Genomic DNA, 72,089 nt, shown 5'->3' on the forward strand with positions numbered 1-72,089 from the left:
GTCCATCATCCTGTCTCCTCCATCCTCCCCTCCAACAATGAGTGAGGAGCACATGGAGTTTCTCTGTCACTGAGACTGAGATAATCCGATCTGCTGTTTCTCTCCCTCCCACTAGCCCACTGAGCCAAACTGCCTCAGGTGATGTTCCTGGTTTTTGTCCTAAACCTGCATCTTTCTCCAGTCTCTTGTCAAGCCTTATCAGAGCTTAACTTGACCCTTTACTCTAATCTCACTAAACTCACTTTCCAACACTCTTTCCTCCGTTGCCGCCTCATCACCCCCCCCCCCCCCTCGCCAATTCATAGATATTGTTCCTTGTTCTGTTTGTTGGTCTTTTCTGATTATGTCCTTCTCTCCCATTCTGTGAAAAACTAATATTTGACCTCACCGTTGTTGGAAAATCCTGCTCCATCTCCACTCTCCATTTCCTTTCTGAATTCCTTGCATTTGGTGTCCCTCAACGATCTATCCTTGGTCTCTCCTCTATCTCACGTACATAGTGCCAGGAGGTGATATCGTCCAAAAACACTGTGATAGGTTTGACATGTACACTGACGATGCCCAGCTTTCCCTCCCCATCATCCATCTCCATTACTCCACTGTTACTCAGTTATCAAACTGCTTATCACATTCCCACTACTCGATTAGCTGCAATTTCCTCCAATGAAACATTGTCACGGTTAAACCCATTGCCTTACCTTTACCTTTCTGCTGAGCCCCTCCCTCTCACTGGGAACGCTCTGAGACAGAACTACATTCTTCACAATATTGCTGTTATATCTGACCCCAAGATGACCTTCTGATCAGACATCCACACAATCACAACACCAGGAATTCCAGTCTCTTAAACGTTGCTTTTCTCCACCTCACCCCAGCTCCATTGCCACTGAAACCCGTTACCCGTGTCTGTGTCGCCTTAACCTTGAATCCAAAACAGAACCCTTGATTCCGTGACACAGAATCTGGTTTCAATCTCCCCTCTCAGTATTTACACTCAGACACATCCTCTCTGTATTTATCCTGTCAAACCCCTAAAGAATCCCATCTGTCTCAATGAGATCACCTCTCTTTCTCCAAACTCCAGTGAGTAGAGTCCCAACCTTTTCAGCCCTTATTTAAAAGATAATGCCTCCAAACCAGGGATCATCTCATTGAATCTTCCCTGAAATGCCTCCAATAATGTGACACATTTCCTTATCTAAAGGGACCAAAACTGTTCTCATTACTGCAGATATGGTGGTCTCACCAGCACTTCCACACGTTACTCAAAGGTATATATTCCAAACTCTAATACTAAAAACGTTTGAAACAAAACATTCCATTCCCCTTCCTGATTCCCTGTTGTAACTGTGTGGTAGCTTTCTGTGTTTCCTGAACAATTAACCCTGGTCCCTTTGTTGTGCAGCTTTCTACAGTTTCCACCATTTAAATAGTACTTTGTTCTTTTATTATCTCCTCCAAACTGAGCAACTTCCCACTTTTCCAAGTTATGCCCTATCTGGCAACTTGTTGCCCCCTTCTCCTGTGCATCTCTCTCTTTTCATAATCCTCCTAGACATTTTTACAGTTATGCCTTTTCTAGGAGATATCCCCCCTTCCCATTCTTCCAAACATTTACTGGGAGCACTGGGCAGTGGGAAGCAGGCAGAGTTGCTATCTTTTTAGGGATACGCTTTGGAGTGATTGAGAGGATCTTCCTACCCATTGGTCAGGATGGAGACAACTTGCTCATCCTTAGGCATTAGCCTTTCACACCCATGTCTTATTGATGAGGCAGAGCGGCAGCACGGAATGAAAGAAAAGAAAGTCATTCTTGTTCCCCATATCTCACTGACGCTTGGATCATTTTCTCCAATGTGTCAAAGAACTGCTGTGTTCAGTCACATGAGATCTCAAGTTGGAATCTCCTAGAAACCCACAGATTTCCCCCTTAGTTGACTGCTGATGTCATCAAGGGTAATATGTACAGTCATCCTGGGCCACGAGGAGGGGATGGTGTGGGTTTCTAACTTGAACTGGTAGTGACAGATTTTATAAACTTGTATTACAGGATATTACAGGTGGACATTCAGATGGTAATCTCAGTAAATATTCTGCTAAACTCTGATTGAATTACTCAGTATATCAGGACCTGGATATTCGCATTGTGTGAGTGAGTATTGTGTTCCAGATCAATCCCATTTGCTGCTTAAAAATTCTCCTTTGAATCATCGCATTCTCGCAAAAGGTCTCCCCAAACCTTCAATGTGTCATGTAATCCCTTTATGGTGACCTGATGAGTGTAAGGTTTATTATTCGAATGTGTAATTTTTGTATAAGGATGTCTCAGAGAGGGAGCTGAATATTCTTAAAGGGGAGAATAACCATTTTGAGGGGAGGCCGTTGTTTATTGGTATCAATGACATAGGAATAGAAGAGTTCACATTATTGGATCATTGGAATCTCTTGTGGGGTAGAATTGACCTCCATCAGAAGGATGGATTGTACCTGCACTGGAAGGGAACAGTTGCTCGTGCTATTCAGGAGGCATTAAACCAGTGAAGGAATGTGGGTAAACCCAGAGAGAGAGAGTGAGGAAGAGCTAGGTCTGATGCTGGTACAGTTCAGACGTCAAACAGTCAAGGCAGACAAGGGCAAGGCACAGAATGAGCAGTTACACTGCATTTATTTCAATGCAGGAGGCCCGGTAGGTCGGGCAGAGGAGCTCAGGATGTGGTTTTGAACATGGCACTGGGATATTATAGCAATTGCAGAGGCATGACTCTGGGATGGATAGGACCAGCAGCTTAATGTTCCAGTGTATAGATGCTACAGCAAAGATAGAAAGGGGGCAACAGAGCAGGGGGAAGAGGTATTTTTGATTAGGGATAACATTACAGCTGGGCTTCAAGAGGGTATTCCTGGGAGTACATCCAGGCAGGTGATACAGGTGGAACTGAGAAATAAGAAAGGGATGATCTCCTTATTGGGATGGTACTATTGACCCCCCCCCCCCCTTCCCAATAGTCAGCAGGGAGTTGAGAAGCAAATTTACTAAGAGATGACTTCTCTGTAAGAATAGTATGGTTATGTACAATACTTGACCTTTTTTATTCATTCACAGGATGAGGGTGTCACTGGCTGGACCCAAAGGGCAGTAAAGAGTCAACCACATTGCTGTGGGTCTGGAGTTACATATAGGCCAAACCAGGTAAGGATGGCAGATTCCTTCCCTGAAGGATATTAGTGAATCTGATGAGATTTGTTTTCGCAATAATCAACAATGGATTCATGGTCTTTAATAGATTCTTACTTCCAAATTTTTATTGAATTCATATCCACTCTCTGCCGTGATGGTATCCAAACCCTGGGCCCCAGAATGTTATCTGGGTGTCTGGATTATCCATCTAGTGATAATCTCACGAGGTCATTTGGCAGGATGAGTGACTGAGGTATCCGTGGGGCAGCACATCAGCACCAAAGATCCCATGGTCTCTGCGGAAGATAGAAAGGGCTGGGGAGGGAGATATATCCCTGGTGGTGGGGTCTGACTGTCGGTAGCGGACATAGCAGAGGTTACTGGAGATTAGTGGGTGGCAGGTGAGGACCGGGGGAATATATTCTTATTGTGGTTGGAGGGGTGGGGGGAAGGCGGAGGTACAGGAAGTGGAGGATATGCGTTGGAGTGCATTGTTGATCAAGTGGGAGGGAAATCTGGTCCTTGAAAGAGGAAACCTTTCTGGGATGTCCTGGAGTGGAATTGCTTCTGCCTGGAGCAGATATGACAAAGGCAGAGGAATTGGGAGTACAGGATCACGTTTTTACAGGAATATACTCGAGGGTAATCAGGAGAGCAAAAAGGGGACTTGAAATATCTCTAGGAAATAGTTTTTAAGGAGAATCCAAAGAGATTCTACAAATACATTAAGGATAAAATAATAACCAGACGGAGAATAGGAATTCTTAAAGATCAGCAAGGCCATCTATGGAACAACAGGAGGTGGGAGAAATACTATGCTATTCTATTCGAGAGAGTTTGGAGAAATAAATAGTGATCACTTGAAAAGTGTCTAGATTACAGAGGAGGAAGTAGTGGATGTCCTAAACAGTAGCAAGGTTGATAAATCCCTGGGACCTGATCAGGTGTATCCCAGAAATTTGTGGAAAGCTCGGAAGGTGATGGCAGTGCCCGTCCCTGAGGTATTTATATCATTGTTTGTGACAGGTGAGGTGCTGGAAGATGGGTGCCATTATTTAAAAAAGGTGGTAAGGAAATGCCCGGGAACAAGAGAACAGTCCACCTAACGTCAGTGGTAGGTAAGTTGTTGGAAGGGATTCTGAGGGACAGGATTTACATGTATTTGGAAAGACGAGGATTGATTAGGGATAGTTAACATGGCTTTGTGTGTGGGAAATTGATTAATTTTTATTTGAAGATGTGACAAAGATGATTGATGAAGGCAGACTGTGGACGTTGTCTATATGGACACTGAACGATGTTCCACAAAGCAGACTGGTTAGCAAGGTTAGATAACAACATGAAATGGCGGGAGAACTAGCCATTTGGATACAAAACTGGCTTGAAGGTAGGAGGCAGAGGGTGGTGTTGGAGGGTTGCTTTGCGGACTGGAGGCCTGTGAACAGCATTGTCCTGCAGGAATGGATATTGGGTCCTTAAATAAATGACTTGGATGTGAATATGAGATATGGTCAGTGGGTTTACAGAAGACACCAAAATTGGAGGTGTAGTGGACAATGAAGAAGTGGACAATTTCAGAATGCAACAGTATCTTGACCAGATGGGCCATTGGAGCGAGGAATGGCAGACTGGGTTCAATTTAGACAAATGTAAGCTGTTGGATTTTGGAAAGACAAATCAGAGCAGGACTTGTACACTTAATGGTAAAGTCCTTGGGAATGTTGCTGAACATAGAGACCATGGAGTGCAGGTTCATTGTTCCTTGAAAGTAGACTCGCAGGTAGGCAGACGAGTGAAGGTGGTGTTTGGTATGCTTATATTTATTGGCCAATGCATTGAGTACAGAAGCTGGGACGTCAAATTGTGTGGTTGGACAGGACATTGATTAAGCCATTTCAGGAATTCTGTTTGAAGTTCGAAATTCCCTGTTCTGGAAAGGATGTTGTGAATCTTGAAAGAGTTCAGACAAGATTTACAAAGACTTTACTAGGGTTGGAGGATTTGGACTACAGGGAGAGACTGAATAGGCCAGGGTTAATTTCCCTGGAGAGTCAAACACTGAGAGGTGACTTCATGGAGATTTATAAAATCATGAAGGGCATGGATAAGGTGAACAGCCAGGGTCCTTTCCCCCCAGTTAGGTGGGATCAAAATAAGATCACATGGGCTTAAGTTGAGAGGGCAAAGATTAAAAACGGATTTAAGGGGCAAAGTTTTCAAGCTGTGTGTGGTGTATGTGTGGAATGAGCTGCCAGATGAAATAGTGGAAGCTGATACAATTACAACACTTGAAAGGCATCCGATTGGGTACATGAATAGGAAGAGTTTCCAATGATACGGACCAATAGCTGGCAAATGGGGCTCCATTTGTTAAGGATTCCTATTTGGCATGGACAAATTGGACCAAAGGTCTGTTTCTGTGCTGTACATCTCTATGACACTAATAAATGAAAATAAGATGTGTTTCTCTTTTGTGGAGAGCTAGCAGAAGCACAGATAATTGTCCTTGGAGCTGAGAAGGTTAAGCAGTGATTTTGACCAGATGCAAATTTGTTTTTAGGATATCTAATCTGCAGAGAGAGTGGAAATGTTAACAATGTCACAATTTTATTAACTATTTTCAGGTAATTGGCAAATAATGTGAACATTATTTTATTCTGTAAGTTCTGAGTATCTGGAAGAGTCTGAATGGCAGCTAGACACAGACTCAGCAGTTATTCACAAACAGATTTGGAATTTTACTTTTTAAAGGAAGATTTGGGGGGCTATGGGCAAATGGGAAGGGAATTGGGACAGATTTGCAGCATCTCCAGAGGGAGAGGGTACAGCCCAAATGGGCTGAATAGCCCCAGCCCCTGTGCTCTGTGATACTGCCCCATTGACTGTGAATGTTGTAGCTCATCCCAGGGCAGAGAGAGGCAGGATCCCACCACTCGCCTACAGAGGGCGGTACTGGAGGACCAGGCCATACCAGTTTGTCTTCCAACCAATCAGAGTGAATGAGGGTATCCTCAAGGCTGGAACTAAAGAAACGCACATATCGCAGAGATTTGAGAAACTGGAGGACATGAGATGGGGACCGTTCTGTGGCTGGAGAGGAATTATATAAATAAGAAAGAGTTGTGAGGCTGGATGAGGTGGCAGTGATCGGGAGAGTTGAGGATGGAGGAATTTAGAGTTAGTGAGGATTAGAGTCATAATGTTATACAGCAAGGAAGCAGGCCCTGTGGTCCAACCAGTCTATGCCAACCATAATTCCAAACTGAACGAATTGTACCTGCCTCCGCTTAGTCCACATCCATCCAAATATTTCCTAATTATGTACTAATCTGAATGTCTTTTAAATATTGTAATTGTACTCACAGCTACCACTTCCTCTGGAAGTTCATTTCGCACATATATTTTTTTAAAACCCTAATGTCTTTTCTCACATCTTTCTCGTTTCTTCTCAAAATGAATGCACCCGAGATTTGAACCCCCCTCTCCCTCGTCCATTCACCTTATCTACACTCTTTCTGATTTTATAAACGGCTAATAAGGTCACCCCTCAACCTCCTGCACTCCAGTGAAAAAATTCCCAGCCTGTCCAGCCTCTCCTTAGAACACAATCCCTCCATTCATGGCAACATGCAGGTAAATCTCTCCTGAACCAGCTCCAATTTAATAATATCCTTCCTATAACAGCACAACCAGAACTGGACAGAGTATTCCAGAAGAGGCCTTTCCAACGACCTGTACATCCTCAACATAACGTCCCAACTCCTGTACTCAAAGGTCTGAACAATGAAGGTAAGTGTGCTAAGCACCTTAACCACCCTGTCTACATGTGACGCAAACTTCAAAGACGTGAACCCCTCGGTCTCTTTGTTCCCATACCACTACTCAAGGCCGTACTTTTATTGAGTGTAAGTACTACCCTTGTTTGTATTGTCAGGATGTTATATTTTATTCCAATCCAAAAAAAATTTGAGTATAAAGGCAGTAGGAGTATAATTAAGAGGGAAATCAGGAGGCAAAAAAGGGATGTGAGATAGCTTTGGAAAATAGGGTTAAGGATAATCCAAAGGGCTTTTGTAAATACATGAGGAGCAAAAGGCTAACGAGGGAGAAAATAGAGACCCTCAAAGATCAGCAAGGCAGCCATTGTGTGGAGCTGCAGGCGATGGGCGAGATAGGAAACAAGTATTTTGCATTAGTGTTTACTGTGAAGAAGTACATGGGAGATATAGAATGTGGGGAAATAAATGGTGACATCTTGGAAAATGTCCATATTACAGAGGAGGAGAAGGTGCTCAATGAGTGGCAAATGAGCTGGTGCAGGGGAAAAGGATTCACATTTTGTGGATCGTTGTGATCTCCTCTGGAGTAGAGTTGACCTGCATAAGAAGGATGGATTGTACCTGAATTGGAAGGTGTCTAATGTCTAGACAGGGAGACTTGCTGGTGATACTCGAGAGGCATTAAACCAGTGAGGGAGTGGGTGTAAACCCAAGAAGATAGTGAGGAAAGAGATATGTCTGAGGCTGGTACAGTTCAGAAGTCAAATAGTCAAGGCAGGCAAGGGCAAGGCACAGAATGAGGTCTGACTGAGTAGTTGAACTGCATTTACTTCAATAGAAGAGGCCTGACAGGGAAGGCAGAGGAGCTCAGGGTATGGTTTTGAACATGGCACTGGGATATTATAGCAATTACAGAGGCTTCACTCAGGGATGGATAGAACTGGCAGCTTAATGTTCCAGGGTATAGATGCTGTAGGAAGAATAGAAAGGGGGACAAGAGAGGAGGGGGAGTGGCATTTTTGATTCGGGATAGCATTATGTTTTTGCTTAGGGAGGATATTCCTGGGAATACGCCCAGTGAAGTTATTTAGATGGAACTGGGAAATAAGAAAGGGATAATCACCTTATTGGGGTTTTCTGCATGGATTTCGTCCGGGTGCTCTGGTTTCCACCCACAGTCCAAAGATGTGTAGTTTGAGTGGATTATCCAGGCTGAATTGCCCACAGTGTTCAGGGATGTGTAGGTTGGGTGGATTATCCAGACTGAATTTCCCACAGTGTTCAGGGATCTGCAGGTTGGGTGGATTATCCAGACTGAATTGACCACAGTGTTCAGGGATGTCTAGATTGGGTGGATTATCCAGGCTGAATTGCCCACAGTATTCAGGGATGTATAGGTTGGGTGGATTATCCAGACTGAATTGCCCATAATGTTCAGGGATGTGTAGGTTGGCTGGCCCTGGGAAATGCAATGTTATAGGAGGAGGTTAGGAGGCTTTCCAGATCAGTATTAATATGATGGGCTGAATGACCTGCTTCCATACTGTTGGGAGTCTCTGATAATTCTATTAGTTTTAAAATAGTTACAGAAAATAATATACCAGATCTAAACGTTAAGGTTCTGAATTGGACAAAGACCAATTTTGATGGCACAAGGCAAGAACTTTCATCTGGCCCCTCAAGCCTGCTCTGTCATTCAATAAGGTCAGGCCTAAGCTTCTCATGGCCTCAGCTCCACTTTCCTGATTTCTCACCATAACTCTTAATTCCTTTCCTGTTCACAAATCTACATTTTGCCTTAAAGGCATTCAAGTTGATAACGTCAAATGCTGCACTCGGCAGGGAATTCCACAGATTCCACAGATTCCTTTAGCTGAAGAAGCGTCTCTTGAGCTCAGTTCCAAATCTGCTCCCCCTTATTTTGAGGTAATGCTCTGTAGTTTGACCCACCCACAGTGGAAATAGCCTCCCTGCTTCTGTCTTATCTACTCCCTTCATGATTTTATTGTTTCCTATCCAACCTCCCATTCTTCTAAATTACAATGACTATAGAACCAGTTTTCTCAATCTCTCCACATGCACCAATCCTCTCAACTCCTGATTCAAACTAGTGAACCTCCTCTGTACTCCCTCCACTGCCAATACATCCTTCCTGAAGTAAGGAGACCAAACCTGTACACAGTACTCCAGGTGTGGCCTCACCAGCACCCTGTACAGCTGCAGCATCACCATCCCTCTAGCAAGGAAGGACAATATTGCCTTCACTGCCTTAATTACCTGCTGCACCTGCAAACCAACTTCCTGTGATTCATGCACAAGGACACCCAGCTCCCTCTGTACAGCAGCATGGTGCACATTTTCACCATTTCATCATCCAGTTTGCTGTTAGTCCGACCAAAATGGATGACCTCACAGATCCCAACATTGAACTCCATCTGCCAGATCCTTACCCAGTCACTTAACCTATCTGTATCCCTGTGCAGACTGACAGTGGCCTCTGCAGTCATTGCTTTACCTCATCTTTGTATCAAATGTGAACTCTGACACTGTACACTTGGTCCTCAACTCCAAAACATTTGTGTAAATTGCAAACAGTTGCAGTGCCAACACTAATCCAAACTCACATTTATCCCCATTCTTTATTTTTTGTTGGTTAACTGATCCTGTATCAATGATAATTACCCACAATGCCATGCATCTTTACCTTATACAGCAGCCTTTTGTGTGGCAACTTATCGAATGCCTACTGGAAATCCAGATACACCACATCCACCGAGTCCCCCTTGTCCAACGCACTCGTCGTATCAAGCAATTCTAGTAAACGCGTTAAACGTGACCTGCTGTTCATGAATCCATGCTGTGTCTGCTCAATGAGACAGTTTCTACCCAGATATCTCACCAGTACTTCCTTGAGAGGTTCACGCATTTTCTCCACTACTGAAGTTAAGCTAACGGATCCTTTTTGAAAAATAGTGGCACCACATTCGCAGCTTCTAGTCTGTCAAAACCAGACATCCAACAAATTTTAGTGAATTATCACGAGGTCTATTTGTTATTCTCTTCCCCCCCCCTCCCCCCCCCCCCCCCCCCCCCCCCCCCCCCCAAGTGCTGGCAAATGGGAATAGATTAGGTTTGGATACCTGGTTTCCCCCATGGATGAGTTATACCGAAGGGTCTGTGTCGGTGCTATTCATCTCTATGACTGTGGGATCATAACAGCTTACACTGTTCTGCTTCATCTCTGGGCTTCCTCATGACCACTTGTCAATATCTAGCTTCCTCAATCTAGAACAATAGGTGTATTATTGGTCTGTTTAGTATATTTTACTATTACTTTTACAGACATTTTTGTAAGTTAATTTTTCAGCCCCAGCCCCTGACCATGTGCTGCGTATTCATTTTTTTCTGGAAAATCTTTGACAGTCAAGAATTCTTTTTTCCAATAAGCAAGTGCATTTTCCTTCCATTTCTAACAATCAAATTCTGCACCATTTACATTCCCTGTAATCCGTTTTGCACTCCCTGAAACATCAACTGTGTTTCTCCTTCCACAGATACCAGTGATTAATGCCAAAGCCCTGTTGCCTGGGGAGAGGGTGATGTTTGATTTGTACAGCTGCAGTTTGTGTGGTGAAGGTGCTCCCACGATGAGGTTGGTTAAGAGACATTACAGATTATTCATTCAGCAACAGTGATGATTTGAAGGTAATGTCCAAATCAAGAACAGTTTGTAGTTTTATTATCCTGCTTATACTTTCACAAAAATATTATTGGGAACTTTAGACATAAGGCCAGAGAAGGATGATATTAGGTCAGGTGACCAAAAGCATTGCAAAATGAGCAGGTTTTGAGGAATGTTTTAAAGGGGGAAAGCAGACCTGTGAGATTTTAGCTGCGAATTTCAGACCTTGTTGCTTTGGCAACTGTAAAAGCAGCCACACAGGTGAAGTAATGAATTAGCAGGTCATTGAGACTCTTGAACAGAATGGGTTGTCGAGGTCTCAAAGGGTGTGAGATGCAGCGAGCTAGGGATGATCACAACCAGGAATTAAATCAAGGGTGAGAGTTTTAAACTGAGGGATGTGGCAGGTGAGACTACATTTTGTTGGGATATCTGGTCGGCATGGCGGGTTGGATTGAAGGATGTGTTTCCATGCTGTACATCTCTGTGGCTCTATGTTGTTGATTATGAATAGGAGCCTTTTGATGGATCAACACGTTTTGGTACGAGGGAGCACTTGGGCAGCAGAGATTTAGTTTTTCTTGAGATTACAGTGAGGTTGAATGTGGGAAACTGGCCAGGAGTATGAAGTCTGGAGATAACACAAGATGGATGAAAGTGTATGAGCTGAGACAAGGGTGGAATCAGCTAGAGTAAGTGGTCTTGTAGTGGGACTGCGCAGTCACCCTCACCTCACCTCTGGGATTCAGCTGGTTGTCAGGTGGTGAATCAGGGCGGTAACACAATCGGGAGCTGAGTTGTCCTGGTGGAGCCTAAAATGGGTGTCACTCAGCTGGCTGTTGCTGAGCAGCTGCTGCTTGGTAGCCCTGATAATGACATTTTCCATCACTTTACTGCTGGTCGAGTGTGGAATGAGAGAGGGAAATTGCCTGGTTTGGATTGCCCTGTGTTTTTGTGTTGAACATCCCTGGACAATGTTCCACATTGTCGGTAGATGCCAGTGCTGGAGTGGTACTTGGCTCGGTGGGTGGCAAGTTCTGGAGCACAAGCCATCAGTATTATTGCCAGAATATTGGCAGGGCCTGTAGCCTTTGCACTACTTAACCATTTCTTGATGCTAATCAAACTCAACCGAATTGGCTTAAAACTCACATCTGTGATGTTAGAAACCACTGGAGAAGGCTAAGATGGATCATCCCACTTTTCACTTCTGTCTGAAGATTGCTGCAAATGCTGTCATCTTGTCTGGTGCATGGATGTGTGAGACCCCTCCATCAGTAAGGGTGGGGATTTCTGTGATGCTTCCTCTAGTGAGTTGTTTAATTATCCATCACCGTTCACAACTGGGTGTGGCAGATCTGCAGAGCTCCGATCTGTTCCATTGGATGTAGGATCACTTAGCTCTGCTGCTTGCTGCTGATGCTGTTTGATATGCAGGTAGTTCTGTTTGATAGCTTCACCAGGTTGGCACTTCAGTTTTAAGTCTGCCTGGTGCTGCTCATGGTATGCCCTCCTTTACTGTCCATTGTGGTGGGTGAGAGCAGGATTTACAAACCCATGAGATTACAGATTGTGCTGGAGTACAGTTCTGCTGCTGTTGATATCCCACAGTGCCTCAGATACCCAGTTTGAGATCCTACATCTCTTCGAAGTCTGTCCCATTTAGAACGGTGTTAGTGTCACTGAACACGATGGAGGTTTTTCTCAACTTTAAGGCAAGACTTTGTCTCCAAAAGGAATGTGTGATGGTCGCTGTCATGGCCAGATGTATCTGCAGCTGGTCAATTCATAACAATGAGATCAAGTATGTTTTACACTCTTGTTGGTTCCCTCACCACCCGCTGCAGACTCAGTTGAGCAGCTCTGTCCTTTAGGACCTGACCAGCTCAGTCAGTAATTCTGTTGAAGAGCTAGTCTCGATTGTGAACATTGAAATCCTGTACCCAGAGTAAGTTTGACACCATTTTATTGCCTGAGTGCTTCCTCCAAATGTTGTTCAACATGAAGGAGAAGTGATCCATCAGCCGTGGGAGGACGGGACGTGGTAATCAGCAGGAGCCATGAGACTTCCTGGCCTCCGGAGCCAATGCTGAGTACTCCCAGGGCAAATCCTCCCTGTCTGTACACCACTGTGTCACCACCTCTGCCTGGTCTGTTCTGCCGGTGGGACAGGACATATCCTGAGATTTCAGGAGAAAGTGAATACTGCAGATGCTGGAGATCAGAGTCAAGAATTTGGTGCTGGAAAAGCACAGCAGGTCAGGCTGATGAAGGGCTGAATCTCGAAACGTCGATTCTCCTTCTCCTCGGATGCTGCCTGACCTATTGTGCTCTTCCATCACCACAATCTCAATATCTTGGGATGGTGATGATGCTGTCTGGTCATTGTCTGTAAAGGTTGATTTCATAAATATGAATATGTAAGGCTGTTCCTTGATTGGTCTGTGAGACAGCTCTGCAGACTTTGGCACCAAAATCCAGATGTTAGTCTGGAGGACGTTGCACCATCGAGAGGCTGATTCTGTGGTTGTATTTTCTGGTGCCTTCTTAAATGCCGAGTGGTCCATCCAGTTTCATTCCTTTGCTGAGACTTTGCTGTGATTAATACAGTGAGTAGCTTGCTGGGCCACTGTCAGGTTGGCAGGACTTTTTCTGCTATTGACAATGATTCCATGGAGATCAGGAGATTCCTATTTCCAGTTATTTTTTCTTGAATTCAGATTCCACCAACTGACAAGATGGGATTCGAACCAGGACTTCAGTCGTTTGTTTTAATATTTTGGATAAAATTTAAATACATTAGGTTTGTTCACTCACTTTAAATATCACTTACCCAGGTTTTGTTTCTTTGTGAAACACTGTCCATCATCCTGTCTCCTCCATCCACAAGAGTTTGGAGCGCATGGAGTTTCTCTGTTACTAAGACTGAGACAATCCGATCTGCTGCTTCCCTCCATGGAATGCAGGGAGACAAAGCCATTACAAAACTGCCTTGAAGAAAGGAGACAGAGGATGATGGCGAGTTGCTTTGCGGACTGAAGGCCTGTGAGCAGCAATGTGCTGCAAGGATGGATATTGGGCCCTTAAATAAATGACTTGGATGTGAATATGAGGTATGGTCAGTAGGTTTACAGAAGACACCAAAATTGGAGGTGTAATGGACAGTGAAGGAGGTTAGTTCAGAATACAATAGGATCTGGATCAGATGGGCCATTGGAGGAAGGAATGGCAAACGGAGTTCAATTTAGATAAATGCGAGCTGTTGTATTTTGGAAAGGCAAATCAGGGCAGAACTTGTACACTTAATGGTAAAATCCTGGGGAACGTTGCTGAACAAAGGGACCTTTGAGTGCAGGTTCCTGGTTCCTTGAAAGTGTAGGCACAAGTAGGCGGGGTAGTGAATGCAGCATTTAGTACGCACCCTGTTATTAGTCAATGCATTGAATGCAGCTGTTGTAACGTCATATTGTAGCTGTACAGGGCACTGATTACAGCTCTTCTGGAATTCTGTTTTCAGTTCCAATCTTCCTGTTCTTGGAATAATGTTGAGAAACTTGAAAGCGTTCAGAAAATATTTGCAAGGACTTTGCCAGGATTGGATGGTTTGAGCTATTGGGAAAGGCTGAATAGGCGGGGACTATTTTCCCTGGAGAGTTGCAGGCTGAGAGGTGATCTTACATAATCATGAAGGGCATGGATAAGGTGAGCAGTCAGGGACTTTCTCCCAAGTTCGGTGGGTCCAGAACTAGAGGGTACAGACTTAAGGTGAGAGGGAAAAGATTTAAAAGGGATCTAAGGGGCATCTTATTCATGTTGAGGGCATTACAAGTATGGAATGAACTGCCAGAGGAAGGGGTGGAGGCTAGTACAATTGCAGCATTTAAAAGGCATCTGATTGGGTACATGAAGAGGAAGACTTTAGAGGGATAAGGGTGAACCGCTGGCAAATGGGACTCCATTAACACTCTCCGTTATTGGTCAATGCATTGAATACAGAAGCTGGGACGTCATACTGTGGCTGAACAGGACGTTGATTAAGCCACTTCTGGAATTCTGTTTTCAGTTTGAATTTCCCTGTTCTGGCAAGGATGTTGTGAAACGTGAAATGGTTCGGACAAGATTTACAAAAACGTTGCCAGGATTGGAGGATTTGGGCTACAGGGAGAGGCCGAATAGGCTGGGGTTAATTTCCCTGGAGAGTCCAATACTGAGAGGTGACTTAATGGAGATTTATAAATTCACAAGGGGCGTGGATAAGGTGAGCAGCCGGGGTTCTTTTTCCTCAGGTTAGGTGGGTCCAAAACTAGAGCACATGGTTAAGAGGGCAACGATTTAAAAGGAATCTAAGGGCAATGTTTTCAAGCGAGTGTGGTGTGTGTATGGAATGAGCTGCCAGATGAAGTAGTGGAGGCTGACAAAATCAAAACATTTAAAAGGCATCCGATTGGGTACGTGAACAGTAAGGGTTTGATGGATACAGGCCAATAGCTGGAAAATGGGACTCCAGTAGTTTAGGATTCCTAGTTGGCATGGATGAATTGGACCGAAGTTCTGTTTCTGTGCTGTACATGTCTATGACATTAATAAACTAAGATGTGTTCCTCTTTTGTGGAGAGCAAGCTGAAGCACAGATAATTGTCCTTGGAGCTGAGAAGGTGAAGCAGTGATTTTTGGCCTGGTGCAGATTTGGTTCCAAGATATTGAATTTGCGGAGAGAGAGGAATTGTTAACACTGTCACAACGTTTAGTAACTACTTTCAAGTAATTGGCAAATAATACAAAGTGAAAATGTGAATATTATTGTACTCAGTAAGTTCTGAGCATCTGGAACAGTCTGAACGACACAGATTCAGTAGGTATTCTGAAACAGACTTGGAATTTTAATTTTTATGGAAAGATTTGGGTGGATGTGGGCAAATAGGAGGGGAATTGGGACAGGTTTGCAGCATCTCCAGAGGGAGAGAGTATAGCCCCATTGGGCTGAATAGCCCCCAGGCCCTGTGCTCTGTGATACTGCCCCATTCACTGTGAATGGTGAAGCTCATCCCAGGGCAGAGAGAGGGATGAGCCCTCCACTCTCATCACAATGGGGCCCGGCTGATTGACCGCAGTTCCAGACCAATGGGAGGAGAGTCTGTGTGGTCCTACAGCCAATGAGATTGAATGAGGGGTGTGGCCAGCAAGATGACACATGTCCATGAGCTGTGCAGGTGTAGTGTCACTGTTTGGGGTTGGGAGAGACAGCAGAGACTGGGACAGAGGCTGTTGGACCTGAATTACAAACCCCCAGTAAATTAAAGCCAAAAGAACTGCGGAAGATGTAAATCAGAAACCACAACCAGGAGGTTCTGGAAAAACTCAGCAGGTCTGGCAGCATCTGTGAAGAGCAATCAGAGTTAATATTTCAGATCCGGTGTCCCTTCCTCCGAACTGATACTGAGAGGAAAAAATATTGGTTTATATGCAGAAGGTAGGGTTTAGGGGAGGATGTAAGGAGTAAAGGAAAGGTGGGGATAGAGCGAGAAGAAGGGTTGGATAAAGGAGTCGATAACGATCTGGCTGGGGGAGGGCGACTAGCTGTTAATGGAGACTGTTAGTGGCTAACCTTAGGTAGTGTGTAATGACAGGCTGTGAGAACAAGGCCTGGTGTGTGGGGTCGGGGACTAGGACATGGGATTGCTAAACTATGGTTAGTCAGTAACTGTCTCTGTTGTAAGCTGTTCCCAACAGACATCACTCTATGATCAGAGCTGCAGATGGGCGGCATGGTGGCACAGTGGTTAGCCCTGCTGCCTCACAGTGCCAGAGACCCGGGTTCTATTCCCGCCTCAGGCAACTGTCTGTGTGGAGTTTGCACATTCTCCCCGTATCTGCGTGGGTTCTCTCCCACAGTCCAAAAATGTGCGGGTTAGGTGAATTGGCCATGCTAAATTGCCGTAGTGTTAGATGTAGGGGAATGGGTCTGTGTGGGTTGCTCTTTAGACGCTTTGTCTAAGTAATCTAATCTAAAAAAACCTCTTCAATATCCTTCCTAACCCCCTCTGAACTCCTCAATTATGTATCTTAAAGTTGTTCTCTTTAATCAACATTTCCAGCATTTGTGAAACACTTTAGGAGAATTGTCAGTGTGAAAGGCTCCATACAATGCAGGAAGTTGTTGTTAATGTTTGACATTGGGAGAAACAGGAATGAACCCTCTCTCTTATACCTGATGAACAGCAGCAAAAGCAGGACGCACTGAGCATGCTCCAGCCCACAATGGGCCTCTGGTGATTGATCTCAGCGCAGGACCAAAAAGATGATGGGGATGGGTCTGGAGGACCAGGCAGTGCCAGTTGGTCCTCCAACCAATCTGAGTGAATGAGGGGCGTGGCTATACTCAACCACGTGATAAGCCTCACTGGCAGTACAGTGCTGTTGGGACCAAGCAATTGGAAATGTGTGAAGGTGCAGGGCACGGTTAAGGAAAGACCTATTGACCAGGAAGGGAAGGAAATTTTAATGGAATGGGCTGAGACATTTTACAGAACTTAGTGCACATAGGAAAACACAAATTTGAAAATCCCAGGCCCGTGTTTGTGGCAAACCAGAAAATGGTGAAAGGTGTGCGTGATTACCGCCATCTTTATTGGGGGCAATGATCCACAGGATACGTGTGTGGCTGTCGACTTTGTGAGGGGCAAGCTGCAGGGGGACGCATGCACAGCCTTCCCTGGCAGGAAGTGATAGGGCAGGATTTACAGTGTCAGAGTCAGGATGTTTTCAATGTCAGAGTATGATGCTGGAAAAGCAAAGCAGGTCAGGCAGCAGCCGATCAGTGGGAAGGAAGATGGACATGTAGGCCAGTGCTGAGTTGGAAGGCTGGATCTGGGATAAGGTGGGGGGAGTGGAAATGAGGAAACTGGTGAAATCCACATTGACCCCATGTGGCTGGAGGATCTGAACACAGAAGATGAGGCGTTCTTCGTCCAGGCATCAGATGCCTGGCATTTGGCGGTGGAGGCAGCCCAGGACCTGCATGTCCTTGGTGGAGCAGCAAGGGGAGTTACAGTATTTGGACACAGGGTGTTTGGCTTGTTTAGTGTTTTACAGTTCGTACACAGAGCTTTTGTAAGTTAATTTTCCTCTGCTGCCCAACCCCTGGCAATGTGCTGCTCTCTAAATGGACTAAATTTTCCACAGTATCTTTGCCAGTGAATAATTCTTTTTTTCAACAAGTGCATGTTCCTTCCATTTCTGACCATCAAATTCTGTAACATTTTCATTCCCTGTAATGCATTTAGCACTCCCTGAAATATCAACTATGTTTTCTCTCTCCACAGACGCCAGTGATTAATGCTAAAGCCCCATTGCCTGTGGAGAGGGTGATGTTTGACTTCCTTGTACAGATGCAGTTCGTGTGGTGAAGATGCTCCCACAATGTTACAGATTATTCACTCAGCAACAGTGAAGAGCTGACAATGTGTGTGCAAATCAATAACAGTTTGTATTTTTATCATTTTTATAATTTCACAGAAATTGAGAATTTCTGACATAAGGCCACAGATGGGGATATTAGGTCAGGTGATCAAAAGTACTGCCAAATAAGCAGGTTTTCAGGAATACCTTAAAGGTGAAAGCAGGTCTGAGAGGGTCAGGATGCGAATTCCAGACTGTGTTGCCTTGACCATGTCGAAACAGCCAGACCGGTGAAGCAATGAATAAATGCATCTTTGGGAGTCTGAAAGAAAATGAGTTGTCGAGGTCTCACAGGTTGTGTGGTGCAGGGAGACAGGGATGTTCACAGCCAGGATTTACATCAAGGGAGAGAATTTTAAATTGTTGCTTGTAAATCGGAGCCTTTTGATGAATCAACAAGTTTTGGTACAAGTGAGCACTTGGGCAGTAGGGTTTTAGATATTCTTGAGATTATATGTAAGTTGAATGTGGGAGGCTGGCCAGGAGTGTGTTTGGATAACGAAGTCTGGAGATAACACAAGGATGGATGAATATTTCAGTAAATGCGCCAAGACTAGGGTGGAGTTTGGTGATGTCACTGATGGAGAAATAGCAGTTTTGGAGTCTGGCTCCTCCTCATCACTCCCCCTCACCAATTCACAAATATTGTTCCTTGCTCTGTCTGAATTTTCTGGTTATGTCCTTCTCTCCAATTCTGCTAAGAACGAATATTTGACCTCAAGGTTGTTGGAAAATCCTGCTCCATCTCCACTCTCCTTTTCCTTTCTGAATTCCTCATATGTGGTGTCCATCCAGGATCTATCTTTGTTCCCTCCTGTATCTCACCTATATACTTCCAGGAGGTGACATCGTATTGGTTTCACATGTACACTGATAATGCCCAGCTCTCTCTCCCCATCATCCCTCTCCATTGCTCCACTGTTACTCATTCGTCAAACTGCTTACCACATGCCTACAACTCAATTGGCTGCAATTTCCTCCAATGAAACACTGCAATGATTAAACCTATTTCAGTTGCTATTACAAATTCCTTTCCCTTACTGCTGAGCCCCTCCCTCTCACTGGTAAATGCCTGAGGCAGAACTACACTCTTCACAATATTGCTCTCATATTCTGACCCCAAGATGATCTTCTGAACAGACATCTACACAATCACAAACACCAGGAATTCCAATCTCTAAAATGTTGCTTTTCTCCACCTCACCCCAGCTCCATTGCTACTGAAACCCCTTACCCATGTCTGTGTTGCATTAAAGTTGACGAATCTAAAACAGAACCCTTGATTCTGCAACTGACCCAGAATCTGGTTCTAGGTTTCCTCATGATGGGACACATCCTCTCAGTATTTACCCTGTCATACTCCTTAATAAGCCGCTATGTTTCAATGAGATCCCCTCTCATTCTCCGCCAAATCCAATGAGTCGAGTCCCAACTTCTTCAGCCTTTTCTTAAAAGAGAGTCCCTGCAAACCAGGGATCATCCCAGTCAATCTTCTCTGAATGCCTCAGATGAAGTGATATATTTCCTTAAATAAAGGGACCAAAACTTCTCTCATTACCCCATATGTGGTCTCACTCGCAGTTTATAAAATGGCTCTCAGGTATCTACTCCAAACTCTTATACTGCAAATCCCTTCAAACAAGGAACAACGTTTCATCTCCCTTCCTGATGACCTGTTGTAACTGTGTGCTAGCTTTCTGTGTTTCCTGCACAATTACCCCTGGTCCCTTTGTGGTGCAGCTTTCTACAGTTTCCACCATTTAAATAGTCCTCTGTTCTTTTATTATCCCCTCCAAAATGAACAACTTCACATTATCCCAAGATATGTTCCATTTGCCAATTTGTTGTCCACTTCTCCAACGAATCCCTCTCTGTAAACAGTTAATAATCCTTTTGGAAGTTTACCGGGCAGTGGGAAGCATGCTGAGTTGCTGTCTTTTCAGAAAGACTCTTTGGAGTGACTCGGAGGATCTTGCTGCCCATTGGTCAGAATGGAGACAACTTGCCCATCAAGCTGCATGAGCCTTTTACTCCCCATGTCTTATTGATGAGGCACAGCAGCAGCATGGAAGGAAAGAAAAGGAAGCAAATCCTGCTCTCCGCATCTCACTGACTCTTGGAACATGAGGATAATGAAGCTGGAGGGACTCTGTCCCATGTGCCAAAGGTCTGCCCTGTTCAGTCACATGAAGTCCCAAGTTGGAAACTCAGAAACCCACATAGATTTCCCCTTGAACTGACTGCTGGTCTCCACAAGGGGTGATTTGCACAGTCATCCTGGACCAGGAGGAGGGGATGGTGTGAGTTTCTAACCTCACCTGACCTGACAGTGACGGATTTTATAAACTTGTATTAGAGGATACTACAGGTGGATATTCAGATGGGAATCTCAGTAACTGTAACGCCAAACTCTGATTGAATTACTCCATTCATCAGGACCTGGATATTTGCACTGTGTGTGAGTATTTTGTTCCAGCTCAATTCCATTTTCTGCATAAAAATTCTCCTTTGAATCAAACCATCCTGTCAATAGATCTCCCCAAAATCTTCAATATGTGTCCAGTAATCATTTTATGATGAGTTGATGAGTGTACGGTTTAACATCCAAATGTATATGTTTTGTCGACACTTATCTCTCAGATCCCCTCAATTACCTTTCCTACAAGGGGAACAATCTGTTTTCCCAAACCCCTGATTCCCCAATGTCTGTTGTCTATAAGGCACACATCAGGATTGTGTTGGAACATTCTCCACTTGCCTGCATCAGTGCAACCCTCAACGATATTAAAGAAAGGGAACATCTTCCAGGACAAAGCACTGTGCCTGAGTGGTGTCCCAACCACCACTTTCAGCATTCCCTCTCCCCACCCCCGACGCACAGTGGCATCACTGTGTAAACGGTAAAGGCAGCATTGTCCTACCAGACCAGAGGGCTGCTCTCTTATTAGAGAGAGATGTCTGGTGGTGGTTTAACCTGAAGGTTACCACAGCCCAGGCAAGGAGAGAGGTTGGAAGGAGAGTCCATCTTTGTAGATGGATGTTCTTGATATGTATTAACAATACCCATGTCCCTGCAACTAAAATCCCCCATTCCTTGAACCATCCTGGGAACTTCCTTGTGCACCCTCTCAGGGGACTCTGCCATCCTTCCCAATGTGTGAGCGATCTCTGGTTTGCACAGACCCAGCTGCTCTGTGTTCCTGTGGGTGATGTCGTCATCGAGCAACAGTTGCACTAAACCTCACTGTCTGTGAGGGTGGGAGACACAGAAATCCAGAAAACATTTGAGATGTATTTAGTGTGTACTTGCGATGCCATGATATATGACACTTTCCCACAAGTACTGGAAAATAGATGAGGATAATTCGGTGGTAGTTTTTTTTTTCTCACATACCCGATGGACCATCAAAGCCTTTTTCTGTTCTGTAGACCGCTGATATGTTTATTATAGGGATATGACAGGCTCCATTGGACATCAGGTCAGAAAAGGTGATACGAGAATAGATGACACGTGATTGGTCGATGTTTTTGGGAGGAAAGTGAGACGCAGAGGTTTAAGTGGAAATTCAGAAGCTCAGCGCAGGAATTGGAAAGGGCCATCATCATGTGAGAAATAAACATTGGACATCCTGAAAGCTGGAAATAAAGAAAGGCACATATAGCAGAGCTTTGAGAGACTGGAGGGGATTAGATATGGGGAGGATAATGAAGCTGGAGGAGATGCAAGTTGGAAAGGATTGTGAGGATGGTGGATTTTACAGAGATAGAGATATTTGTGATAGAGATTTTTGGATTTTGAGGCTGGAGAGGAATTATAGAGATGAGGAGGGTTTGTAAGGCTGGGTGAGGTGGCACTGGTAGGGAGAGATCCAAGCATAGAGGAATTTACAGAGGTAACGCGTCATAAAGTTATACAGCATCGACACAGACCCTGTGGTCCAACCGGTCCGTGTCGACCATAAATTTGAACTGAACTAATCGCATCTGCCTCCACTTGGTCCAAGTCCATCCTAGCATTCCCTATAGATATTTGTCCAAATGTTTTTTTCCTATTAGAGTTCCATACCCCTACCCTTTTGCTCTACATTTACCCCTGACTAATTCACTCAACTCAATCATTCCTGAACACTATGGGCAATTGAGCGCAACCAAATCACCTACCCTGTACATCTGTGGATTGTGGAAGGAAACCGGAGCACCTGGAGGAACCCACGGTGAAATGGGGAGGAATATGCAAACTCCACATGGACAGTCACCCAATACAGGAATTGAGCCTGTGTCCCTGGCGCTGAGAGGTAGCAGTACGAACCGTTGAGTCACTGTGCCACCCTGAAATTGTAATTGTATTCACAGCTGCCACGTCCTCTGCAAGTTTATTCCACATGTGAACCACTCTCTGTGCAAAAACAAAAAATAAAATCCAGAACTTCTTTTTAAAGCCTTCCTTTTCTTACGTTAAAAAGTATGTCCCCAATCTTGAATCACGCCCCCTCCTGGAAAGGGCACCTGCTGTTCACATTACTGAAACTCTTTAGGATTTTACAAACCTCTCATAAGGTCACCCCTCAGCCTCCTGTGCTCCAGTGAAAAAGGACCCAGCCTATCCAGACTCTGCTTATAATGCAATCCCTTCATTCCCATCACCATCCTGGTAAATCTCTTCTGAATCTGCTCCGATTTAATAATATCCTTCCTATAACGGCACAACCAGAACTGGGCACAGTATTCCAGAAGAGACCTCACCAACATCGTGTACAACCTCAACATAACGTCCCAACTCCTATATTCAAAGATCTGAGCAATGAAGGCAAATATGCTAAACCCCTTCTGAACCACACTGTCTGCATGTGACACATACTTCAAAGACCTGAACCCCTAGGGGTCTTTGTTCCATATCACTATCCGAGACCCAACTTTTAATCAGTGTAAGTCCTGCCCTCGTTTGTTTTACCAAGATGTAATATTTTGCATATTCCAATCCAAACAATCACAAACATCCTTCGACTATAAAGGCAAGAGGAGTATACTTAAGACTAAAATCAGTAAGGCAAAAAGGGGACAGGACTCCGCTTTGGCAAATAGGGTAAGGAATAGGGAAAGGGTTTTTAGAAATACATTAAGAGCAAGTGGGTCACTAGAGAGAGAACAGGCCACCTCAAAGATCAGCAAGGCAGCCTATGTGTGGAGACGCAGGAGATGGGGTTGTTGGGGGACACTAAACGAGTGGCATCAGTGTTTACTGTGGAGAAGGACACATTTGTGGGGGTTGTCAAGATTAGAGATCGTGAGGGTCATGAGATGGGAGGAGATTGGAGGATGTTACAGAGATTGAGATGTTTGATGCAAGAGATAGTGATGGTCCTGAGGCTAGAGATGATTTCTAGAGATAAGGAAGAGTTTAGTCTGGATGAAGTGACAGTGATCTGGGGAATTGTGAGGACCGAGGAATTCACAGTGATAGCGAGAGTTAGTCATAATGTTATACAGCACAGTAACAGACCCTATGGTTAAAACAGTCCGTGTCGACCATAATTCCCAACTCATCTAATCGCACCTTCCTCCGCTTTTTGGTCCACATTTATCCAAATATTTCCTATTTATGTACTTGTCTAAATGTCTTTTAAACATTCTAATTGTATTCATAGCTGCCTCTTTTTCTGGGAGTTCACTTCACACATGTAAAACTAAAAACAAATCCCCAATTTATTTTTTAAACCTTTCTCATCTATTTTCGAATTGTATGCACCCAGGTCTTGAAGCCCCCCTCTCCCCCACCCTTCACCTTATCTACACGCTTCATGGTTTTATAAACCTCTAAGGTCATCCCTCAACCTCCTATGCTCGAGTGAAAAAGCATCCCAGCCTATCCAGCTTCTCCTTGTGACACAATCCCTCCATTCATGGTAACATCCCGTTTGGTCTCTTCCGAATCCGCTCCAATTTAATAATATCCTTCCTATAACAGCACAACAAGAACTGGACACAGTATTCCAGAAGAGGCCTCCCCAACATCCTGTACAGCCTCAACCTAAATTCCCAACTCCGGTACTCAGAGGTCTGAGCAATGAAGGTAAGGGTGCTAACCACCTCCTTTACCACCCTGTCTACATGTGACACAGACTAAGAAGACCTGAACCCCTCGGTCTCTTTGTTCCATATCACTACTCAAAGACTAACTTTGATTAGTGTAAGTCCTGCCCTCGTTTGTTTTATCAAGATGCAATATTTTGCATCAGTATTTACTGTGGAGAAGGACACGGGAAATGTAGAATGTGGGGAAATAAATGGTGACATCTTGAAAATGTCCATACTACAGAGTACCTGATATCTGGAAACGCATAAAGGTAGATCAATCCCCAGGCTTTGATCAGGTGTACCCTAAAATTCTGTAGGAAGTGAGGGAAGTGATTTCTGGGCCTCTTGCTGAGATTTTTGTATTATTGATAGTCACAGCTGAGGTGCCAGAAGACTGCGGGTTGGTTAATATGGCGCTACTATTTAATGAAGGCGGTTTGGACAAGCCCGGGAACTACAGATGCTGTGCTAGATTAGGTGTTGGAGGGAGCCCTGAGCGACAGGAGTTGCGTGTATTTGGAAAAGCACGGACTGATGAGGGATAGTCAGCATAACGTTCTCCATGGGAAATCATGTGTCACGTACTTGATCTGGTTTTTAAGAAGTAACAAAGAAGATTGATGAGAGCGGAGCAGTAGATGTGATCTATATGGACTTCAGTAAGGCGTTCGACAAGGTTTCCATGGGAGACTGGTTAGCAAGGTTAGATCTCACGGAAGTAGCCATTTGGATATAGAACTGGCTCAAAGGCAGAAGACAGAGGGTGGTGATGATGGATGATTATTTTTCAGACTGGAGGCCTGTGACTAGTGGAGTGCCACAAGGATCGGTGCTGGGTCCACTACTTCTCATCATTTATATAAATGAATTGGATGTGAACACAGGAGGTATAGTTAGTAAGTTTGTAGATGGCACCAAAATTGGAGGTGTAGTGGACCATAAAGAAGGTTACTTCAGATTTCAATGAGATTTTGTTCAGATGGGCAAATGGGCTGAGGAGTGGCAGATGGAGTTAAATTCAGATAAGTGCGAGGTGCTGCATTTTGGAAAAGCAAAGCTTAGAAGGACTGATACTCATCATGGTCACGTCCTGGGGAGTGTTGCTGCACAAAGAGACCTTGCTGTGCAGGTTCATAGCTCCTTGAAAGTAGAGGTAGATAGGATAGTGAAGGTGTTTGGTATGATTTCCTTGATTGGTCAGGGTATTGAGTAAGAGAGTTGGGAGGTCATGTTGCGGTTGTTCAGGACATTGGTTTGGCCACTCTTGCAATATTGTGCGCAATTCTGTTCTCCACCAATCAGAAGGATGTTGTGTAACTTGAAAAGTTCACAAAAGATTTATAAGGATATTGCAAGGGTTGGAGAGTTTGAGATATAGGGAGAGGCTGTATAGGCTGGGGCTGTTTTCCCTGGAGTGTCAGAGGCTGAGGCGTGATCTCAGAGATTTATAAAATCATGAGCATGGATCGGATAGATAGATAAGGTATTTTCACTGGAATGGGGGAGTCTAGAATTAGAGGGCATCGATTTAGCACGCAAGGGGAAAGATATAAAAGGGACCGAAGTGGCCACTTTTTCAGGCGACGGTGGTGCGTTTATGGAATGAGCTGCCAAAGGGAGTTGTGAAGGCTGCTACAATTGCAACATTTATTAGGCATCTGGATGGGTATATGAATAGCAAGGGTTTACAGGGATATCGACCAAGTGCTGGCAAATGGGACGAGATTAGTTTCTGATATCTGGTCGGCATCGACGAGTTTGACTGAAGGGTCTGTTTCCGTGCTGTATGTCTGTGACCCACAGCCGGGGATCAGCTCAGTAGGTTTCAGTCTCTTAAAAGGTAAATATTACTCTGTTTTTCTTTTTAAAATCCGCGACATTCAGTAGGGTGAGTGTTTACTAGTTTAAATGCCTCTGTTATGATCTTTTGGTTGAATGTTTTAAATATAAAATACAGGTACTAATGTATTCAAGAGTAGTCTTTTGTAAAGCTGTAAGACTCTGCCTTTTTCTGGGTCTACAGATTAAGGTGCAGAGATGGCCATTCGTACAGTGATGTGCACTTCCTGGAGGAGAGTAGGGAGAGTTTGAATGATCCTGATGATAGCCTGCAGGAAGTGAAGCAAATCCTCTTGGATCACATGGAGCGGTGCTTAATGGTAATAAAGAATTTACAAGAGTCAGGTGGTTGATAGGTGGCAGTTTCAGGCCGGAAAACTGCAGATACAGTCAGGTGGATGGGTTACCTCTTGGAAAGTAGGAGAGGGAGATAGGTAGAGCAGGAGTCTCCTGTGGCTATCCCCATCTGAAACAAGTATACTATTTTGGAAAATGTAGGTGTTCATAGACTCTCAGGGGAATGTTGCACTGACAGCCAAGTTACTGCTACTGAGACTGGCTCTACTCTAATGAGAGGTATATCAGACACCAAACGCTCGATGATAAGGGATTCTCTAGTCGGGCACAGACTGCTGGTTCTGCAGCTGACAGTGAGACATCAGAATGGGGTGGTACCTCCCTGGTCCCAGTGTCAAGGATGTTTCGGACAGGTAACGAAATATTCTCAAAGGGAAGAATAACCAGTGGGAGGTCATTGTACATTAGTACCAATGACATAGGAAGGGGAAAAGATGAAGTCCTGATGAGAGAATATAGCAAATTAGCCTGGAATATAAAAAAAAGTAAGTCCTCGGTCATAATATCTACATTACTCCCGATGCTACATGCTAATGAGAGTAGGAATAGCAGGATGGAGGAGATGAATGATTGGCTAAGGAGCTGGTGTAGGGCAGAATGATTCACATCTTTTGATCATTGTGATCTCCTCTGGAGTAGAGTGGACCTGCATAAGAAGGATGGATTGTACCTGAATTGGAAAGTGTCTAATATCCAGGCAGGGAGATTTGCTTGTGTTACTCAGGAGGCATTAATCCAGTGAGGGGGTAAACCCAAAGAGATAGTGAGAAAAGAGGTATGTCTGAGGCTGGTACAGTTCAGAAGTCAAACAGTTAAGGCAGGCAAGGGCAAGGCAAAGAACCAGGTAGAACTGACAAGTTACACTGCATTTATTTTAATGCAAGAGGCCTGACAGGGAAGTAGATGGGCTCAGGGAATGGTTTTGAACATGGGACTATGATATCATAAGTATTACAGAAACGTTGCTCAGGGATGAGTCGGACTGGCAGCTTAATATCGATGCAAGAGGAAGGATAGAAAGGGGGACATGAGAGGAGGTGGAGTGGCCTTTTTGTTTAGGAATAGCATTACAGTTGTGCTTAGGGACGATATTCCTGGGAGTCTGTCCAGTGAAGTTATTTTGGTGGAACTGGGAAATAAGAAAGGGATGATCACCTTGTTGTTATTATCTGCGTTGCTTTCGTCTGTTTGCTCTGGTTTCCTCCCACTATCTAAAGATATGCAGGTTGTGTGGATATTCCAGGCTGAATTGCCCACAATTTTCAGGGATGTGCACACTATGGGAAATGCAGCATTACAGTGGTAAGGTAGGAGTCTCTGAGGGTCAATGTGGTTGTGATGGGCTGAATGGCTACTTCCACGCTGTCAGGATTCTCTGATAATTCTACTAGTTTTAAAATAGTTACAGAAAATAATAGACCAGATCTAAACGGTGTTCGAAATTGGACAAAGGCGAATTTTGACAGTACAAGGCGAGAACCTTCAATATTCCTTTGCTATTCCTAGGGAAAGGGACGGCCGGAAAGTGGGAACATAAGAACATAAGGAAGAGGAGCAGGAGTAGGCTACCTGGCCCCTCAAGCCTGCTCTGTCATTCAATAAGGCCATGGCTGATCTTTTCATGGCCTCCGCTCCACTTTCTTGATCTCTCACCATAACCTTAATTCCTTTCCTGTTCACAAATCTACCTTTTGACCTAAAGATAGTCAAGTCGATAATCGAAACTGCTGCACTCAGCAGCAAATTCCACAGATTCACAGAGTTAGCTGAAGAAGTCCATCCTGAACTCCGTCCAAAATCTGATACTCCCTTATTTTGATGCTCTGCTCCCTTGTTTGATCCATCCCCAGCGGAAATCACCTCCCTGCTTCTATCTTATCTACTCCATTCATAATTTTATTTTTTTTCCTATCCAACCTCCCATACTTCGAAATTCCAATGAGCATACTACCAGTTTCCTCAATCTCTCCGCAAAAGCCAACCCTCTGAAATCCTGACTGAAACTAGTGACTCTCCTCTGTACTCCCTCCAGTGCCAGTACATCCTTGCTAATGTAAGGGGACCAAACCTGTACACGGTACTCCAGGTGTGACCTCACCAGTACTCTGTATAGCTGCAGCATAGCCATCCTCAAGCAATGAAGGACAATATTCCCTTCACTGCCTTATTTACCTGCTGTACCTGCAAACCAACTTCCTGTGATTCATGCACAAGGACACCCAGCTCCCTCTGTACAGCAGAATGCTGCAAGTTTTCACCTTTTCATCATCAGTTTGCTGTTAGTCTGACCAAAATGGATGACTTCACATTTCCCAACGTTGTCCTCCATCTGCCAGATCCTTACCCACTCACTTAACCTATCTGTATCCCTGTGCAGACTTACAGTGGTCTCTACAGACATTGCTCTACCACTCATCTTAGTGAGGTCTACCTTTCATGAATCGATGCTGTGTCTGCTCAATGAGATCATTTCTATCCACAAAGCTCACTATTTCTTCCTTAAGAGATTGGGCATTTTCCCCACCAAAGAAGTTATGCTAACGGGTCCATTTTAAACTATTCGCAACACATTTGTAGCTTGCCAATCTGTCAGAAGTGTCCCAGAGTCCAGCAAATTTTAGTGAATTATCATGAGTGCATTTGCTATTTACCCTCTGCCATCTGTTAACGTCCCCTGGGATGCATTCCATCTCGGCCAGGCGACCCATCTATCTTTAGGCTGTTATCTTTCCCAACACTACCTCTTTACTGAGAATGATTGCTTCTCTGTCCTCATCTGCCATTGCGTCCATAGGCCTGCGACAACGAAAGTACACAGACAGTATGTTCCTGTTAAGGCCTTAACAGGTAGTGTAGGGAATGCTGCCTGTCGAGAGAAATTGAGGGTCTCGTCAAGAAAATGAAGGAGGGATATGGCAGGTGCAGACATCTGTGTTTGTGTAAATTCCTGGAGGAGTATAGGGGCAGTAGGAAATCAGGAGAGCAAAAACGGGACATGAGAGAGCTTTGGGAAATAGGTTCCCGGAGAATCCAGAGATTCCAGAAATACACTAAGGATAAATGAGTAACCAGGCAGAGAACAGGGACTCTCAAAGATCAAGGAAAAGCTCCTGTTTGTCCTAGATAAGTGTATACCTGTCAGGCGGGAGCTATGGTTTACAAAGGAAATGGAACCTCTCTTCAAAAGGAAGAAGGCGGCTAATGTTAGGATAAGATGTGAAGGCTCAGTTAGAGCACTCGAGGGTTACAAGGTAGCCAGGAAAGTCCTAAAGAAAGAGTTCAGAAGTGCCAGGAGGAGACATGAGAAATTGTTGGCGGATAGGATCAGGGTAAACCCTAAGGCTTTTTATAGGTACTTAAGGAATAAAAGAATGATGAATAAGATTAGGGCCAACCAAGGATAGTAGTGGGACATTGTGTGTGGAGTCAGAGGATATTGGGGAAGCACTAAATTAATATTTTTCAACATTATTAACTTTAGAAAACGACAATGTTGTTGACAGTACTGAGATACAGGCTATTAGACTAGGTGGGATTGAGGTTCATAAGGAAGAGGTATGAGAAATCTTGCAGAGTGTGAATATGGATAAAACCCATCCGGCCCAGTGGACTTATCCTAAGATCCTCTGGAAAGCCAAGGAGGAGATTGCCGAGCCTTTGGCATTGATCTTTAAATCATCATTGTCTACAGGAATAGTGCCAGAAGACTGGAGGATAGCAAATGTGGTTCCCCTGCTCAAGAAGGGGAGTAGAGACAACCCTGGTAATTCTAGACCAGGGAGCCTTATTCAATTGTTGGTAAAGTGTTGGAAAAGGTTATAAGAAATAGGATCCAGAAAAGAATAATTTGATTAGGGATAGTCAGCACCGTTTTGTGAAGGGTAGGTCGTACCTCACAAATCTTATTGAGTTATTTGAGAAGGTGACCAAACAGATAGATGAGAGTAAACCGGTTGATGTGGTGTATGTGGATTTCAGCAAGCCGTTCGATAAGGTTCCCCACAGTAGACTATTGTATAAAATGCAGAAGGATGGGATTGTGGGAGATAAAGCAGTTTGTATCAGTAATTGGCTTGCTGAAAGCTGACAGTGGTGATTGATGGGAAATGTTAATCCTGGAGTCTAGTTACCAGTAGTGTACCGCAAGGGTCGGTGTTGGGTCCACTGCTGTTCGTCATTTTCATAAACTACCTGGATGAGGGCGTAGAAGGGTGGGTTAGTAAATTTGCAGACAACACTAAGGTCGGTGGAGTTGTGGATAGTGATGAAGGATGTTGTACGTTACAGAGAGACTTAGATAAGCTGCAGAACTGGGCTGAGAGGAGGCAAATGGAGTTTAATGCGGACAAGTGTGAGGTGATTCACTTTGGTCGGAGTAACTGGAATGCAAAGTACTGGGCTAATGGTAAGATTCTTGGTAGTAGATGAGCAGAGAGATCTCAGTGTCCAGGTACACAGATCTTTGAAAGTTGCCACCCAGGTTGACAGGTTTCTTTGGAAGGCATACAGTGTTTTAGCTTTTCTTAATAGAGGGATCGAGTTCCGGAACCATGAGGTTATGCTACAGCTGTACAAAACTCTAGTGAGGCTGCACTTGGAGTATTGTGTACAGTTGCCTTCCCCACATGAGAAGGAGGATGTGGAAGCTTTGAAAGGGTGCAGAGGAGATTTACTAGGATGTTGCCTGGTATGGAGGGAAGGTCTTATGAGGAAAGGCTGAGGGACTTGAGGCTGTTTTCGTTAGAGAGAAGAAGGTTGATACGTTACATAATAGAGACATACAAGATAACCAGAGGTTTAGGTAGGGTAGACAGGGAGAGCCTTTTTCCAAGAATGGTGACGGCGAGCACGAGGAGGCATAGCTTTAAATTGAGGGGCGATAGATATAGGACAGATGTCAGAGGTAGTTTCTTTACTCCGAGTCGTAAGGGTATGGAATGCTGTGCCTGCAACGGTAGTAGATTCACCAATTTTAAGTACATTTAAGTCGTTATTGGACAAGCATATGGAAGTACATGGAATAGTGTAGGTTAAATGGGCTTCAGATTGGTATGACAGGTCGGCGCAACATCGAGGGCCGAAGAGCCTGTACTGTGCTTTTATGTTCTATGAGCAATATGCTGTAAGGATCGTTGCTGGGTCCACTGCTTTTCATCATTTATGTAAATGTTTTCCATGTGAATATAAGAGGTATGGTCAGTGACTTTACATAGATACCAAAATTGGAGGTGCAGTGGACAGGGAAGAAGGTTACCTCAGATTACAATGGGACTTCAAACAAATGGACTGAGGAGTGGCGGATGGAGTTTAATTCAGAAAAATGTGAGGTGCTCCATTTTGGAAAATCAAATCAGGGCAGGACTTATACACTTAATGGGAAGCTCCTGGGGAGTGTTGCTGAACAAAGAGATCTTTGAGTGCAGGTTCATAGTTCCTTGAAAGTGGAATCATAGATAGGCAGGGTGGTGAAGAAGGTGTTTAGTATCCTTGCCTTTACTGGTTAGTGGATTGAGTACAGGAGTTGTGACGGCAATTTGTAGCTGTTCAGCACATTGATTCAGTCACTTCTGGAATTCTGCTTTCAGTCCTGGTTTCCCCGCTATCGGAATGATATTTTGAAACTTGAAAGGGTTCAGAAAAGATGTGCAAAGATGTTACTAGGGTTGAGGGTTTCAGCTATATAGGGATAGGCTGGGGCTGTTTTCCCTGGAGCATCGGATGCTGAGAGGTGTCCCTCACAGTTGTATCAACCACTGAGGTCATGAATAGGGTGAACAACCAGGGTCTTATTCCCAGGTTAGGTGAGTCCAAATCTATGGGGCACATACTTTTAAGGAGTGAGGAAAACAATTTATAAGGGATCTGAGGGGCATTGTTTTCAAGCTGAACGTGGTATGTGTATGTAATGAGCTGCCAGAGAAAGTGTGGTGGCTGGTACAATTGCAACATTTAAAAGGCATCTGATTTGGGTAAATTATTAGGAAAGGTTTAGAAAGTTATGGGCCAAATGCTGTGAAATGGGACGAGATTAATTTAGAATATCTGGTCGGCATGGACTAGTTGGACCGAATGGTTGGTTTCTGTGCTGTACATCTCGATAACACTGAAACATTAAAATTAAGATAAGTTTCTCTATGTGGGGAGTTAGCAGAAGGTCAGATAATTTTCCTTGGAGCTCAGAAGGTTAAGCAGTGATTTCAACCAGGAGCAGATTTCTTTCCAGGATATTTAATTTAGAGGGAGAAATTATTAACGTCACAATTTTTAGTAACTACTTTCAAGTAATTGGCAAATAATGCAGGTTAAAAATGTGAACATTACTTTATTCCGTAAGTTCTAAGCATCTGGATCAGTTTGACCGACAGCTGGATGCAGATTCAGTAATTATTGTCAAAACAAATTTGCAATTTAGCTTCTTTTAAGGAAGGATTTGGAGGAATACAGGCAAATGGGAGGTGAGTTGGGACAGACTGGCACCATCTCCAGAGGGAGAGAGTATAGCCCCAATGGGCTGAATAGCCCCCCGTCCCTCTACTCTGTGATACTGCCCCCTTTCACTGAATGTTGAAAGTCATGCCAGTGCAGAGCCATAGATTAGATTAGATTACTTTACAGTGTGGAAACAGGCCCTTCGGCCCAACAAGTCCACACCGACCCGCTGAAGCGCAAACCACCCATACCCCTACATTTACCCCTTACCTAACACTACGGACAATTTAGCATGGCCAATTCACCTAACCTGCACGTCTTTGGACTGTGGGAGGAAACCGGAGCACCCGGAGGAAACCCACGCAGTCACGGGGAGAATGTGCAAACTCCACACAGTCAGTCGCCTGAGGCGTACAGCATGAAAACAACCCCTTTGGTCAAACTAGTCCATGCTGACCAGATATCCTAACCTAACCTCGTCCCATTTGCCAACACTTCGCACACATCCCAATACACCCTTCCAATACATATACCCATCCAGATGCTAAATGGTCTAATTGTACCAACCTCCACCACTTCCCCTGACAGAAGATTCCATACATGCACCACCTGTGAAAAAACTTGACCCTCTGATCCCTTTCAAATCTTTCCCCGCTCACCTTAAACCTATGCCCTCTAGTTCTGGATTCCCCCACCCCAGGGAAAAGACCTTGCCTATTTACCCTATCCATGCCCCTCATGATTTTATAAACCTCTATAAGGTCACCCTTCAGCCTCCAATACTCCTGGGAGGAGCATACTACTCGTGTCATAATGGGACCCAGGTGATTGACGGCAGATTCAGACCAACAGGAGAGTTGGTATGATCCTCCATCCAATGGGAGTGAATGAGGGGTAGGTCCAGTGGGCCAACACGTGACTATGAACTGTGCAGGTGCAGTGTCACTGTGGTAGGGGTGTACTCAGTGAGTGTGAAGGGAGTGAGAGAGACAGCAGAGACTGGGAGAGAAATTGTGTTTGTGTGGACTGGGAGTGCTTATAAACACATGGTTTTAGGCTGCTAGACCTGAATTAGAAATTTCTGGTAAATAAGAACCAAAAGAACTGCAGATGATGTAAATCTCACACAACAACCAAAAGGTACTGGTAAAGCTCAGCAGGTCTGGCAGCATCTGTGAAGAGAAATCAGAGTTAACGTTTTGGATCCACTGAGCCATCCTCAGAACTGATGTTACTGAAAAGAAATGTCGGTTTATAGGCAGAAGGTAGGGGTTAAGGAGTAAATGATAGATCGTGATAGAGTCCAAAGAAAGAAATGGGAGCAGTTGGACAAAGGAGTGGATAACGATCTGGCTGGGGGAGGGCGAATAGCTGTTTATGGCCACTGTTAGTGGCTAAATATAGGTAGTGTGTAATGGCAGGCTATTTGATAACCCGTGTGTGGATTCAGAGGCGAGGGCGCTAGGACATTGGAGAGTTCAGGACCTAAAATTATTGAATTTGATACTGGGGCTAGAGAGGTGCAGGGTCCCCAAGTAGAAGTTGAGGTGTTGTTCTTCCAGCTTGCGTTAACACGTGGCACTGCAAAAGCACAGCAGGTCAGGTAGCATCCCAGAAGCAGGAGAATCGACGTTTTGGGCATATTCCTTTCATCAGGAATGCTGGGATTGGGGGGGTGGGCGGTAGTAAGAGGGCTGAGAGTTAATAAGAGGGATGTGTGGGGTTGGTGGGAAGGGAGCTAGGAAGGCAATAGGTAGATATAGGTGAAGGGTAATGGAGAGAGGGTGGAGTGGATAATTGGAAAGGAAGATGAACAGGTGGGACAGTTCAAGAGGATTGTGTCTAGTTGGAGGGTTGGATCTGGGATAAGGCAGGGGAGGGGAGATGAGGAAACCTTGATTCTGTGGTTAAAGTGTCCCAATGTGGAAGATGAGGTTTTCTTCTTCCAGGCGTCGGGGCGCTGGGATTTGGTGGTGGAGGTGGCCCAGGACTTACATGTCCTTGGCGGAGTGGGTGGGTAAGTTGAAGTGGTCAGCCACACGATGGTGGGGTTGGTTGGTGCATGTGTCCCAGAAATGTTCACTGACACATTCTGCAAGTTGGTGTCCTGACTCCGCAGTGGAGAGGAGACCACACCGAAAGCAAAGGCCATAATCGGTGAGGTGTTTGGATGTGCGGGAAAATCTCTGCTGGATGTGGAAGGGTCCTTTGGAGGCGAGGGGGAGGTGTGGGCACAGGTTTTATACCTTTTGCATTGACATGTGAAGGTGCTGGGAGTGGAGTGTGGGTTTGATGGGAGAATGGATCTGACGAGGAATTCACAGGGAATGGTCTCTGGAATGCTGAAAGGAATGGAGGTGTGGTAACTGGTGGAGATACACTGGAGAGTATTGTTGACCACATGGGAGGGGAAATTGCAGAAATTACGGGGCGTTTTGGTATGTTCTGGAGTGTTCTGCCAGCTTGCATCAAGCTTCACTGGAACACTGCAGTAAGCATGAGACAGAGATGTTGGCCAGGGAACAGACTCATGTGTTACAGTGACAGGCAACTGGAAGCTCAGGGTCTGTTTTGCAGCAGAACGTAGATCATCAGCTGCCATTTCCAGCACTTCCACTGAGATTCTGCCAGACACAGGTTCCTGTCCCCACCATTAACAGCTATGCACCCTCCCAGCCAGATTATTATCCAATCCTTTGTCTTTCCAAAGGTTCCTGTCTCTCTTTGGGCTCTGTCCCCACCTATTATTTACTCTTTAAACCCTATCTCCTGCAGTCCAAAGATATGCAGGTTAGGTGAATTGGCCCAGCTAAATTTCCCGTAGTGCTCAGGGATGTATAGGTTAGGTGCATTCGTCAGGAGAAATGTAGAATAATAGGGTCGGGGAATGGGTTTGGTTGAGAAACTCTTCAGAGGGTGGGTGTGACTTGTTGGGCAGAATGGCCTGTTAGCACACTGTAGAGATTCTAATTTTCCCAGCTGCCTCGGTTTTGAGGAAGGGTCACTGGACCTAGAATGACCCTTGGTGTGTGCAGGAGGAGGAAACGGGAAAGGGGAGTTGGATCCAGTTTAGATTGGGAGGTACAAAGTTAAAAATCACACAACACCAGGTTATAGTCCAACAGGTTTAATTGGAAGCACACTAGCTTTTGGAGCGACGCTCTTTCAGGTGATAGTGGAGGGCTCAATCGTAACACAGAATTTATAGCAAACATTTACAGTGTGATGTAACTCAAAATATACATTGAAAAATTGATTGTCTGTTAACCAGCATCTCCAAATCATATACTGGGAGGGTTTAATTACACCCTGTACTGGTAGTTAGGCCTGAATTAGAAACTCTTGGTCCCACGTTTACAGCAAATGGGAAAATGGCTGTGGCCCTCAGACGGTGATAGGTCCTGGGTTATGGCCGCCATCTTTATTTGGGGCAAGGTACAGCGAGGCACATGGACATTCCTGGGTGGGGGCGGGGTGATTTGAAGAGGAGCATTTACACACCAAACACATACCAAGAGAAGTGTTTGCCTTCACTATTCATCTTGCATTGACTGTGAGTTTGTTTTTTGAATTCATTTTATAGGATATTAATTGAGAATAATTGAGACAGGGATCTCAAAAGCAATTTTCTATCGTCAGAAAGATGTTCAAATTAGTGGTTGGATCACCCTTGGGGTTTGTGCTCTATTCTGGGCCCTCCAGCTGAGGAAGGAGATATTGCCCTGAGAGGAAGCACAGATTTATCCAAATTACACCTTGTCTCTTTGTAGGAACTGTCAGATTTGGTCCTAGTTACCCACTTCATGATGTTAACCTGTAAACTCCTTATTTTCAATTCACTGGAAACTTCTCATTAAAATTCCTTATGGACTCAAATTCCAGCACCATTTCAGGTGGAATGTTCCAGATTCTGACAACTGCCTGTTCATTCAGAAACTGCTGAAGTCTGTGTTGACTCTGGTGTTACAAAGGGCTGAATTGAAAGATGAGATGCAGTTCCTGAACTCCCATTGAGATACACTGGAACACTGCAGGAGGCATAGGGCACTGTCGGTATGAACAGATAATAAAAATGACAGGGTGCACTGTGAGGGCTGCTTGGCTCAATGAAAGGGTTTCAGAGTTGGGTGTAAACAGACGGAGGGGAGACAGGGAGAAGGTGAAGCTCAGCATCAGTTTTAGTTCAGGCCATTCAGAAATTCACATGGTCCCAATGGGAACAGCCAGTTTTTTTAACAGTTTTTAAAAGTCTAAAATGTCAGCTTAAGTAAAGATCGGGGCTTTAGATTATAATGGAAATGTTTGAAGTGAAGAAAGGTTTCTAGCTCACTTAAATTCTCTTAATGAGAGTAACTAGCTGAAACTAGAGAGACATTGTTACAGGAGCCCTCAGACCTGTGCTCCTCTTGTACAATGTGGGAAATAAGGGATGCTTCCAGTCTCCCTGACGGCTATGTGTGCAGGAAGTGTGTCCATCAGCAGCTACTGGGAAACTGCTTTTCAGACATGGAGCTGAGAGTGGACTCACTGTGGAGCAATACTGAGAATGTTATGGACAGCACGTTTAGTGAGTTTGTCATACTGCAGGTGAGGGTTACACAGGCAGAAAGGGAATGGGTGACCATCAGATCAAGTAAAAGGCTCAGGAAGGCAGTGCAGGACTCCCCAGTGATCAATCCCCTTCTCAAACAGATACTGTGCACCGCTTGAGATTCTATAAGGGGGGAACAGTTGGGGGGACTCTCAGGGGAAATCAGCAACAGCCAGGTTCATGCAACCACAGATAGCTCCACTGTACAGAACTGGAGGAAGGAGAATGACAGAGCTGTAGTGACAGGGGATCAAGTAGTCAGGGTCAGAGACAGGCACATCTGTGGCCACAGCCATGAATCCAGGACAGTGGAATTGAACCCAGGTCCATTTATTGATAAGTGCACAGACCAATAAAGGTCAGCGTCCCAAATGCAACCTTCAGCACTTAACCACCCTGAAGCTGCACTTTCCAGGGACTGTGCACTTGTTCTGCACCCTTCAGAGGGATTGAACGGGATGGGGAGAAAACAGGAACAGGTTTGTGTTGTAGATCTACAAAATAACGGTCATCCTCCCCTCTCGGTCTCTCCTCTCTGTCTCCCACCCCCCATTGTGCCTCCTCCTCACCACAGGGAAAAGACCTTGTGTATTTACCCTATCCATGCCCCTACTGATTTTATACACCTCTATAAGGTCACCCATCAGCATCTGACACTCCAGGGAAAATAGTGTATTTATCCTCTCCCTGTAGCTCAAATCCTCTAACCCTGGAAACATGCTTGTAATACTTTTCTGGCCAGTTTCAACTTTCACAATATTGTTTTGATCGGAAGGAGACCAGAATTGCACGCAATATTACAAGTGTGGCCTAAGCCACAATATGTACAGCCGCAATATGACCTCCCAACTCCTATACTCAGTGTTCTGACCAATAAAGGAAAGCATACTAATCACCTTCTTCACTATCCTATCTACCTGCGATTCTGCTTTCAAGGAGCTATGAACCTGCACTCCAAGGTCTCTTTGCTCAGCAGCACTCCTGATGACTTTACCATGAAGTGTATACACCCTGCTAATATTTGCTTTCCCAAAATGCAGCACCTCACATTTATCTAAATTAAACTCCATCTGTCAGTCCTCAGCACATTCAACCATCTGATCAAGATCCCGTTGTAATCTGAGGTAATCCTCTTCACTGTCCACTACACCTCCAATTTTGGTGTCATGTTACTAACAATACTTCCTATATTCACATCCAAATCATTTATATAAATTATGAAAATTAGTGGATCCAGCACTGATACTTTGTGACACCCCACTGGTCATAGGTCTCCAATCAGAAAAGCAACCTTCCACCACCACGCTCTGACTTCTACCTTTGAGCCAGTTTTGTATCCAAATGGCTAGTTCTCTCTGTATTCCTTGAGACCTAACCTTGCTAACAGGTCTCCCATGGAGAACCTTGTCGAACCCCTTACTGAAGTCCATGTAGATCATTTCCACTGCTTTGCCCTCATCAATCCTCTTTGTTACTTCAAAAAAATTGACTCAAGTTCATGAGACGTGATTTCTCATACCCAAAGCCATTATTAATATTCAGGACTTAACTCTGTACATTGGGATCTGTGTCACCCACTTATGAGTGTTAATATTCTGTATAAAGTTCACGTACACCAGGTTTGTGTTGGTGACTGTGTATTGAGTCATGTTAATATAACCCACACAGGTAAGTTCCATTTGAAAGGCAGTCCCTATATCCCGAACCCCGCTCCCATCTGCTCTGTTTCCATCCCCACCATAGACAGTATGTGGAAGGAGCTCATGGAGTTTCCATGTGAGAGAGATTGAGAAAATCTTCCCTTCTTTCCACTAGCCCACCAGAAATTGGTGGTAGTGTCCTTACCTCTGAACCAGGAGGATCGGACTCAGAATTGAGTAACACCATCTTTGAAAAGGCTGATTGGAAAACATGCCCAAGCCGCCAGGCCATACTGTCTCCCAACTGTCCCTGCCTGAGCCTCAACAGAGCTTCCTGTAGTTTCTGTCCTGTCAGACTCTCTCATTGCTCACTTTGTCCAGGGTCCCCTCCCACTGCTGCACTGCTCCTGTCCCTCACTGACCTGTCCATCCCCCAGTGTCCTCCACATTTATTCATTGTTTACAATCTCTAGTCCTCCCCTCTCCACCCTATTGGGCAGCAGCTGCTGTCAATCACCCAGCTTCGTGTGTGACCTGGAGCATGTGCTGTCGGAGGGGAGACCAGTGCACGGGCGCAGTGCTGGCCAATTGTTGGTGTATGTGCAGGGCTAGTCAGGGCCAGGAGGGAGGCTGTGCGTGTGTGGGATTAATCTGTCATTCGCAGTTTCCTCCCTCTGGGAATAGGACACAGGGAAATGGCCCCTGTCCCTGATTTCGTGACAAGTGATCGGTTATCAGTGGGGGGAGCATTTTGCAGAAAGTTATCAGAACTCGTGTGAAGATTCAGGAATGTTATGGAAAGGAACACAGATGGGCCTGCAATTAAAGTTCTAATTTGGTTCATCTTAGTCCAATCAAATATGTCTTGGCCAGTGTATGCAGGATGGTTCTCATCAGAGGGTCCGTGTGGGGGAAATAAATAAAATGTTCCAGATTGGGGCACAAAAATCAGTTTGGTTCTGACCAGGAAGGAAACCTGGGAGGTCGGGGAAGGATTCACCAACATCCAGGAGGCTCCGAGTCAGACTCATTGATTTGATTAGATTAGATTTCCTACAGTGTGGAAACAGGCCCTTCGGCCCAACCAGTCCAGACCAACCTTCAGAAGAGTAACCCACCCAGACCCATTTCCCTCTGACTAATGCACCTAACACTATGGGCAATTTAGCATGGCCAATTCACCTGACCTGCGCATATTTGGATTGTGGGAGGAGACCTTTTTTTGGTTCTTAGTCTGCAGGCAGGAGCGAGGAAGCTGATTTCAAAGAGAAGAGAGTGTGTGTGAGAACTGGGTGTGGAGGAAAAGGGTGAGGAGATTGGTTTGGATTTCAGTTCACAGAAGAGAGCAATTGTGAGACTGAGATTTAAAGCTTTGGGGGAACAAAGAACCTACAATTTAATACTATCACTGTCTTATGAATTTCCATCCTGTGTTAACGGTGGTGACCTGTTTTCTCTGTTGTAGGGTTCTGAAAGGGCGGATTTGTGGATGAGAAATTCAAATTGAACTTCACGTTCCGTTTTGATAGTTACTTGATCCGTGCCGATCTGAATAGCATTTGGCCTTTTCATGTGGAAGGAAAGGTGTGTATTCTGTCCGTGGGCGAATATTTCAAATGTCAGTGTGACTGGAAACATTACTGAGACACAACCAAGTCCATGTTAGCGTGGTGACTGTGGAGAGAGAGTTCATTTGTTGTTAAAAGTCTGAAGAAACATGGCACATTTTCCAGGAACAAGTTAGCTACAGATTTGTTTTGTATGAGGACAATTTTTTAATTTACCATGCAACCAGAAAAACACAAGGATACCTGCAGCATGAAAAATGCGATGAAAGCAGGATTGTCGTAAAGGAGTTAATTATTGATCATGGCTTGTAATCCATTGACGTTGTCACGTCGGTTCCAGTGCCGTGGGGAAACACTGGAAATGTGATGAGTGCAGTGTAGGTTTCAGTTATTAAACTGGAAAAAGTGCATAAGAAATTTACAAGATTTTTTGCCAGGACTCAGGGGTCTGAATTATAGGGAGAGGTTGGACAAGCGAGGATTCTTTTTTGTTTAGAGCAGTGGAAACAGGGGGTGATCTTTTCTGGAAGTATATAAGACCATGAGAGGCTTGGATAAGGTGATTGCACTCCGTCTCTTTCCCAGGGAATCAAGGAGTGGAGGGCATCAGTTTAAGGTCGGAGGAGAAATTATGAAAGGGAACCTGAGGGTCAACAGTTCTACACAGAGGGTGGTATGAAGATATGGAATGAGGTGCCAGTGGAAGTGGTTGAGGTGGGTACATTAACAACATGTAAAAAACATTTGGACAAATACATGGACAGCAAAGGGTCAGAAGCAGATGGGCCAAGTGCAGGGAAATGGGGTTAGTGTGGATGGACATTCTGGTCGGCATGGGCCAGTTTGGGCCAAAGGGCCTGTCTCTGCTGTAGGATTCTGACTCCAAGTATATTTACTATTTCTCCCGCTATCTCTGCTAGCACCCTGGGATGTATTCCATCAGGGCAAAGAGACTTGTCCACCTTTTAGCACCATTAGCTTGCCCAGCTCTAACGCTTTCGTGATGATGGTTTGTTTCTTGGTCCTCACCTTCCTCAGTTTCCTTATCAATTACTGGCATGTTCTTCATATCCTCCACTGTGAAGACTGAATGCTGTGTCCTCATATTCCTGAACCCTGCTGGATAGGAATAACTGGGCACAGAACTCTGAGAGGTCTTCTTTGAGTCTTTATTGATGAGAAACGGCAGTTACCTGGATAGTGTACATGCAGAACGCCTCCAGGCAGAATCAGGTAACTCCCCGCCTGTCCGATGTGCCGCTCCCATTCTTATACCTTTGTGGTTTGTGGTTTTGAATGGACGCTGTCTCTCAATATTATCTCCATGGCAACGGCAGTTAGAAAGTAGAGTTCAGTTCAGCACTTTGTGGTTAAACCACATACCCCTCCCCCACGCCCCTGTGGCTCAGTCAGGTATCCGACAGGCACTTCAGTTTCAGTGGGGCTGTCTGTCAGGATTCTGATGTGGAAGAACTGGTGTTGGAGCGGGGTGGGCAAAGTCAAAAAACACACATCACCAGGTTATAGCCCAACAGGTTTATTTGGAAGTACAAGCTTTTGGAGTGTGCTGTGAGTTTTAACTTGATCAGGATTATCTCTATGGTAACAGTTAAGTGCTTCAACAATTACAGAGGCCATATGTTCCCCACACAATAGGCTCCCCTCTAGCAGGGTAAACTGCTATTCTGGCCCTGGGGATAGCGACTCAATCCCATCTCGCTTTCTGTTGATCTTTAAAGTTTTTCTCATCTCCTAGTTTCTCCTTGGTCTTTGCCAATTTGTCTACTTTCAATTTCAATTTGATAGACTCCATTATTTCCTTAGCCACCCATGGCAGATTACTCCATTTCCGACAGTCCTTCCTTTTCACTGATATACACTTTTGCTGAGCAGTTTGAAAAATTCTTTGATATTCCTTCACTGTCTGTCAACTGTCCCACCCTAAAGTCTTTACTTCCAGTCTACATTAGCCAACTCCTGCCTCATCCTATTGTAGTCTCCTTTATTTAAGCACAAGATCTTGGGATTGGATTTAATCTTCCCGCTTTCCAACTGCATTCTAAATTCAACCATACTTATCACAAGTCTTTTATCAGATTACGAAGTGAGGGGATGTTACCTGGGTGTTTTTGTTTTCATCGTCAGAGACCTTGGCTTTGTAATAAAGTACAGGTTAGATATCCAAAACAGAGTATTCTGGATGGTGTGAGTGTACTATACAGTCTAAAACCATACATCACTGTCTCCCCTCAGTTTACATGATTTGGAGATGCCGGTGTTGGACTGGGGTGTACAAAGTTAAAAACTCACAACACCAGGTTATAGTCCCTCAGGTTTAATTGGAAGCACACTAGATTTCGGAGCGTTGCTCCTTCGTCATGATCCAATTAAACCTGTTGGACTATAACCTGTTGTGTGATTTTTAACTCAGCTCAGTTTAAAAATGTAAAATCATTATCTCCCACATGCTTCCTCACTATCTAAGTTTGGAACGCTAATCCACCTGACTATCCTGCTTTTTCCAAATATCTCCTTTGGTGAAGGTGGTGAGTTTTGGGTTCAGCTTTCCAGTTATTACCGTAAGAAGATAAGCCCTGGACACAGAAAAGGCAATGCAGCCCTTCGAACCAGCTCCACCATTTTATACGGTGATGATTGAGCTCACATCGGTCTCAGCTGGAATTTCCCACTTGCTCCCTCTCTCACCCTTCATCTCATTGCAAATTCAACATCTGTATCTCTTCAGTAAATTTGCTCATTGTCCTGGCATTCACCGCATTTTGAATAGGGCATTCCACAGATTCACAGCACATTGAGGTAAGTGCATTCTCCTTCATGAGAATGGAATAGAATCTCTACAGTGCAGAAACAGGGTAATCACCCATGGAGTCCACACCAACCCTATGATGAGCATCCCATTCAGACTCACCCTTTCCCTGTATTTCCCATGGTTAATGGCTTAACCTGCACAGACATGGACACTGGGAATTTCGCATAACCAATCCACTTAACATGCACATCTTTGGACTGTGGGATGATACTGGAGCACCCAGAGGAAACCCGCACAGACACGGGGAGAACGTGTGAACTCCACACAGTTGCCTAAGGCTGAATCAAATCCTTGTCCCTGACGCTGTGAGTCAGTAATACTAAGCATTGAGCCACCTCTGCTTAAAATCTGCTCCTCCTATTAACCACCCCACGCCCCAGTTGGCTGAATCTATATTCCCTACATCAGAAAATCAGGTTGTGGAAGCAGATGTCTCAGTAAAACCCAGTGACAGTCCATCTGTTCTGTGTGTCTGAATGGGGATCCGATACACAACACCCTCCAGTCCACACTATTCATTAACTTTCCAGAGACAGGGCTCCAGTGGCTTCATGGGGACTACAACTCCCACAATCCCTGAGGCAGGGACCACACATGTGTGGGGAAACCTGGCAATGTACATATACAGAATGTGGGCGGGTTTTGGAGCATGTGCTTTGGGTGAATATACTTTGCGGAAAGTTTTTCACACTGTGATTGGCTGGAGGAGGAATGTATCTGCTCATAGTATTGATCTTTTGGAGGAGGGGGTCAAAGTGTCACTACTCCCATGTAGGACCACTCTCCATCCCCAATTCATTGTAATGGTGGGAATCAACTAATGGGAAACAAAGAAGGATCTGACCCATTCTCCCAGACTGAAGGTTCCTCTTCTGTTCAGGATCTGCCATCTCCCTGTCTGTTTCCTTTTGTTTCATTCTGCTGTTACATTATTGACTTGCAGCAACTGAAGGGAAAGGAAGGGTGCAGAGTCTAACCAGGGACGGGAAGTGGTGGCATGGATCTGTTTATCAGCAACTCCATGAGAATGTGGAGGGTGTACATTAGGGGGTAGCAGAATCAGAATGGTCGGAGAGAGTAAGTGGGCTGGAGGGTTACAGCTTTGAGGGAAGAAAAGGGAAAAAGATATTCCAGAGAAACAGGAATTGTCTGTTCTGAATTTCTAATCTGTACATATTCCTTTATTCAGGGTGCTAGATGGTGAAGATTGCAGACTGAAATCTCAAAATCAAGTGCAGATCATGATTAAGTTAAACAACATTTGAAGAAGCAAAGATAGAGAGTCACTCGGCCAAAATCCTGCAACACTCTCCTCCCAGCATTGTCGGTCTTCTGCACCAAATGGACTGTGAATGGTACCAGACAGCAGCTCACTACCATCTTCTCAAGGGTAACTAGAGATGGGGAACAAATGCTGGCTGAGCCAGTGATGCCCATATCCTGGAAATGGTTTATTTCTCGTGTTGCTGAAACCCAGTTGATGTTACTGCAGGATAATGAGGGACGCTGAGTGCATCCTCCAGGAGGCAGCACCATTACATTACCCCTGCCTCCACCTACACAGCAACACAGCAACGTCACTGGAACAAAAGGCAGTGAAACCAAAGGAGGACTTAGATATAGTTCTTCGAGGTAAAGTCATGAAAGGGGATTGGAGCACAGCAGGAACAGGAGACTGAGCTGGATGATCAGCTGTTTCCCATTGAATGGTGGAGCAGGATTGAAAGGCTGAATGGTCTCCTCCTGCTGCTATCTCCAAGGTATGTATATAGTCATGGATCCCGGGTAGGAAGAAGTCAGCAGGGCAGGGATTCTCCAGGAGATTGCACGTCCACATCAGTTTTTAGTGAGAGTTGGTTTGATGGATTTTATTTAACTATTGTCTTTTACATTAAAAAAACAAATTTGCAAACCTTGTGTTAAAGATTATTCCACAATAAATAAAAGTAAAAGAATTGAAACTATCTGAACATAACAGTTTTTAAAATTTCAAGTGCCCTTTAGAACAAAATCATGTCTATTCCCGGACACCATCACTTTCCAGTTACTCAGGCTCCAGGGAAATATTCCCTCCCTGTCTGAACCTTTGGTTTGATTTAACTGCTTTTCAGTTCTCGTTCTGTGAGCTGTGAAGCGTTCTTTCTCCCCCCTTTCTCCTACCCAGACGTGTTAGCACACACAGCTGAGCAACCTTCCCATCATCAAAATCATCATTGCATCATTTTGCTTTTGGTTAATCACCCGCAGTAAACCACCCGTGTAACCAATTGAATATTTATAAACAAGGCCCATGACGAGCAAAGCAAACCATTACAAGTGACAGAGTGAGAAGGGACTAAATCAAAGTAGAGTTGGGGATGAGGGGGCAGTGGTGGAGATAAAGCACTGTATCCTCTGTGGTGCCCACCTCTATCTGAAGGCATCGAGAGTATTGATACACACCACAGCATCCTTTTTCCAAGGACACCCTGCTGCGTAGCCTTTATCCTCAATCATAGAATAGAATTCAAAGTGTGTGAGAAGATTTGTAGCTCGGGTGCTGTCTTTGGGCTGTGGGAGGAAACCAGAGCACCTGGAGGGGACCACATTATCATGGGGAGAATGTGGGAACTCCACATTGACCAAGGCTGGTCTCCAACCTTGTACGTGGTTCTGTGAAGCAGCAGTGCTATGATCATAATTTAAATCAAAACAGATTATCATTGCTTATTGTCACATTGTTGTTTGTGGAGACTTACTTCCCAGAGAGACACCCTGAGGTTCAGAAAGTGGCAATATAAATTCTGTCAACACCGGCCCAATTAATGTGATTAACAACCGCAACATCAATACTCCAACAGTGTCATCATGAACAAGGTCCACTCCTGACCCTGATGAACAGTAACGTCAGAATCAGAGTCCTGCAGTGATGTGTGAACTCTATCCCACACGGAGCAGGTGGGTGACCACTTACTGGACTTTCAGTTGTCTTGAAGACTCAACAAATCCCTTGTCACACAAAGAGGTGAACACTTCATACCCAATGTGAACCCGCTGGGGTCTCAGGGAGTGGGATGAATCACTGAATCCCTTGCCACACACTGAGCATTTGAATGGCCTCTCCCCCTCTGTGGGCTCACTGGGGTCTCAGGGGGCAGGATGAATCACTGAATCCTCTCTCACACACATCCATCTGAATGGCCTCTCCCCCTGTGTGGGCTCACTGGGGTCTCAGGGGGGTGGGATAAATCAATGAATCCCTTCTCATACACTGAGCATCTGAATGGCCTCTCCCCTGTGTAGGCTCACTGGGGACTCAGCAGGTGATACACTGGGAGCAAGTGAATGGCCTTTCCCCAGAATGAGCTCGCTGGTGTTTCAGCAGGTCACTGAGTGAATTCTTTCCCACACACTGAGCAGGTGAATGACCTCTCCCCGATGGGAATGCATTGATGCCACCGCAGATGGGAGATTTGAATGAATGCTTTCTCACACGTTGAGCAGGTGTAGGATTTAAATCCACTGTGCCATCTCTGGTGCCTCAGCAGATTGTAAGATCGAGTAAACCCTTTCCCGTACATGAGGCAGGTGAGCGGCCTCTCCATTGTGTGAGTGTGTCGGTGAGTGTCTACTGGGAGGGGTAGGTAATTTCCTTCCCCCAATCCTCATGTTTGCATACCCTCGCCCTGGTCCCGTCATAATGGTGTCTTCCCAGATCACATGACCAGTTAAATATTCGACCACATGCGAAACATGGGAATGATTTCTTTGGGCTGGGAATGCTGCTTTCCCCTTCCTTATTAACAATAAGGATCAGGACCTGCGGAATTGGATGACTCTGCAGTTGATGTGATATTAAAGCTGAGTTTCCCATCTGGGAACTCTCTCTGTCTGTAAAACAATTTTTCCCTATCATTATTACATCTCCCAACACCAGCTCTCCCTTCAGTTCTCCTGAACTTCTAAATTTGGACTAATGCAATGACCTCAGTAATGTGCCTTTCTCTCATTTGTTTCTGAATGTAAATTAGGACCATTTTGAATAATTTTGCACACTTTGCCAGAAGAACCCACACCTATTCTATCATTTAAACGTAATGAGAAATTTATTACCTGCTCCAATGACAGTTATAATGCTCTGACCACTTCTACGGAGCCAGTGCAGGTCAATTCTAACAGTTATCAATAAATTGGACCTGAACAGGATGTCCCACAACAGGATGTGCTCTGACACTCAATGCCCTTAAGTTGTGTTTTTTTCTTAAAGCCCCTCATGTGTCTGGCAATCTGGCAATACAATTGAAGATATTTTATACAGTAACCTTACAGTCTCAATTGCCAGTTCCAATCCATGAAGCAGCCAGTTACATGCACCAGTGACTTGCATTCTGACGACAGCATTGCCCTGAAGAGCATGAAACTGTCTTCTCTGAAGTATCTAAGAAATACTTGAAATGAACAAAATTCTTCAAGAGCTCGATAGGACAGATACAGGAAGGATGTGCTCCCTGGCTGGTGTATCTGGAATGAAGTCAGCACTAACTGTGGTATCTTTACCCAGCATCCTCTTTAGCTGTATAAATGTTTAAGATGTATTTGCTGCTCTAATTCTACTCTCTTGATCACTCCCATTTGTAACAGCTGTAGTGTTGGGGGCAATGCAAATTGATAACATTTGATTCAATCCATCCCAACACCCCTCTGTGTCTGTGTCTCACTTTTGTTCACCGAGACCATCATTCAATCTGACCCCTTCACAATCCCTGCTCTGATATTTCCTCAGAGGGTTCAGAATTAAATGTTCACAGAAGGACAAAAGGAGGCTGATTGGCTCATCACCTCACTGAATGCCATTCTTTACCTTAACCCCATAAACCTTCCCATTCGTCCTCTTCCAATAACTGTTCAATTCGATTCTCTTCATTGTACCTGACTCCACCACACTATTTGGTAGTGCATTCCTGACCATAAACTTTCTCTGCATGAAATTGTTTTGTCTCATGTCACATGCGCTTCCTATGTCCATCCCTTTACATTGGTGCCTCATCATTATTGATTCTACCATGCATGCGAACAGTTTGTCCCAATCAACTCTCACTGGATCCCTCTTGGAGGTATCTTGACCCAGTATCCCCCGGGATGGTGAATATCAACTCTTCCTGTCACAGGAGACCAGTGCGAGACCATTCAGGTGCTCTCACTGTAGGATTGGGTTCAGGACACCATCCAGCCTCACTGTACTCTTGTGAATACAGACTGGGGAGAGGCCATTCGCTTGCTCTGAGTGTAGGAAGCAATTCACTCAGATATCCAGCTTGATGAAATAACAGCGAGTTCACAAGGAACCACAGCGATTGGATTTGTTTTGTTTGTTCGTGGGATCACAGCATCACTTACTGGGGCAGCATTTGTCATCCATTCTGACTGCCCAGGAAATGGTTCAGAGTCAACCACATTATTCAGGGTCTGGATTCACATGTTGGCTGGTCAGGGTCAGAATTAATAGTTTCCCAGGCCCAATGACATGAAGAGTTGATTTCTGGTCTATTATGCTATTTCGGAAATAATAATGAATAATTTTTGCAGTTGAATTAAAAGTGCAAGACCAAAATGGGTTTTATTCTGATTGAGCATGTCCTCCTGTTTTCTTAGTTGCTATTGACAATCTCATTCCCCTCACACCAGAACCTGTTCCACTCTCCACAGATGCTGCCAGATCTGTTGAATTTTTCCAGCAATGTCTGTTTTTGTTTCTGATTTCCCAGCATTCGCAGATGGTTAGTTTTTCATATTCATCTTGTCTGTTGCAGAGGAGTTTATTGATGAGTTTGGAGGGTTTTGAAAATTGCAAGTTAGGCCACAAATCAGCCATGATCCATTGAATGGCAGAGCAGGGTTGAAGGGCTGAATGGCCTCCTCCTGTTCCAATGAAAGTTGTCCATCTGCAGCTTTTGGCAACATTTCCCCTCACTGTTCACTTCACCTACATGTCTAATACACTGTTACTGACTGAACAAACTTCCTGTGTTTGAGGTACACCTGCTAATGTTCAATGGCTCTCTGTATTGCCACCCGGGTTTAACTCTCATCATGGAATTCTGTCTCGTATTACTGCGGGAATGCCCACAAAGGACTCAGCCTGGAGTCTGTATCCCCTGGGATCCACAAACCCAGTTTATTTCCTTCTTCCTCTTTCATTCTGGCTATTGAACTCTCGGTTTCAATCCATTCTCCTGTCATGCTCTTCAGCATGTCCATGTGGGTGAGCTAGAGGCAGCTGGGATTTAATGAAGGGAAGTTGGGATTAGGCGGAAGCACGAGGAGAGATGACAGCAAAGACCATTCTCGTTGTAACGGCAGAGTTTCTCCATGACCCAGTGAGTGGTGAGGCACCTGAGATTGTTGAGGAGGCCAATTCAATCAGGGGTTTGGGAAAACACTCAGACACTGACCTACCCATCTGATTGTTAACTCAGACAGAAATACAAAAGAAAGATACACATCTAGATCGCAACTTTGACTTGGGGCAATGAACCATGCTTCAGACCCAACCTCAAATCTCTGAACCCTCAAAAACAAAGCTTCGTACTTATGCCAGGTTGTCCCTCAGCCTCCTCTTTTCTTGAGAAAAACATTTTGAGTTGTTAAGCCTTTCCTCGTGATTATAACCTCTATGTTCCTGTAAGATTTGTGACGAATCCTTTATTATTTTTCTGTTCCTTGTGAGTGATGCCAGCAGCAGAAACAGTTCCTGACCTATGCGGGTTTCGGTTGGTGTATTTCTATTTACAAATTCATTCTCATCCTCACGTACAGTGTGAAATTGCTGTAAAACAGAAGGAAAGGATTGAGTGAGAACCAACAGAAACACAAAGGCAGCATGTCTACCTGAGCTGAATGAACCTGCCGTTAGGAAAACGTGATGACAATCACAACTATTTAGAGTCACAGAATCCCGCAGGTGCAGAAAGAGGCTATTCTATCTATCGAGCCTGCAATGACCTGCTTTCCCACCCTACCGCCATAACCCCACATTTACCATGGCTAACCCAACCCGCTGAACCTGCACACTACAGGCCATGTTAGCACGACCAATAGAGCAAACCTGCACATCTGTGGGAGGGTCACAGATTACATCCAAATGGGCAGAATTGCGGATGAAGGTTCACGAATACTTCAATCTGACATAAATGCTCTTTTTAAAAATAAAATCTGGGGGAAACTGCAACCAGAAAGATTTCCAATTATCTCTGGAGGAAGAGAATTCAAAACTCGTGCCATTGACCCAAGGGGACACAGTGAAAGTTACAGCGGTCTGGGAACCATCAGAAATGTAACAGGTTGTGAGTAAGGTGTGGATGAGACAAGGACAAAAAGACAGTCTGTCACATGGGGGAAGGCAGGAGAGATTAAATTGCAGAAATGGTAGTCCCTCAAGGCCACGGGGAATGGAGTTAGGGCTGGGAAAGAAACCAGGAAACAAGGTGAGCAGCTATCAAAGAAATACATTGAAAAAAAACAGATTATAACAACATGGAGGGCAGAGTACGCAGTCTGAAGTTATTGCTCTGAATGATGAGGACAGAATACTGTAAAGCCTGGGTAATTCTATTACAGCCAACACATACAGGATGGGCCAAGTGGCCTATATCTGTGCTGCAAATTTCTGATAAATTTATTCCGACATTTAGAGTTCAAGTCTGATGATGCTCATAAATTCTGAAATTTGACTGGAGTTTAATATTCTAGGGAAATGTCAAATAAATCACATTGATCCCATTCTGCAGACTTTAGTCCATTGCCCTGCATGTTCCAGCATTTCAGTTACATCCATGTCCTTTTATTCTAATGTGATGCTGGTTCCTGCCTCTGCCACCTGTCTCCCACCATCTCCGAGTGAAATGAATTCTTCCCCCGACCTTTCTGAGAATTAGTTTCAATCTAAAACCTCCAGTTACCGACCTCTCTGTTATAAATAGCTCCTTCCTATCCACTTGATCTGGATTCCTCAGCATTTTGTCACTTCAATTATATCTCAGCTCATCTTCCTCAGTAAACATCCCCAGCCTATCCAACCTTTCCTCAGAGCAGAAATTTTCCAATTGTAGAAGCATTCTGATCAGTCTCCTGTGTACCCTCTCTGGTGTGATCACATCAACCCTAGAATATGGAGATCAGAAATGTGTGCAGTACTTTAACTGTGGTCAAACGAGTGTTCCTGACATTTCCCATGTCACCTCCGTGTTCTTGTGGTTGTCGCTGATACAAGAAGTGTCCTGGCTTTCCCACATGGAACTGGATGTGCACTCCATGGGGCTGGAATTCCCTACCATGTGTTTATTTGTTAACTAACCCTAAATTAACTTCAGATTAAAACAAGATTATCAGCTACACACCAATCAACTTCTTCCATTATACTCAAGTCACCTTACTTTTTAAAATCTCTTTAAAATTATTACTATCTAAACACAACAGGCTTTAATTTGCTGATCAAGTATTCAGATGTCTCCACTGTTACAATCACTTGAAGATTATCTTTACCTTCAGCTACATTTGGTGAATTGTACACTGATTGTAAATATATGAATATCAAAAGGATTTGAGTTTTATGATGATTAATCCAGTCTGACATTCTTGTTGGTTAATATCTTGAAGAGAACTGTCCTCAGAGCTCCAGCTGTGCTCTGACTTCATTCACAACTGGATGTGGTTGGACTGCAGATCTAAGATCTGTTCTGTTGTTTCCCGGATTGCTTCACTCTGTCTATCACTTGCTGCTTATGCTGTTCGGCACACAAGTAGTCCTCTTTGGGAACTTCATCAGGTTAACACCTCATTTTTATGTATTCATGCTGCTGTTACTGACATGCCCTCCTGAATTCTCTCAGTTGAATAAGGATTGATTCTCTGGTTTGATGGTAAGAGGCAAGTTGGGGAATATGCTGGGTAGTGATTCTGTAAGTTTTGTTGGAGTACAATTCTACTGCTGTTGGTGGAAGGAAAGAGCTGAACTCTTGCACTGTAAGCCGTATATGCAAGAAGCTACATGCAGTATTATGAACACTGATAGACCAAGAAATGAAATGCGAGCATCACTGTGCAATGATGCAGGATCACAACTGCAGCAAGGGGAGATTAAGAGCCAACTTGACATAGCAGTCGGGAAAGAAGCAGCTGATCAGATTGTCTCATTCATAGTCACAAAGAGACTCTGTGAGATTATTGTACTGTTGGATGTGAGGGTAGAGGAGGTTGGGGAGATGGAGAGCCCTTCAAAAGAAACTAATCTGCCTGAGAGTTATGGGATCGACTTGATTGCCATGCATTTAATAGAAAGCTAATTGAAACTGTTTTTATCCCCAAAAGATAACAAGACAATAGAAACAAACCCCAGAACACATGGTTCAGAGATGGATGTCAATAGCCCATCAACATCCAACTCTTGCAATCATTGAGCAAACGTATGTGTAATTACCCTGTTCTGATGAACCAGAAAACCGCTGTTCACTCTGTGGACAGCGATGTGGGGAAGGACTGGCCTCGTGGTATTGTCACTAGACAGTTAATCCAAAGCCCCAGATAAAGTTCTGAAGACCTGGGTTCAAAGCCTACTGCAGCACTTGGGGGAATTTGAATTCAATTAAAAAAAACTCTGGAATTTAAGAATCTAATGTTGACCATTAATCGCTTGTCAGAAAAACCCATCTGGATCACTAATGCCCTTTCAGGAAGGAGGCTGCCATCCTTACCTGGTCTGGCCTACATTGTGACTTCAGACCCACAGCAATATGGTCGACTCTTACCTGCCCTCTGGGCAATTAGGGATGGGCAGTAAATGCTGCCGTGCCAGCGACACCCTCCTCCTGTGAATGAACAAAGGAAAATATAAGTCTCTACCCAATGTGAATCTGTACACGTTCAACGATGTTGTGAACATTTCCAAAGCTAAGTTCTCTATATGCAAAACTGTATGAACTGCCAAAACCATTGTTCATTACTTGGTGTGAACAAGAGAAAATAAATCCTTCAACTTGTGGTTATGAGTAAATTGACTGGTGTCTCAGCAGGATGGATGCCTGAGTGAATCCCTACACCCCCCCCCCCCTCCTCCACACACACACACACACACACACAGAACAGGTGAACAGCTTCTCCCCAGTCTGACTGGTTTGGCCAGTTTCCAGATGGGATGTATTCCCCACATTTCCAGAGTCTGTCCCTAGTCTGGCTGCACTTGTGTTTTGCCATTTCAGATAAATGCTTGCAAACTGTTACACACACCGTTACACCCTCCCCCCACACCCCCCACCACGCCCAGAATCCAGTATAAAGCAGTAAACATTATCTCTTGCTGTAGAGGGACAGCCTGTGTTGGTCTGAGTAGGAACACTGAGCAGATTTATGACAACTTAATCGGTGACCAGAGCAAGTTAAGCAAGTCCAAATAAAATGCATTATAGCACAGAAAGATGGCCATCAAATCCAAGCTGGCTCTCTGTAGCAAAATCCAACATTCTCATTCCCCATCCGTACCCCAAACTCTGCGATTTTATTTCCCTCAGATCTGATATAATTGTTTTTATCAATCATTCATCTTCTCCGCTTGCACCACTGTAATAGGCAGCATGTTCTGCATATTTCCAGCCAATACAGTCAGCAGAGACACTTACTCATCTCCCATTGTCTCAAAACCTCATATCTGGTCTTAATTCTTGTGCCATCACCTATCAAATACAGATATTTTTGTCTGCTATATCTAGGTCTGTTATAATCTTATACAGCTTTATCAAAAATATATTTAACTTGTTTATTTCAAATAAAATAGCAATTTCTTCAAATCAATCCAGTGACTGCATTTTCTTCATCAGTGAACCACTCCAGTAAGTCTGTACTCCACACCCTGAAGATCACTCATATCCTTCCTTGTTAATGTCTGTTTTGTTCCACAAATCCAGACGACACAAGTTTTCTGTACAACAGCAGTAGCTTTATTATCAGACAGCTGGCAAGAATTTCGAACCATCTCTAAAGTAGCCGAGTGTCTACTTGTACAGACTCATCTTCACGAATCTCTGCCTTACCCACAGAGACAGTGTATTTAATAAGAATTAGACAAAGGCATATCAGTCACATGGGCGATTGCCATTACATAGTTTAAAGCTGGTAATTATGAATTTACAAAGCTTGATGAATGCCAATGTCCTGTGATAATGTGTGATGGATTACAGAAACTGATTATCGTATTGTTCATGATTATGTGTTGACGGGAAGAGATTAAGGCAGAAGGGTTCTTCCTTCAGTAAATGTGGGATTCACTTACCTAAGCTCATATGGAGGGGAGGTAAGACAATGGGAGCGGGAGGCAGTTTAACAGGGCTGTGCCCAGGACTGTCAGTCTTGTCTGGAAAGAGCATATTCCTCTGTCTGGGGTAACGGGAGAATCCACATGTGTGGCTGCAAGAGGTTCTATTTCGAAGATACAGTCCACCTTTGTGGGCGGCACGGTGGCACAGTGGTTAGCACTGTTGCCTCACAGCGCCAGAGACCCGGGTTCAATTCCCTCCTCAGGCGACTGACTGTGTGGAGTTTGCACATTCTCCCCGTGTCTGCGTGGGTTTCCTCCGGGTGCTCCGGTTTCCTCCCACAATCCAAAAAATGGCCATGCTAAATTGCCCATAGTGTTAGGTGAAGGGATAAATGTAGGGGAATGGGTCTGGGTGGGATACGCTTCGGCGGGTCGGTGTGGACTTGTTGGGCCGAAGGGCCTGTTTCCACACTGTAAGTAATCTAATCTAATCTGTAAGTAATCTAATCTAATCACTCCGACTGAGGTGTTCAGTCTGTATTGTAAGAGTACAGGCCTTGTACTCTTACAATACGGCAGTAAGACCTTTGGTAGGAGAATGTTTAACCCTTGAGTCGCCAATGCATCCTGAAAGAGAAGCAAAGTATGGAACAGGCCCCTCTGTGGTATTTTAACTTCCTCATCCTGACCAGGAATCTGGATGCAATGATTGACTGTGACCTAACTAGAACTTTGTCAACGGTCAGCATCTTTTGCATGAGTATGTTATCATTCCCTCTATTAATGAAGCCCAGCATCCTATACGTTTACTCAAAACACTTAATGTTCTCTCTCCTTTAATGATTTGTACACATTGTCCCGCATTCCTGCTGTCCTGCTCTCTATGTCTGTGCCACTCAAATATATATTCCCTTTCTACATTGCTTCTGTCAAAAAGCATCAACTTACTGTGTGTTCTAAAGAAGAGATATTATACTCAAAATATTATCTCTCGCTCCACACATTCTACCCCCTGGAAAACAGAACAGCACAGCACCGGAATAATCGGCCCACCATGTCTGTTTGGATCATGATGCCATTCCAAATTGATTCCATCTGGCTGTATATGATCCATATCCCTACCAACCCATGCCTGCTTATCTGTCTGTCCAAATGCCTCTTAAACATTGTGATTGTTTCTGTTTTTACCATCTCTCAGGCAAGTACATTCTAGTCACTGACCACCTCCTGCATAAGAAACTTGTCTGACACAACTTCCTTTTAACTTGCAAAGATGTTGTTGGGAATGCTCAGCAGGTCATGCAGCATCTGTGAAGAAAAATCAGTTAATGTTTCGGGTCTGGTCCCCCTTCATCAGAAATGTTAACTAATTTCTCTTCACAGATGCTGCTAGAACTGATGAGCTTTTTCAGAAACTTCTGTTTTTCTTTCTGGTTTACAGCATCTGCTGTTCTTTCGGTTTTGATTTCCTTTAAACTTGCCCCCTCTCCCCTTAAATCTATGGCCTGTGGAATTGGTAATTTCCACTTGGAAAACGATTCAGATTATTCACTCTGTCTGTGCCTCTCCGATCACTCCACAGCCACTGACTTTCCAAAGACAACAATCCAAGATTTTCCAACCTCTCCCAATCCAGGCAACATCCTGGTAAACCCATTTCCACCCTCTCCATAGCCTCCACATTCTTCTTAGAATGCGGTGCTCAAAACAGCACACAATACTGCAAAGGTGGCCTGATGACAGTTTTATATTTAGTCCCCTGGCAGAAGAAGGCAAGCCTGCCATCCACCTCCTTCACCACATTCAGGGAGCTGTGAACTTGCACCTCTGTATATCAATGCTGCTCAGGGCACTTCCTTTTAGTGTATACATTCCTCTTACAATGAGCCGCCCAAAACGCATCACGTCACACTTGTCTGAATTCAAACTTATCTGCAATTTCTCCGCATAACCTTCCAACTGATCGCGTCCTTGATGTTTCCTTTGACAACATTCTTTACGATTCACAACTTCTTCACTTTTTTGCCATCTACAAACTTGCTAATTAAATCGTTTACATTTTCAGGTTAATAATTTATATGTATTACAAACAACAGATGTCCCAGCTCTGACCCTTGTGGAACAGAGGCACTGGTCACAGACCTCCAGCCGGTAACATACCCCTGCACTCTGTTGCTGGGAGAAGTATCAAAGAGGAGCCTGAGTTCTGTGCTGAGCAGCACGACCAATGTTTATTCAGAGCTCCTTACTAATGCATGATGGAAGAGTTCCCTCTCTGGAATTCTATGGCTCCCCCAGCCAAGTCCAGCATTTTGATGTGTTGCTTCCATACGTTCCACTAATATTTCCCCCCTGACCCGATCTCCTGGGTTCGGGATGTCAGCTCGGATGTTTATGAGCTCCCTTTCCCAGTCTCTGATTCTCTGTCCGTCTGCAACTTCCCCTCTCAGCTCATGCAAATGCTTTGTCAGTTCTTTCACAAATTGTTTCACCCTATCCTTGCCATTGTACATCTCCTGCCCTCCCATTACCATACCCTCTGGCAGCTGCATAGTCCATCCGGTCACTAATTCAAAGGGGGATTGCTCAGTTCCCTTTGCTGGGGCTGACATCAGTTTCATTAGGATTGTGGGGAGTACACTAACCCATCCCTGCCTGTCTCTGTCTTTCAGTGTCTTCTTCATTCTTTCTGCTGTCCCTGAGCTCTGGGGGTGGTATGTGAGATGGGATTTCTGCTCAGTACCAAACAGGCCACAGAGCTGCTTAACTTCGTTTCCTGGAACATGTGTCCGTTGGTCAGAATCTGCAGGGGAATTCTCCCGCCCACTGAGTAAACCTGTTTATTAAGACCCAGCAGGATTTCCTTCCCTGGGATTGGGATGGGGGTGTACGTAAAATCCATCTGTAATTGTTCTCGTGGGCCCCTGGGTCCCTGCTGTTTCCTCCATTTTATCCTGATTGTTTTCCCTGGCTCACACTGTGTACAGACTACACCCCTTTGACAAAACCTTCTTGTTCCAGAGCACCCCTGTAGTTGATCATCCGATATTGCATTTTATCCTGCTCAATATGGGCCAGCCATGATATGTTTTTCATAATGTTTGTCTTATACAGTGGCACTGCTGGATCATCCTATGTCCTATTACTGCCCCACCCTTTTCCCATTCCTGTTTCTCCTGCTGTAGGACTGTTTCTGGAAATGTCTTTAAACTTTCCTTTCTTGCTTCTATAGCTACTGCCACTGCATCCTCCTCAAATGTCTGCTCTGTTTCAGTAAGTATGCTCACCCATGCTCACCAACTCCCCCGTTGGTGTGGGGTTTCTACTTTCCTGTGAGCTCGAATCTTCATTATTGCTGCTTCACTGGGAAAGTTAGCTGCTTCCACTAACTCTCTGACCTGTTCTTCATGCTCAATGTGGCCCCCAGACAGGGTGATATACCTTCACCGAGCCCAGTCATGAACTATACCAAAGGCATGCTGACTGTGTGCATTTTGCCTCCCTCACCCCTGGTTAATGTCCGCGCTTCTGCCAGGGCTCGTGATGGTTTTCTATTTCTGGATAATTCCTCACAAAATTCCCACAATAATTAAGCAATCCTAAAGTTTGTCTGACGCCTTTACGGTGTGTGGGTGGATAGTTTTATAATCATAGTTTTTGTTCCCGCTGGGACTGTTCCCTCTCCCTTCCTGATTTGATCTCCCCAATATGATGTCCCAGTTCCGTCTCTCCCTACCTTCCCAGTTGCACTCTCTGTGCGTTAATTTTAAGCCTAGCCTGGCTAACCTGATCCAATACTCTGTATAATATCTGGATATGTTCTTTGTCACTGTTTGAGGTGATGAGGTGTTGGTAAGATCAGTGTGACTAAATCCATCAAACACACATCGGTGGGATATACTGGAATATTGCAGGATCCCTGAGGTAATAGTATCCTGGTCGCCTGTTCTCCTCAGTCAGTAAACACCACTTTCATCTGCCATTCAATGTCCACAGGTATGGAGCCAGACTATTTCCAGCTTCTGTCAATCTGTCACTCTCACAATTATTGCCCCCTCATCCCCAGTTTTGATGAGATCCTGTTTGTGTGGGGAGTGAGAGGGCCCTCGATCTCTACAGGGTTGATAGACAACAACCCACTTTCCTGTTTGAGTTACGCACACTGCTGAGTTCGTCCGAGCTATAACCCACCAGATTCTCTGACTGTCCCAGTCTCCCTGCAATGTAGCTACTCCGGAGAGGTTGCCTCTCCTTTTCTTTCTGTCCCAGTCCTGGCCGGAGCATCCCCATGTTTAAATTCGGGTGTTGATGTCAATAGTTGCCATTTTAGAATAAATAGGAGCAACTCCCAGAAGGTCCCTTCTTGAGTTTCACACCTCCATATCTGGATACGTTTTGTCATACTCCCGGTCTACATCGGGGCAGGTTTGCTTCATCCAGCTTCCTATGTTTCCTCTCCGATTGCTCTCATTTTAGTGATTGAAGGGGTGAGGGGTAAATCCTTATCGGTAACTGACAAAGATGCTCCGGTGTTAGCATCATGCAGTTTTGGCCCTTCAACAGCGCGTCAATGAATATTCATGGGCTATGCATATACTAAGGTGAACACAGGCCACTCACAATATGAACACCTATCTCCATCTCTGTGCCTACGTTCCTTGTCTATGTGCCCTTTCCTGCTTCCCTTGTAACATTGTGGGTCTGATTACCCTCCCTGTACTGCAGCTATTCCCCTGTGTTTCTGCATTTGCCTCAGCTCTCATGACGCAATTCAGAGTGTGGTTAGAATTATCGCCCACTGGGAATCCCATGTTTATAATTACAGTTAAATAGAATCCCATGTCATCTTTTATAAACATCAAACCTATTTCATCATTACAGGTTGGGGTTTGGTAATCCCCCGAGGTCCTCACACACCTCAGGCTTCCTCTCTGTATAATCCTCGATATTATCCTTGGGCCCCTGGGTCACCAAGGTTATTTTCGCCCATTCAGCCTGTCCCGTCCCCAGTGTGTCCCTGCAATATCTGTAAATGCCTGGAGACACTGATCGGCTGTACTCTGGGAGGAACCGGCTTGCACCCCATCCTCTCATTGCAGGGACAGTTTCTGTTGTACACTTCAGGGCATCTTGGCCCGAGGGAGGGCCCATACATCATCTTCGGTGAGACTGTGTACCTCTACTAATTCATCCATATTGTCTCAATAAGGCCCATTATTACCATTTCTCTATCAGGCTGGGTGTTCATTCACCAACATCTGTCGTTCAGCGGGTGGACGGTTCAGGTTTAGTTTCTGTCAGTTCCCTTGGTTGCCCCCCCCCCCCCCCCCTCCTGTCTGTCCAAGTTTGAGCTTTGATGCCCAGCGATGCTATAGACACGGCCTTCTGGGTCTTACAGGGCGGTGGGTCATCCCACCCATTGCCGTCCCTCTGTCCATACGTAGGCGCTTTGTAATCTAACCCGTTCCTGCCAGTGTCACCATCCTCACTGCTTTCTGAGGAGAGAGAGAGACGAGGTACCTCCCCCACTGTAACTACCACCTGGCCCTTTGGATTTAAGGCTTCACATCTGAGAGCCACCACTTGTTCCTGTTTCTCATAATAATGTAATATATTCCATCATTCCTGGAATAAAACAGAACAAAATGTGAATTTGGTTTGACTTGAAATTTTAATAATTTGACATTCACTTCACTTATCTATAGAGGTGAAAATTGTACTGTGATTATTTAAGTGAATTTAACGTGATCATACAATGAAAATAACTCTGATAATCAACGACAATGAATGAACTGAATAATATGTGATTATTTGTATCAGTTCTTGCATTGAAAATTCGATTTTATTTTAATGCTTGTCACCCATTACGTCATGCATTATTATTAGGGAATAAAGTAATGGAAGGATATCAGAGAAAATAAATAGACTTTAATTTTAGCTTCACTACAATAATGAACCAAAACATAATTTGGACATACGGTTAAACTACATAACAAAGTTTCCAGTGTCATTATTGACATGAAAACTATTTTAGTTTGCAAGTTGTTTTGCTCTAAGAATAATTGGAAATGAATTGTGATTTGGAATTCACCATTTAAAATATATTTTGAAGAGAATAATCAGATGCATTTTTTGGAGGAAATTAGGAATGGAAATAAATATATATTCATTGATATTAATAGTTTTAAAATGTTGAGAAGTTGACTGGGATTATTTGATTGAGAAAGGCTGCATGATTATAAAGAGCAATTCGCCTTTTTCATTGCATTGTTGGTTTCACTAGAATCTGTTGTGGTCTGAGCTCTTGTTGTGTGCAGTGGACTGTCACTCATAGCTTAATTAACCTGCGAGTGTCAGATCAGGTTTCCTTTGTCTGTAAGTCAGTCTGTAAGTGAGCAACACACCTCCTTTTGTGAGGGGAAACAGATTCTCTTCAAAGGAAATAAGTGGCAGATCACTCTGAGAATGGTTTCTAGCACACACCATCAACAGGGAAGGGGTTTTTTCTAAAGAATTCCAATCTCTATCTACAAATCTGGTTTGTCAGTTTGTGGAGGATTCAGCCCATTTGTTCAGAGCTGTTTTATACAAGCAGTTGGTTCATTATGTCTTTGCCAAGAATGTTGTTTACTTTTCCCTTTTACTGTGATTCTGCAGGTTAGAATATTCTGTGAGTCAATAATGGTCAATAACTGAACATTGAATGATTTTGTTCCTATCAGAGCAGTGGCCTTTTTTTCAGCTAATTATTCACTTTCCATTTCCTGGTTGTGTTGAATGTTCCAGAACCAGACTCTGAGCAATGTTTCTATTCACTTGTATTGGATTCACTGACAGCCACATGGTCAGTCAGTTTCAGGAGTTTGAATTTAATAATCATCTAGAATTATGATTCTATTGATGAAATTATTCTCGATTGTCAGGAAAAATCCATTTCGGTCACTGATGTCCTTTAGCGAAGGAAGCTGCCATCCTTAACTGATCTAGTCTACATGTGACCCCTGACCCACAGCAATATGGTTGACTCTTACCTGCCCTCTGGGTAATAAATGCTGCCCATAGCCAGTGGCACCTACATCCAGTGAATGAAGTTTCAACAAAGCTCTTAGTCCTGGGTCATGTGAGAAAGAAGCAGGAGGTGACCATTCAGCCCCTCAAGTCCACTCCATCATTCAGTAAGGCCAGGCTTGGTCTGTTAGTGATTTGTGTTCCATCTTCCCCCAACGTCCCTTAGCAAGAATCTATCAACCTGTGTCTTAAAAATATTCATTGAGCCCACCTTCTGGGGCAGAGAGTTCCAAAGTTGCACAGCCCTTTGTGAGGAAATAAATCTCCTCATCTCTGTCCTGAAAGGGTGAATCTAATTTTAAAGCAGTTCTCTCGAGTTCACGTATGACCCACAAGAGGAAACATCTTTTCCACGTCCTCCTTACCAAACCATTCAAGATCTTAGACACTTCAGTCATGTCATCCCTCACTCTCACAAACTCCAGCTGAAACAGTTCCAGCTGGTTCAACCGATCCACATTTTATTACTGTCATGCCGAGTTGAAATGTTGTGTTGTGTTTATTATGCAGTGATTGTGTTGTTCCACTCTGTGGGGTCTAAGAGTCAACGTGAGCAATACTACCTTTCCTGTCTCACTGTATTACATATATCTTACATCACTGTGGTGATCCCATCCCTCCCTACCTCATATAACCAAAAAGAATGGCAGAGAGAGATGAAGAAGAGTTGTTACAAAATTTGTTGTCGCCTAAAAGGTACTTGGTCTGTTTGTAGAGATTGCATTGTAGTTGAAGTAACCAGTTAATGAAAAGTTACTGACAAAATATTTTAAGTGGAGTTGCTGCTGGTGATGGAAATGCTGCTGGTTGGTATAGGAGAAGGCTGGGGTGAATACTGTAATGATGAGAAAGTTGAGCAGGGTAACCTTTTATCTTTGTCAATAAGAAGAGGCAGAGATTGCAGCTAGGACAGAGTTGGAGCTGTTTTGATCTTGCAGACATTATTTTAATATTTATTTGATGTGATTTGGTTGTCACTGGCTGGGCCCAGCATTTATTGCCCATCCCTAGTTACCCTTGAGAAATTGGCAGTGAGCTGTGTTCTTGAACCGCTGCAGTCTAGCTGCTATGGGATGACCCACGATGCCATTGGGGTGGGGATTTCCAGGATATTCACCCACCGACAGTGAAGGAATGGCGATATATTCCCAAGTCAGGGTGGGTTAGTACCTTGGAGGGGAACTTGAAGGTAGTTGTCTTTCCATATAGCTGTTGGCCTTGTCCTTCGAGATGGAAGAGGCCAGGGGTTCCTTGAGTGTTGTTAGGGCTGCACTCATCCAGGCAAGTGGGGAGTATTCCATCACACTCCTGAATTGTGCCTGGTAGCTGTTGGGCAGGCTTTCAGGAGCCAGGAGTTGAATTACTCTTGTAGCCACTGTGTTTATGTGGTGAGACCAATTCAGTTTCTGATCAATGATTATCACCAGGATAGTGTTGATAGTGGGTGTTCAGTGATGGTAACAGCATTGAATGTCAAGTGATGGTGGTTAGGTCATTTCTTATATGTGATGGTCGCAGCCTGCATCTGTGTGGCATGTATGTTACTTGCCCCTTGTCAGCCCAAACCTGGATATTGTCCAGATTTTGTAGTTCTTGCTGTTGGACTGTTTCAGTACCTGAGAAGTTAATTATTTATCAACGTTCAATAATTACAAAATTATGCAAATTCCTTTTTCTATCAAATGTCATGGACTGTATCTTGTGGTCACTCTGATATTCACTTTCATTATCTCCTTATTTTCTTCCTAATTCAGACACAAATGTTTGAATATCGATCAGGATAAAATTAAATAAATTAAAAACATACGTTTCTACATGTAAGCTAATTGAATGAAATACATTACTTCTGTATTGTCTGCATTTTTGAGCAAAAGTCATTTCTTTTCAATAATTACTGAATGGCTCATTTATTGTCCTCAATCCATCAATCTAGCTGTTATATTTTAGTCTTCAGTTTACCGATCTTAATGATGTCTTATCAACATCAGAGCAAAGTGCTTTTAAAATATTGAGTCAACTTATTTGTTCAGATTGCAACATTTATTATGAATTCATTATCCTTATAATAATTACAAAATAATTTGTTTGTCTTTCTAACGTGTATAGTCAGATCCATATTTTAATTTAATCCATTGTTTCATTTACTCCATTGCAGCAATGCTATTGTTTTCAGGTCCACTATCCCACAGTGGAACCAATGATTTTGCATCCAACCCGCTTTGAAAACTGACTTTTGTTCATTTGAATAATCACAGCAATCTCAGCCTTATACATTCAGAGAACTGTAATTACTTTTCACTGCAATGATTGCTGTTCATGTCTACACATTGCACAGTCACATAGTAACATTAAATATCTCCTTCTTTGAAGTGCACTGATACATTTTCAAAAATCTATGTGTTGCTAATATGTAATTATTGTTCAGTTCAGTAAGGAGTGTAAATGTGCAATAATAGCTCAGTACGTGAACTGATGTGAATATATTGCAGTGTACAAACTCTCAATCATTGTGAATATCAATTTTTATTTTAACCATGGAAACACAGTTGAATTAATTTAATTCCATATCGCTCTGGATGTTTTCTATCCATGTAACTGTCCAAATGTCTTTTAGATGTTGTAATTGTACCAGCCGCTGCCTTTCCTCTCACAGCTCATCTCAAAATGCCAAACACGCGTTGTGAAAATAGTTGCCCCTCAGATCCCTTTTAAAACTTTCCCCCTCACCTTAATAACATTCACACTTTAATCAGTGACCTGAAGCAAATAAATTCAAGATATTGAGATCATTATAATGAACAACAGATACAAGTTGAGAAAATGTTGGATTGAAAAGTAATTCAATTGACACTTAGATATTTTCTAATCAACTCTGAGGTGCTTTGACACATCTCTGTTTAAGGTAGGAATTGAACGCCTGCCTCCTGGTCTATTAGTACAGATATTACCCGAGCCCTCCATAATGTTCCCATGCAGGAAGGGCAGGACTATAATCACATACTTACTGTGGTTACTCTCAGGGAAATCTGCTCAGATATTTATTGTGATAATTGGACTAGGATTGTATTAGACAGTTCCAGCGTGTAATGGATAAAAAGAATTAGTAATTTCTAATAATGATGGAACGAAGCGACAATGATCTTAAATAAATATAAGTTTCATGATAATCAAATAATTCCATATGTTTGAAGCAGTTATTCACATACATAAATTAAAATTAAACTGCTTTGTAAAGCACATGATTTGGAAATAAAGCATTGGTCATTCAATGTGACTACTCAGCGAAAGACAACTTCCCTCAGTTTCTCAAAATTGTGATTTCTAAGAATTCAAGATTTATTGTAAAAGAATAGATCAAACATTTGTTAATTCTGGTTTGTGTACACAAGAAACACATGAAATTTAACTAATGTTTAATGTAAAAAATGGTTAGCTCTTTTGTAATAATCAGAAATATAGAATGTTAGCATTGAAGTGAAATACAAGCAGTACAAGAATGCAAAAAACTGTGGATGCTGGAACTCAGAAACAAAATCAGTAATTGCTGGAAACCAACTCAGCAGGTCTGGCAGCATCTGTGGGAAGCATTCAGTATTAATACTTTGGGTCCAGTGACCCTTCCTCAGAATGTATTTTTGCTCACAGCCAATTCAATCCAACTAAGCTTCCGCACTGAAAATTATTTTGCTAAGATTAAGAGAGTGTAGAGTGCAATATTGTTTGTCAGTTGATGTATTGAGCCATTGTTCCACATCGACAGCTGGATATATTGCATTTAAACAATGATTACCAGTTAGACATTAGCAATAATTAGTTTTAAATTGGCTGAAACCAAATTTAAGGTTGATAAGAAAATCCTTATTGCAATGTAATTGTGCAGTTTATCAGAAAAAAACTGAAATATTGAAGTGAAAAGTAATTAGCCATCTCTTAATTGATAAGGCTGATTAATAATCCATCCATTAATATGAGAATTCAAATGAAAGAGAATAAGATAGTTGCTATGAGTGTTGCGTGAGAAAACGTTGGTTAATTGCAGGTGTGTTGACCTGAAAATAATATTAATATTTCATTACGACACTTGCATTAAAAAATAATGGATTCAACTAAAATGAGAATCTCATGATGGCGTAAGAATTGAAATGACAATTAAATTAGATTAGATTACATTACTTACAGTGTGGAAACAGGCCCTTCGGCCCTACAAGTCCACACCGCCCCGCCGAAGCGCAACCCACCCATACTCCTACATCTGCCCCTTATCTAACACTACGGGCGATTTAGCATGGCCAATTCACCTGACCTGCACATCTTTGGACTGTGGGAGGAAACCGGAGCACCTGGAGGAAACCCACGCAGACACGGGGAGAATGGTGTGATGCACATCATAATTTAATCCATTGATTATTACTGCCAATACTACAATAAAAAAAAATCAGGTCTACACCAAAAAGCAGTTTGTACTAGATATTCATTAAGATCAGTAGACTGAGAATTAAAGTATTGGGTTAATTTGAAAACAAAAATCACAACTTCAGAGATTATTCATCAGAATTGTTATGTCATTGAAAAAAACCTCATTTATTCAAGAATTGTGCATTTCCCTCATTTTCTGTCTTTTTCCCACAGGGATCTGCACTGGAACCCTTCTGGTTACAATACAAATATATAGAAGTGACATGGATTAAAATCTAATTAGGTGAGTTAATAAGCTTGCAGATGATACAAAGTTCAGTGCAGTTGTGAATAATGTAGAAGGTTGTCAAAGAATGCAGCAGGAAAAAGATAAACTGCAGCTATGGGCAGAGAAATTAAAGATAAAGCTTAATCCATACAAGTGTGAGGTGTCGCAGTTTGGGAGCTCAAATGTTAAGGAAAAGTAGATAGTTAATGGCTGGACCTTGAACAACTTTGTTGTTCAAAGGGATCTTGGCATTCAAGACCATGGCTCCCTGAAAGTGTCCATGCAAGTAGATAGTGTGGTAAGGAAGGCAAATGGCATGCTTGCCTTTATTGGTCAGGGAACTGGTTACAAGAATCAGGATATCATGTTGCAACATCATAAGACTTTGGTTAAGGCATACTTAAAGTATTGTATTCACTTCTGTTCGCCACATTACAGGAAGGATATGGAGGATTTGGAGAGGGTACAGAAGGCATTTACCAGGATGCTGCCTGGATTTGAGAGGCGAGAAAAAACTCAGGCTGTTTTTTTGTGGAGTGGCGGTTGCTGGGGGAAGAATTGATTGAAGTCTATACAATCATGAGATACATAGGTAGAGTTGTCAGTTCTCACCAGAGTTGAAACATCAGAACTATGAGGCATGCATTTAAGGCTAGGGGGAAAAGTTCAAGGGGCATGTGAGGGGCAATTATATTTTATACAGGGAGTGGTAGATGTCTGGGATGAACTTCAAGGGTTGGTGGTGGAGGCAGATACATTAAGGCTATTTGATGTTCATTTAGATAATTTGGATGGATATGGATCAAGGGTTGGCAGAAGGGATGAGTTTCTTTTGCATAATGTTCAGCATTACGTTATGGGCCAAAGGACCCATTCCTGTGCTGCACAGATCTTTGAGAGAAAACTAATGTCTCACTCATTTGACATTTAATCTAATCAATATTTAGCCACTGGTGTCAGAAATAGAAAGAAAATAAGTAGAGAACGAACTTGACTATAATCTAAAGTTAGAGTCAATGACATTTACAGAGGTAAGTTTTTGATTTTTTTTAAAATTATAAGATTAATAACTTTGGAGATGAGTTGAAACCTTTTGCAGTTTACTGATGTACTGAGCCAAAATTACCCTTTTTAAACTGAAGATTGGACTAGAAACCTGTTAGAAAACTTGAAAATATTAAGTAAGGTGTGATGCACATCATAATTTAATCCATTGATTATTACTGCCAATACTACAATAAAAAAAAATCAGGTCTACACCAAAAAGCATCGATTTTCCATCCAATGCTCATTGGAAATATTGGAATACTACTCATTTCAAAATCAAAGTAATCACAGCCTCATCGATTAAGAGATATCTAATGACATTTCACCAATAATTACTGTTTATTTCAAACAAACAGCATTGGGAAGTTTCTTATTAACATGCAGTTCACTGACAGCATACTAATAATTTAGTTATTGCTAATATCTAACCACTGATCAATCCAGTAAGGGATAGAAAAGTGGAATTATGGCTCAGTACATCAACTGATGGAAAGATATTGCAGTGTTCACTCTCCCAATTATTGTGAATATCGATGTATATTTTGATTGATTTGATTATATTTTTCTTCAACACAAAGATTTATTGTAATTCTGATCACAGTAAGATTTAAATATTTTAAAGCTAAAAAAAATTAAATTTGTGACATTTTTGTAAACAAAAAAAAAAGAATTTACAGATGTTTGCTCTTTCCTTTATCAATCAGAATACATTTGTAATTGTTGCGAGTTATACATTTGTGGAAGGAAGAGAAGATGTCTGCAGCTGAATAGTCACAGTGAATGACCTTTTCTTCCGATTCCGTCCGACTGCTAAACATTCTCATTATCTTTTTCTTTATAAGAAAAACTGCTTTAAACGTATTCAGCAGTTGTATTTTTTATGAATTTACAATAATCTCATGATATGTCGATTTATCTTTCTTCCAATTATTCTGATATTAATATGTAAGTAAGAGCATATGTGCTTAGTACCGTCATTATTGTGAATTACTAGTTCATTCTCAGTCCATTACACAGAAACATTCTAATTAATTCCCAGCCCAATTATCGTAATGAACACTGGTTAGTTTTCATTTGAGTAATCCCAATTGATAATAATCCCACCCTTCCTTGTTGGGAAGATCTTGAAAGGCACTTGTGTACCTCTAGTCGTGTGTCTCCTAAGAGACCAGATAACCAGATGCAGAGCCATAGCCTTGAATGCTAGTGCTTCCTATTAAACCTGTTGGACTATAACCTGGTGTTATGTGATTTTTAACTTTGTCCACACTAGTCCAACACCGACATCTCCAAATTATTGTTGCACAAAGGAATTCTCGTAATTTTTAAAAGAAAATATGACTTTAATTAAGATCTTTAACACACGATTATTAATCCCTTCCTATATTAATATAATGTAATTGTAATTGAAAAGAAATGCTCACTGATCACGGCACACACAACCACACAAATGTCTTCCTGGCCATCTAATTACTGCTCAAGAGAAAAACCTGAGTAAATATCTTATTGTTTCTGAGAACAAGAATCACAGTAAACATTTGGTGAGCAGTTTCATCCAAAAAATGCACTTGATTTCTTACATTTCACTTCAGTAATTGCACACGAAATATTTCGCTAAAACCAATAACAATGAGCGAGGACGCTAACATCAGCATACATAGATTTCCAATCCAGTTGAACTATCGCAAAATAAAATAATGTATTTTGGCTTAGTACAACCTGTAGGTGAAAACATTTTGAACTCGCACCTTCAAAATCTTTATCTGCTTATTCAGACAAAATAGTGAAACTTGGCATTGTAAATTTATTTTGACTTTCACTCACGAAAATACTCATGTGAATCGCTTCTCATTTTCTTCCTAGTTCTGATATAAATGTCGAAATATTTACGATAATAAAACTTTAGGAATAATAAGTGTTCTTTGCAAGGACGACATGAAGATGTTCCAGGTCCTCGAATTACTGTTGAGTAGAATACTCTTCATAAGGGTCTTACTGTCTCGAGCCGATGGTTTCTGTGACTGCTATTTTTTTTGACTAGTGACTGATGTGTTTTCAAATCATGTGCACTGCAGAAGGATTTTTTAAATTTTCAATTTGTTATGAGCAAAAAAACTGCTTTGAACATGCTGATTTTTTTTTACTCCAAAGTTATTTATCAATGTACAATCATCACAAAATTATGGAAGTTCTCTGTATCTTAGGTTCACTGTCATACGCACTTTCACTATCTACTGATTAACTTCCGACTTCTGACACGAATGTCTAAACATTGGTCATTAACAAAAGTATATAAATTAAAAGCACGTCTCAAGAAGCAAACCAATGGATGGAAACATGTCATTCATGTAATCCTGCATGTTTGACCCAAAAACAATTCTGCTGAATAATAACTGAATGGATCATTTTTGTGAATCCATAAAGCTAGCCATTATATTGTAATCCTCAGTTTACCGATCTTAATGAATATCCAATAATCATCACAGCAAAGTGCTTTCAGAATATTAAATCAATTTATCTTTTCAGATTATAATGTTATTTTTCCAGTCACTGCCATTACATTAATTGCACAATTATTGGAGTTAATCTTTCTAACAAATATAGTGAGAATCCCATTTTAATTGCATCAATTGTTTCTGACTACGAACACTACAATATAAAATTCAATTTACTGTTCAGGTGAACAATCCTATATTGGAACCAATGACTTCCCATTCAATGCCTCATTGTAAATATTTGATGATTGCTCATTTGAATGATCACGGCAATCTCAGCATGAAGTGTTCAGAGAACTGTTATTACTTTTCATTAGAATAATTCCTGGTCGTTTCTCCACATTGTTCAGTGAAATAATCAACTAAGATTTCTCAGTATTCTTAAATTAACTGATAGAATTTTGACAATCCAATTGCTGCTATTATCTAATCATTGTTCAATATAGTTCAGGGCATATCTGTAGAATATGGCTCATGTATGAAATAATGTAAAGATTTGCAGTGTGTGTTGTAAATATCAATTTTTATTTTAACCCTAGCAAAAGTTGAATTGATTTAATTATGTTTTGCTTACATGTTAACATTTACTGTATTTATAAATGCAGTACAAGTTAATCATTTTTCATGGAACAAAATCATTTGAAATTCTTGCGACGTTTTGAAGTACAACAAAAGGAACTAACATCTCTATTGTTTCATGAAATAGTCACAGTACATTTTGAACTTTGGGAAGTGAACATTTCTGGAAAGAAGGGAAGTTGTCCTCAGATGAATAGTCCTATTGTGTGACTAGTTCATTTATTTTCCTATTCATTTATGTTGCAAAAGCATTTTAATTTTCTTTTTATTCTGTACAAACTTGCTTTGAACATATGGAACTATTTTATTGATCTTTGTTCATCAGTGTACAATGATCAAATGATTAGGCATTTTTTCCTATCATGGATCTTCATGAGATTCATATTTAATTAGTCATTATTGCTTTGTTACATCATTACTGTAAATTACTACTTCATTTTGTCAGTTCATTACACACAAGAAATATGTAATTAATTCCCATACAAATTATTACAATAAACATCTGATTCGTTTTCATTTGTGTTGCCACAGTAAGCATGTGACTATGGTCCTACCCTTCCGGGGTGGGAAAATTATGAAGGGTCCTTGTGGAGCTCTGACAGTGTCTCTGCGACAAGATCAGGAGGAATGATTTAAATTCCCATCTTCAGCAGAGATGTGTCAGAGCGGCTCCAAATATTCCTGAGAAAATACCTGAGCATAGACTGAACTGCTTTTCAAACAACATGAAATATACTTCAATCTGCTGTGCATTTCAATCATCACCATATCTACTACTTATTTTCTTCAGGTCACTAATAAAACGATGCATCTAATTCTGCTGGTTCGAAATTCCTTGGAAAAGTAGTTGAGAATGTTGAAATCTTAAGGTCGGAAGAGTCTAAGAAATGATACTCACTGGTTTTTTTTCTATTTGAAAGAACCTAGTTCAGACATTTCAAGCACATAACTCCTTATTCCCCGGTATTATAAAGATGAAAAAATAAACAGTCGAAATTCCTCTTCAGCAAAATAACCAAATGCAACTTCATATTATTCATTGGTCAGTTGATCACCTACAATTGTAACTAAATATTGCAATTCATCTAAATATTGTTATGTGCTTTGAACAAATTAAATTTCTTATTACTATTCATTCATGAATTATCAGGAATTTGTTTTTATTTTCCATCCACCTATTCATAATTCATAAGATTGATATGCTTTCAAAATATCGACGTGCTCATTTGAACATTTAATTTGTCTCTCTCTCTCTTATCTCACTTCGTGCATGATAGCTTCAATGCATTTTGCTAATCAACTCTACGAAACTTAAAAATGTTGTTGACTTTACTTATTTTGTGTGAGGAAAACAATGGAGGCACACCCATCTGTTCTTAAGCTCAAATAACACTAAATTTTAAATTATTGAAAAGGCTACACTGGGGCAAAAAGAACGATTCTTCATCTCAAATATCACATTAAATGAAGTATTTCAAATCATGTGACCTCTAAAAGGATTTGTAT

The 72,089-nt window shown here is 43.1% G+C and overlaps 1 long non-coding RNA gene across 1 annotated transcript; it reads left to right on the forward strand.

The window, feature by feature from the left end:
* The first annotated feature begins 6,854 nt into the window (after positions 1–6,854).
* On the forward strand, positions 6,855–44,936 carry LOC148138760 (uncharacterized). The gene is made up of 4 exons (XR_015753792.1): positions 6,855–6,967; positions 17,962–18,101; positions 40,494–40,612; positions 44,616–44,936. It is a non-coding gene; the product is annotated as an uncharacterized LOC148138760 (long non-coding RNA).
* The last annotated feature ends 27,153 nt before the right edge of the window (positions 44,937–72,089 follow it).

The sequence above is a fragment of the Chiloscyllium plagiosum genome, unplaced genomic scaffold (assembly GCF_037043375.1).
Source record: "Chiloscyllium plagiosum isolate Xiang-an unplaced genomic scaffold, Cpla_swu_hap1 HiC_scaffold_39, whole genome shotgun sequence".
NCBI classification, from domain to species: Eukaryota; Metazoa; Chordata; class Chondrichthyes; order Orectolobiformes; family Hemiscylliidae; genus Chiloscyllium; species Chiloscyllium plagiosum.